The sequence below is a fragment of the Solanum verrucosum genome, unplaced genomic scaffold (assembly GCF_900185275.1).
Source record: "Solanum verrucosum unplaced genomic scaffold, falcon-dt-bn FXZP01000207.1, whole genome shotgun sequence".
Lineage (NCBI taxonomy): Eukaryota > Viridiplantae > Streptophyta > Magnoliopsida > Solanales > Solanaceae > Solanum > Solanum verrucosum.
In genome coordinates, this window is record NW_026019996.1 from 1,789,465 (window position 1) to 1,861,553 (window position 72,089).

Here is a 72,089-nt window from a genome sequence, read left to right on the forward strand (position 1 = left end):
CTGCTGAATGGATAGTTTTTACCGGTAAAAAGTGGGCTGATTTCGCCATTCTATCGACAATCACCTAAATAGAATCATACTGCCTGCAAGACCTTGGTAACCCTGTGATGAAATCCATATTTATCATCTCCCACTTCCATTCCGGAAGTTCTATATTTTGAGCCAAACCACCGCGCCTTTGGTGCTCTACTTTCACTTGTTGGCAATTTGGACACTTAGCAACAAACTCTGCAATACCCTTCTTCATGCCATTCCACCAATACACTTCTCTCAAATCGCGATACATCTTTGTGGAAACCAGATGAATGGAATATTTGAAGCTATGAGTTTCATCCATGATCCTCTCTTGGAGTCCATCCACCATAGGTACGCCCAATCTACCTTGATATCTAAATACACCATCTCCCCCTTGTTCAAAAGATAATACTCTTTGCTTATGAACATTTGCCTTTAAGTCTAGCAAAATGGGATCTTGGTCTTGCTTTTCTTTCACTTCTGACACTAGTGATTATTCAGCCCCATTCGTCACCACTATTCCTCCTTCTGTGGAATCCATCAGTCGAACTCCTAAGCGTGCAAGTCTATGCACATTTTTTGCTAACTCTCTCTTTTCTTCATCAACATGGGCAGTACTACCCATATACAACGTGTTCAAGGCATCAGCAACAACATTAGCCTTACCTGGGTGATAGAGAATACTCATGTCATAATCCTTGAGTAATTCTAACCACCTCATTTGTCTGAGATTAAGCTTTTTCTGGGTGAACACATATTGAAGACTTTTGTGATCAATGAATACATCAACATGCACACCATACAAGTAATGACGCCATATCTTCAAAGCGAATACTACAGCAGCCAACTCTAAGTCATGGGTTGAGTAGTTCTTCGCATGAACTTTCAACTGTCTGGAGGCATAAGCTATGACTTTGTCATTCTGCATTAACACACAACCCAAACCAACTCTAGATGCATCACAATACACCACAAAACCTTGAGTACCTTTCAGTAAGGTTAAAACAGGGGAAGTAGTCAACCTCTTTTTCAATTCCTGAAAGCTTTTCTCACAAGCTTTAGACCATTGAAATTTAACAGTCTTCTGAGTTAACTTCGTCAAAGGAGACGAAATAGACAAGAACCCTTCTACAAACCTTCTACAATAGACAGTTAAACCCAAGAAACTCCTAATATCAGTTGGAGATGTGGGTCTAGGCCAATTCTGCACTGCCTCAATTTTCTGAGTATCAACTTTAATCCCTTCTCCAGACACAATATGGCCTTAGAATGCCATAGATTCAAGCCAAAATTCACACATAGAGAATTTAGCATACAACTCATTATCTTTCAAAGTCTGAAGAACTATTCTGAGATGGCTAGCATGATCTTCTTCATCCCTTGAATATATTAGTATGTCATTAACAAACATATCTAAATAAGGTTTGAAGATTCTATTCATAGGATCCTCGAACGCTGCTGTGCATTGGTCAAACAAAAGGACATGACCAAAAACTCATAATGACCATATCTGGTTCTAAAAGTTGTCTTTGGAATATCACATTCCCTTACTATTAATTGATGATAGCCTGATCTAAGGTCAATTTTTTAGAAACAGGAAGCACCCTGAAGCTGATCAAAAAGATCATCAATTCTTGGAAGAGGATACTTATTCTTGATGGTAACCTTGTTCAACTGACGGTAATCTATACACATCCTAAGGGAACCATCTTTCTTTCTCACAAACAAGACCGGAGCGCCCCAAGGTGAGACACTTGGTCGAATGAAGCCCTTATCTGATAGATCATTTAACTGCTCTTTCAACTCTGCTGGTGCCATTCTGTATGGCGGAATAGAGATAGGACGAGTATCTGGAAAAAGATCTATACCGAAGTCTATCTCTCTCTCATGAGGGACTCTAGGAAGATCATCAGGAAAGACTTCTGGGAACTCTTTTACTACTGAAACTGACTGAATAGAAGGTACCTTAACACTTGAGTCATTAACTCGAACTAAGTGATAGACACACCCCTTAGAAACTAACTTCCTTGCATTAAGGTATGAAATGAAATGACCCTTAGGCACTGCTGAACTATTTTTCCACTCTAAGACTGGCTCATTTGGAAACTAAAACTTGACAACTCGAGTTCTACAATCAACTGAGGCATAACAAGCATGAAGCCAGTCCATACCAAGAATGACATCAAAGTCTACCATGTCTAATTCGATTAAATCAGCCATAGTACTCTTATGATTGACGGAAATGGGACAATCATGATAGACTATCTCTGCTAGAATAAACTCACCAACAGGCGTAGAGATGTTGAATGGTTCACTAAGTTGCTCAGGAATAACATCAAAGTTCATAGCAACATAAGAAGTTACAAAAGATAAACTCGCTCCTGGATCTAACAAGGCATAAACAGTAAAGTCAAAGACTTGAATCATACCAGTGATAACATCTGGTGAATCCTCTTGCTCTTGGCGACTGTTGATAGCATATAAGCGGTTTCTTCCTCCGCCAGTACTGGAAGTAGCACCTCTAGGTGCAACTCTGTCTGGTGGAGCAACTGAAGAAGATTAGGCTCTATGGCCCCCATTACCATTTCCTGTTTGTTCTTTGGGCACTCTCACATGAAATGCCCACTCTAACCACACTTGAAACAACCAGTGGAGCCCTCACGACAAACACCTGAATGGTTTCTACCACACTTGGCGCATGCAAGAGGCTTACTACCCCCTTGTGCCACGCTACCCTGAGAATAAGCAAGTTTAGCTCTGAAGTTCTGATTATTGTACTCGCCTTTGTTCTTAGGTGCAGGTGCACTAGCAGATGATGGAGCAGGGACCTTCTATTTCTGTTGGAAGGATGACCGGTTGGCATTACTTTTCTGTTGCCCGGACTCATTCCCTGTCTTAGCCCCCTTGTTCTTGAACTCCTCTCTATCCCTAAGCTTCTCTTCCTCTACCTGCTGCACATAGACCAACAACCTCGAGATATCCATGTCCCCAATAAGCATTGTTGCCCGGCCCTCCTTGCTTGACAAGCGACCCAAACCAGTAACAAACAAACTCATCCTACTCCTCATGTCCGCAACCATTTCAGGAGCATTGCGAGACAGTTGGGTGAATTTCAACCCATATTCATGAACGCTTAGAGAATCCTACTTAATTGTGAGGAACTCACGTACCTTAGCCTCTTTCAGTTCCCGGGGAAAGAAACGTCCCAAGAAAGCCTCTTTAAAACATGCCCAACTCACAGGTGGTGCATCCTCAGTCCTACCCCATTTCCACTTATCAAACCAAGTTTTAGCAACATTTTTCATCTGATATGCAGCTAGCTCAACTCTCGCAGTATCAGTAACATGCATCACATCGAACACCTTTTTCAATTCCTCAATGTAGTTCTTTGGATCCTCTACAGTTCTCAAACCAGTGAAACTTGGGGGATTCATCCTCAAGAACTTACGAATTCTTGAAGTGTCAGCCTTTTCTTGTTGAGCTCCTCTCTACTACCCAGCTTGGTTAGTCACAACTTGACTAAGCATGCTAATAGCCTCTCTTAACTCAGCATTAGTAACTTCTCATTGCGGTTGCACTTCAGGTGCATTGGGTAACCCTTGCTCCTCAACATTACGCCTAGCAGGACGTCCTCTACCAGCTCTTCATGGAGACATAGTTATCTAAAAACACGCGCAAGCACGAATTAGAGGGAAACTTTTTAGAGATCAAACTCTAACGCATGAAATTAGTGTGAAAGAAGTGAGAAATTTTCCTAAATGTTTTAGCCTCCTAATTATAGATGTGGCGCGCTTCATATCGATAAATAGGACTCTACAGACACGACTTCATAGACTCCTTAGAAATTTTGAACTATGTGCTCTGGTACCAAGTTTGTCATGCCCCGAGCCTACACCCTGGGCGGGACTGGCACTCGAAGACCATTGTTGGCCCTAAGTGAACCATTGGTCTGGCTTACTTAACTCAGCGGAAGACAACATTCATATCTATAATGATCAGCGAACTTAACTGAATTGAATAAAGAAATAACTGAGAATGTTTTAAAGATTAAACATTCAACTTGGCCAAAAGTGGCAACCCAAGTCTTAACAATAAGAAAAGATAATGAAAAGACCCAAAGGACTAACATTTGACTGTCTATGAAGCCTCTAAAACAACTGAGATGGATGTTGGGACAACCCCCACAACATCCTAATGAACTAACTAGAAAGCAATAAAAAAGAGTCATCTGGAATGCAAAGAGGCTCACTGACTGACTCTGAACTGCTCACTGGATCAACAGTGCACTGGAATGCCGATCATAGTTACCTGTGTCTGCATCATAATAAGATGTAGGCCAACTAGCATCAGTACATTGAATGTACGAGTATGCGAGTTGGAATGCTAACAAACATAGGCTTGAAAGGGAATCTGAAAGAAACACTTACCTTGGCTCTTCTCAACTCATGAATACTTACTGAACTCATTTCAATATAAAGCAGTTTAAACAAGCGCAATATAAACAAAAGATGTTTAAAAACATGATGTCAACTCTGTCTATGTACAAGAATACAACATAACTCTGAAATGTATGTAAAAATACAATAAACTAATGTATATAAAAATATAATAACTTCTGTGAGAGTCTCTCTAACCGACAACCATCACATAAGAGCTATAGTGATAACTCAACTCTTCTATTTTCGATTCAAAACGAAGAAAGGATAAAATAGAAATTACTTACTTGAAATCCAATTCTAAAAGTCAAAGATTAAAATCACGAAAATAAAGTAATAGTAAAGAAAAGTCATAGTAAAATACAATGATTTTTCTAAAGTATATTTCAAATTGGAGTAATCATTTAAGTATCTTGTATAATACTCTTGCCCTAGATCCCTATTTTCTATTCTACCCCCATTCCTCTATGATTAATATTCAGTTAATTCGAACTTGAGCCCGAATGTTGAATCGACTTTTTTTATTCTTTCTTTTTCCTCCCTTATTCTAAAAAGGGAAAAAAGAGAAAAGAGGGAGAGAGGGATTCATCACCAATCGCCAAAGGTATAGAACCTGAACTAGTAAGTGGATCCACTAGTCTATTGTGAAAAGAGTTCGTCTAAAAAGTACGACCCTTTTCTACCCATGGTGGCTACATGGTTTATGGGGGATGTGAGTTGTCTGAACTCTCCCCCCATATCGGTGCTCAATACTACTCCCAAAATATATTAGCTCTTTATGTTTTAAAAACATACTTCTTATGTGATTTGAGATTAGTGCTCAAAAACTTAGCTCGAAGTCTATCTTGGAAATCTCAGTTTCCCTGCATGCTTCATTTAGAAAGCTATTACTCTTTTCTAAAAACTATCCTGAATGCTCTTTGGAAATCTTAGTTTCCGCTTTTATTTAAAATGTGAAAACATTTTTAAATCTCTTTGGGAATACATAGTCCCCGTATACTTCTTTGAAGAAAAGAACTTCAACTTTACTCTTTACTAAACTCAAAACTTAAATCTTAGAACAAAGTTAAAATGTTTGTAAAACACTTATGAAAACTTGAAATGAACTCCTCTTACTTGACTCTTGACTTTGATCTTAACTGCTCTTGACTTGACTCTTAACTGATCCTTGAATTGAATAATAGATTCAAGGATTAAGATTTGAGTATGGAAAGATCTCATGTTGTTTAGGAATGATTCTAGATAGCTAAACATGAGAAAAAAACCGAAAATCAATATTTAAAGGTGGGTCCACGACGCGGAGGCATAATTTAATTTGGGTTCCGAAAACGTCTTTTGAGGCAGAACACCTTGTGTTAGCTCCGCGACGCAAAGCTGAAATTTCAATTCTGGGAACAGGTTGCGCGACGCGCTCCCATGTTCAGATTTTGCCCGTCGAAATTTCTTCTTCGTTTTTCTTCCCCAATCCACCCAAACTCAATTCTTTTTCTTAAATCACTTTTAGATACAGATACCCAGCAATGTACCTAAAAATGTAACTCGAAACGACCCTATAATGTGACGTAACGAACTCAGAAACTTCCCAACTCAGTCAAATTCAAGAACAATATATGAACTCAAGAATAGGTATCAAGATCATCAATATTCAAATGCTTTTAGGACGAATCCAAACTGAAATAAATATGCTTGGCATGTGGGAGAACGATCCCAACGTTATGAGAGCCTCACATAACTGATAGAAGTAAATCATTGGCGAAACACCAAGTTCCTTGATCGATCTTGATGAATTTGCCTTTTTCTCCTTCTTCTTTTCTCTTCTCCTTTCTCCTTAGCCCTAGTGTGAAATCCCAAGTTCTAAAACTGACTAAGTTCTGAATTGACCCATATGAAACTCCTAAAATTGGATTAAAATAATAGGGCAGTGAAAAGACTAAAATACCCCTTATATTTCCGGATTGGACATTTCCCTAATTCAACAGCCCAACTTCCAAAGGGGATAACTTGCTCATACAAACTCGGAATTGCGCAAACTTGGTGGCGTTGGAAAGATCATTCCAAGAGCTTCCCAACCATATTTGGAACTACACCTAACTCATCTTGAGCTAGTAGTTATTGTCGTCTAAAGTTGACCAAAAATTCAACTTTAGCTTACTTACAATTTTCCAGATTTCCTTGTACTTTCCAAAAATAACTATTTCCAGATTTTAAACTTCTTTCTAGTTCTTTCTAGTTGTGAGATGTTACAAAAACTCAAGTGTTGGCTTTGAAAAACTTCTCCAGATTTATAACTCAAAATAGGGTTCATGATGAATTATAGACATGAACAAATCAACTCAAAGATCTCAATAAAAATATAGAAACTGAATATTTAGGAACAGAATTTCAAAAGACTCAAGAATTCAAGAACTCAAAATTAACTTATATCAAGAATACTCAAATCTAGGGGTAGAATCCTAGATTTCTCTTTTACTGATTTGAAAGTAGATGTAGGGTGTGAGGACGAACTAGTTCAACACTATGATAGCCTTAAATACCTCGAAGAACAAGGTTTTTGAAGAATCTTTGAAGAATTTTGAAGAATCTTGAAGAATTTTGAAGAACTTCATTAGAAGTCTTGAAACCCTAGCTTGAAGGTAAATAATCAAGAAAATCTTTCTTGAGATTCTTGAATTAGTTTCTTGAAATCTCTATGGCCAAAAATAATGATTTTCATTAGTGATTCTTGAAGAAGAATCTTGAAAAAGATTGAAAGAATCTTGAATGGAGTCTTCTACTTTGATTTTTATTTTAGGTTTTGTCTTAGGGTTTGAGAGAGAAGAGAATGATGGATTAAGAGATGAAAATCTGGTTGTTTTGGGTCTTTAATTAGTAAAGAAATTCGTTTAGGGTTATCTTGGAGGTAAAAAGACAAAAAGACAAAAAGACCCTTTTAAATGTTTTTCCGTCGGCTAATTCGTCACTGCAGTGTATCAGTTACTAAAATATTCATAACTTTTACTCTGAAATGGGATCGATGCGAAATTGGTGGCGTTGGAAATAGATTCAAATACCTTTAATTTGATAGGTTATGAGCCACGTAACTCTTTATATTCTAAGAGATATGGTCGTTTGAAGTTGACCCAAGTAGAATCCTACCTCTAAACTTAATCAATAAGGAAACTTTCAACTCTACTGTGTGCTAGGGGATTCTAGTGACCTTAATTCATATTCAAATCATTCCTACACTGAAGAATTTAACTTTCCACATATGGGTAATTTATGAATCACCCGATATGACCCTATAAGTAAATGAAGAATGGTTCGAGTCTTAACTTAAGAAATTTTTGGGGTGTTATAGTGATATATAAAAATACACTTACTCAATATCTTTGAACTCATAACTCATTTAGAAATCAAAGTTTCTCATTTATCAATGTAAAAACTGATACCTTTGGGAACACTTAGTTCCCTTTACTCTTACTCAATTCATATTTGAAAACTCTTTCTCAAAAATTAATAACTATTTAGCATACCAAAATCTGTAACAATCATATGAAACAGAAAGGAAAGAAAATCGAGGCCACCGAATGTACAGTGTCCCATTAAAAAATTATTCCCCTCTAGTATCCGAGGTTTAATGGAATATATTCTCCCAGGATAGGATGATTTTTTCACCATATATTGCTACCCAAAATAATGGTGCCAGCAAGCATGGCAGTAAAGTACACGAATATTTAATTATGCAGAAGAAGAAGTTCAGAAATTTCATAAGTGAAAAGTCTGAGGAATCACAGATATTTATAGCCAAAAAGCATTATTTCCAAAAGCTTGCAACCTTTTTGAAACCACACGACCGTTCATGAAAGTTTAAAACCTTCAAGAACAGTCATGGTTGTTCCTGAAAGTTGCAACCTTTCCAAACAGTCATTTCCAACGGTGGGGAGTTCAACTAAAACGGAAAAGACATTTTAAAACACGGGGTCGCGTGGATCCGAGTTGGGTTGGATCGTTTCGGTTAATTAATTAAATAATTAAACTTGGTTTGGCCATTATTTAATTTAATTTAATTTAATAAATAATTAAAACAAACTTTGTCCAAAAACTAATCTCTCGATCATTTTCCAAAGCCAAAATTGTAGCCAATGGAGCGATAACAACGACGACGTGAGGGGGTCCCTCTTTCCAACCCTTTTAACAAGTAGAAGTGTTTCTCCATTTAAGCACTTTAACTTTTCTTTCCACCACCAATGAGGAAGAAATGTTTTTTCTTACTAAATCATAAGAGAACCTTTCAAATTCCTCTTTTCATCTTTCCTTGATTTTCCATTAATTCTTACTATATACCCAACAAAAAACTCTATGAAGAGTTGAGCATAAATAAAGGTGAAATCGTCTAGAATACTTACGCACTTAAAGAGCAAAAAAGCAATTGGCATATTGACTTTTCTGAGGTGTTGCTGAACTCTTAAGTTACACTTTGAAGAACCAGGTACAAAGTTTATGTTCTAAGAAGTTTTTCTTTGTGCTTTGATGTATCGTTAGTTCAGTGAGTTATAAACTAAATTAGGATTATAGTCTTCAAGTTGTGGGAAACTCAAAGACTTGGGAACACACACCTTGGAGGCTTGTGCTAGTGTATGAATTATTTGATTATTCCTTAGGGTACATAGTTTTATAATCTATTTTGTGGTAAGACTCGTTGGTATTTAGTGAAATTGGGAGTAAATCCGGTTATGAAACCGGTCATGATTTTTACACCTTTTGAACCAAATATTTTCAGGTAAAATACTATGTTTTTACTTCACTATCTTTACCTCTTAATTGAAACATGTTAAGCAACTTGGTTTATTTAGATAAAAAATAAAGTTGAGTAGTATAATTCTAGGTCGTGTAATTCATCATTGCATCTACATCTAACTCCATCACATATGTTATCTATTTTTCCCCTATATAATTTGACTTCAAGCTAGAACGATTTGGCTTCACAAAATTTACTTTGGCTTCAAGAAACACTTGATCATCACAAATATTTTACATGGCCAAATTTAGATCATATCTTAATAGTGATACAACCACCATCATTACTTTTCTATCCTATTGTTTTAAAAAAACCTCACTATCTATCTACTTCTCACCATTATTCGTAGCCATTTTTGCTTAGTGTGCTAACATCAATTCTAGTAAGTATATTTATTTCATTCTTTTAGTGAAAGCTCCCTTTTCAACTTTTGCGGAAATTAAAAGTTAGGTAAAAATTGGACCCCCGTTTATTTCATGCCTACCGCCAATCAAGCTCTTGCCTTTTCTTTAGTTAATTAATATAATGACACAACGTTCATAATTGTGTGGAGCTCACTTTTGCTTGTTAAAGAGATAAACATTTCCTTTTTTCAAATCTTGCCAAACTTTTATCACATGACACGACCACTATGCCTTCAAAGCTATACGTTTCGTTTTGAGATTGTGTTTGGTTAATTAATTTGAAAAATGTTATTATTTTAAATATTAAAGCAGTAATTTGTATTTGGACAATAACTTAAGACTTAAATGTACTTTTGAAGGAGAAAAAATGTTTTTTTAAGCTTGACTAAACACATTAAATATTTAAATAAGCATTTTTGGCTTATTAAAAAATTGATCAAAGAAACTGTTACTTGTTTTTAGACAATTCTATTCTAATGTTAGTTTCATCAATTAACGGAAATAAACAAAAATTAATTCCATTATATAAAAACGTAAAATAAATTTATCAATTTAAGAGTGAGAATAATGTAAAAATAAACTCGACAAATTTTGTGGGGGGGGGGGGGGGGCTGAATGTAACTTGGTCACGTGATTTTGAATTTTAGACATATGAACCAACAAACATTATTACTTACACTGGATCATTGTTACCCATCGTATTGTATTGTATCGTGTATTGTATTGTATCGTTACTATACATACAATGTTTGTTTTGATTTGTTGTTTAAAGCTACCCTTTCTTGAAGAAAGAGAACCTGGGCCCAGGTCCTAGCTTCTTTTTTTTTTTTTTTAGAGAGGAATGATTGTTACTTAAAATGTATTATATTGTATTATTAAATTTCGTTGTTACGTAACAATGAAAACCCCTATTTTATGGAACAACCTATTTGGTGTGTTCCCATTGTTACTTAATTTCATTTTCCAATTATATCTTTACATAATATTTCAAAATACTATTTTATCCTTTACCTTATATTATTTAATTCTAGTCAAACCTCCTACCCTAGAATAATTAAGGATATTTTAGTAAATTTATAAATTACAATACAGTACGATACAACCAAACCAAACAATTAAAATGTTATTAAACAACAACAAACAATACAGAGTAGCCAAACATTGTATCTATCATACAATACAATACAATACAATACAATAGAGTACAATACAATACAATACAATACATTATAAAATAATGGGTAACAATGATCCAAACAGAGTTAGTATTTCACATTCACAGTTTTAAGAGAAAAAAATTTGGTCCTAGCGGCGTATTTTGGGTTACTCAAATTCACGCGAATTCATATTCTTCACTTTAAATTATATGTAGTATTATATGTTTTAAAAAAAAAAAATTATGTATGATTAATTAATTTGAGAATAAAAGGGATAGTTTTTAAGTAATTATAGTATCATTTCTTACTTGATTATATATATTGTTGTCTCATTAATATTATGACAATTAACATGAACCATATTATTAATTCTATATCTACTTCTTTCATTTCCCTTTCACTATTTTTATTTTTTTATTGTTGAATATTTTGAAGTCAAACTTTCTACATTATATAAATTTGTTGACTCTTTTTGTGTTTTGTGGTGTTTTCTTCAAATTTCAAGCACCGTAACAAGTCAATACTATTTCAATATCATTATATATATTTATTAAATTTAGCGCAACACTATTTTGATAGTATTATATCAATTCTTAAATTCTTGAGTCAAGTTATATATAATTTTCTAACTTTTTATTATATTTTTTCATGAGATTTGCTTACATACTACCTTCTTCATACCTCATTTGTAGGATTATACTAAATAAATTATTATTGTTCAATTTATATATGACAATTAAAAAAAATAAGATTTTTCTATGAAATTTGGCCTCGATAAGCGAAAAGGATTTGCTCCTAGCTTGTTTAACAAGAATAGCCAAAAGTTGGGGTGTCAAATGGGAGGGTTGAGTTGAAATTGGAGATATTAGAATGGGTTGAAATAAAAATTGGGTTGGGTCTTGACCCGCCCAAGTTTACTTTGGACTCAAATGAGTTGGGCTAAAAATTGGGTCATGACCCACTCAATTTGACCCGCTTAATCTCAATAATTTTACATATTGCTATTTAACTTTTAGAACCACAATTTAAATTTCAAATCAAGAAAATTTTAAAATAGAATTTACAAATGGATAGTAAATTCTAAAAGTGTAAAATAGATAGTAATTCATACCTTCAATATAGAGCATACATTCATCAAATACAAATATAAAAAGTTTTAAAATGAGTTGAAATTGGAGAATAAATTGGACTCAATTGAGAATTCTCATTAAATGGATTAAGACTTCAATGAGTTGAGATCGAACCCAATTCAAATTATCTTAAGTCCAACCCTTAAAATTTTGATTAAACTAAACAGATTATCTATAGTTGAGCTCTTTTTTGACACCCCCACCCAAAACAATACATGTGTTTGACCAATAACGAGTTTCATTAGACAACGAGCCTACATGTAGGACTATGTAAACAATTCACTTTCAAATTGATTAATTTGTAGAAAGAATATTTCTCAAACACTAGTGTATTGCATTATATTTTATGATATTATTTATCATAAATTACAGATATTTATAAACAAAATTCCGACACAATGACTGAAACCTCAACTACAGCAACAGCAAAAGCACAAGAGTCCAAGAAAGTTGATTAATTGGAGGCAATAGAAACAATAGCAGACAAAAGGAGGAGTTTCGTGTAAAAAAAAAAAATAGTTATACTTGAAAATATACAAGCGTAAGTCTCATAGAGGTAAATATAAGAATTCAAACAATACAAAAGAATCATAGATTGTGGATTGACAGTTAATAACGGCAAAGTAGGAAAATAATTTCTTTTAATTTGGCCTTACAAATCTTGCCGCTTGTTATTTCCACGAGGTAATAATAAAATTTAAATATATATTACTATCTATTCTTTCATATCCCAGTAAAATTTTATTGAATATATTATTGTTGGTTACGTACTAATGTTGGAGCTTTGATGTGAAGTAGCAATATTCAGCAAAAGGGCATGTTATCCAACAATGATTTTGGGTGAATATGTGTCTCACATTGATTGTTGTGTTATTGTGTGCGTCCAAATATACACTACTGTACTAGTACAGTAATACAGTATTCTTTTGTTGGCTTTTTTTAGTTGTACGATCAGGCAATGAATAGTTTAAGAGTAAAGTATTCCTGCTTAATTCTCGGAACATGTTCCCTAAAATTTAAATTTGTGCATCTGCACATTCTCAAATTTTCATCATTTCCCTTGTTTAGGTAAGTGACAATATTCTCAAGTTTGAGTTGTCGGCTACCCAAAACGCCTTTGGTTTTTCTTTAATTGCTGTTTTAGCATTTTTATTGTCTTCTAATCTCATAATGAAACATGATTAAACGTCTGGTTTGAGTGAAATGACCCACATTACCCACTTCAACTTTTTTTTAAATATATCTGTGGTATTTTGGTTCTATCGAAACGCAGTGATAAAATTATTCTTCAATGTATATCATGGACGTCTAGATCTAGTTTTTGTGGGAGAAGTCCAAGAAGATAAAGGGTCAGAATATGGATGGATACCTTCTGTTTATTTAGCATATCTTTAGTCTTCCTTTGCAGTTATGGATGTAGTAGGTTAGGTTTGCCTATGCAGCTGAGCTGAGGATGCATTTATTAGGAAAGACTATTCATTCCTAAATTTGTTAGCTGTTAAACCAGTTAGTTACATTTGATTAAAGTAAAGTTGGATATTCAGTAGAATTAAGGGTGAAAAGCCCAAGAATACGAAAAGAGAGTAGCTTTTTACACGTTGCTTGAAATGGGAAAAGATAGATAGATAGATAAGCGTTGGAATCGTGAACAAAATGGAATTGAGCAGAAGAGAAGGGGTCCATGTTCTCATCACGTGCTGCTGCCTCTCCTCACATAGATAATTAGCATTTTTTTTTTGTTTTTTTTCATTGTCCGGTACCATATTAGAGCTCGATTATTAAATTTGTATCGTATAGGTCTATTTAAGATAAGTTTTATTTGTTCAGAAATTAATTTCGAGATCTCTATTTAAAAAAAGAGTTATTAGTGTATAATATATATTAGTTTTGTTCTTTTCGAGCCTCTCACTTCACCATCTACCCAACACCCATTTTTGCTATTCCTCTGCTTTTGAGCCAAAAATCATTTCTGGTAAGTTTTTCACACTTGTAGTGAAAGAACGTCTACTCCTTATCTTCTTAAAGAAATACTATTACCAATTTTTTTAAAATATTAGTGTTTTCATATACTATATCACTGTAAGTAGTACTATTATCTTGGTGACCTGACCTGTATATTTTGTACATATATATAGTAAGTATTTGAGTAGAGTGGGGACTACCTACTTCTGGTCCTTACAATCGCCTTAATTTACGTGGGCTCAACTTTGGTGTGATTGATATGATAATGTAACTGCTGTTGAATCAATCTCACACTAGTACGTTTTCTTCTTCTTCTTCTTCCAACTCTGCTAATCTAACCATTTGTTGCACAAGAGTAAGTTTTTGCTTTCCTTTTCTATACTTTGTTATTAACGAAAGAAAGAAAGCTTATGAATTTCCATGGAAGTTTTACTTTTAGTGTACTGCATTGTGCACAATTGTGTTTAACCCAATAAGTGGCCAAGTGGGTTATATTAAAAAAAGGGGTTTGTTTCATGCCTTTATTCTTTTTTAATTTAGGGATTGATAGTGGTGATTTGTGTTAGTGTTGGTTCGGTGCTATATTGCCTCATCATTTTTGTGGATCTTTCATTTCTTGCAGGATTATCATATGTTTAAGAAATTGTACTTCAAGTAAGGATATCTTATCTCTTTGTTATTAGTATCCAGCAAATTAGTACAAAAAGCCTTTTGAGGAGAATGGATATCGATTATGGCAAGTGTTGGGACACTTCAAAGGTGTGTATATGTTGTTCTTCAATCTGCTGAAATTTTGAAAACAGTTGTACCATATTGTAGATTGTTTTATATTGCTGAATTACAGTCATATTTTTTCTCCTTTTTGTTTTTTTCACATCTTACTTACACCTATTTCCCCCTTTATGTTTCTTTATTATTATAGAAGTCTTGGAAGAGTACACTGATTCTGGCTTATCAGAGTCTGGGGGTTGTGTATGGTGATCTCAGTATTTCCCCTCTCTATGTCTACAAGAGCACATTTGCAGAAGACATTCATCATTCAGAGACTAATGAAGAGATTTTTGGCGTTCTCTCTTTCGTTTTTTGGACTTTAACTCTAGTTCCTCTATTCAAATATGTCTTTATTGTGCTTCGAGCTGATGACAATGGAGAAGGTATGTACTACAAGTCACAAAGATAAGCTTGGTATTTGGTTGTTAAATTGACTTATATGGATTCTGCTGCAGGTGGTACTTTTGCGCTCTATTCCTTAATATGCAGGCATGCCAAAGTTAGCCTTCTGCCTAACAGACAAGTTGCTGATGAAGCTCTTTCTACCTACAAACTTGAGCATCCTCCTGAGATGAAGAACAGCTCAAAGTTGAAGTTGCTTCTTGAGAAGCACAAGTCCTTACACACTGCTTTGCTGATTTTGGTGCTTCTTGGCACTTGTATGGTGATTGGAGATGGGCTGCTTACTCCAGCCATATCTGGTATGGTACGCTGTTTTGCATCAAATTCATCTTCTCTAGAATTATGGTAGATGCTGACATGGAATCCTCTTCCAACTGCAGTATTCTCTGCGGTCTCTGGCCTTGAGTTATCGATGTCTCGGGAGCATCATCAATGTAAGCTGCTTTGTCTACAATGAAACTATTTCCTGAAAACTGAAATGTGTTGTTCTTGTAGCCCGCCATTTTGTTATCAATTACACTTTAGAAGTTGCATCAAAGAAATTGAAGTAATTTAATTAGTATGTCTTGCTCCTATCTTGTACTACTTTTTTTTAATATCCTTGTCTTAGTACAAAATCAAAGTATGGAGTGATTGATTGTGTTACAGAATATAAAGCAAAACTGTGAGACAATCCAGTCAAACGTTGTGGTGTCGATGCTTAATTAACTTACCTGTTCAGTGTCAATCAACATTTCAGTGATCATGGATAAGGATGTCTGTCTTCCTCTCTGTTCATCTTCTCATTACCCATTTCTAACCTTCTCAGCCTTAATAACCAAATTGGCCGAGAAAACTTCCACTGTTGTCAGTGCACAGACCTTGCAATTGTAAGGCCTGGTAATAGTAGACGACTCACTATTATTCTATTACAATCTGGTGGCTGGTTACAGGCAGAGAGCATACGGTAGAGAGAGAGAAGAAAATCTTAAAAATTATTCTTTATATGGCTAAAACTTAATCACTATTTAGTATGTACTATCTACATGGAAAAGGGAAAGATATAATTGCTGTAACAGTAGGGCACTCACTTGTCTGGAGTGTTTTGCCTTTCTTTTCAAACTCACTGTCTGGAAATATTTGACCTTTCTGTTCAAACTCACTTCTGGGGTAACAATTACTCTGTCAAACTTAGGTTTTGCTTCTGACCAGGTAAAGAATCTCATAGTACCATTCAACACAAAAAGAAGGACCAAAAGAAAAAATGTATCTCATTGTAGTGATTGTGTCAGAAATGTTGTCACTTCCAAAAGGTATTATGGCCAATGTCAACATAGCTTTCGACTGAAAAGAATATTTTAGGCAAAGAACCTTGTAGTACCACAATTGTTGTCACTTGTCAAATTTACCAGTGTCATTGTTTCTTTCAACTGAAAGGAAAACGTTGTTTTTCTCTCTGAGTACCTTACATGATAAACATGTGAAGTCTGAGAGTGGAACAAGTTATGTTTGCTACAAGGACTTTCCTCCTAAATTGTACAAGCTATTGTATTATGTATCTGATAAGTCTAGTGTTCTTTTTCCAACTTTCTGGTGACAACAGCTGGGCAAAATCCATTGATTTCCATCTCTATGTTTGCTAAACTTCCTTCCTTTCTTTCTTTTTTTCATGAAGCTGACCTTAATAGACATCTCTTCTATTTTGGTAGATGGAAGATTTGGTGAATCAATTCAATTAGATATCGCTTAGGCGCTTACCTATTTATATATGGTATTTTATCAAAACTAGATATTAGAGGAAACAAGAAGTGAAGTTCATTCTCCACAACCTTAATACAGAGCGATGAGTTGAAACAAGAAATTCACCTGGAATGAAATGGTATAGATATAAAGAAAAGACAGTGGTTTTTGGGGTGTGGCTGGGGAGGGGGTACGTGTGCAGGGGCAGACTTAAATCAGCCAACTATTTTGAGTTTCCAATGTTTTCCTCTTATATTTCTTGTTGGTAAATAGTTAAAGGATGGGTGCGGGAAACAACAGAAGAGATTTGACATTAATATCTTTTCTGCTGAGTTATATTTCTTTGTTTCTTCCTTACTTTTCTAGATGTATCTGCTGCGTAAGTGTTAATCACTACAGATCTTTACAGAAGTTATTGTTAAACTTTGATTCATTATTACATCCATGTTTTTTTTTTTTTGACAAAAGCACTGTTGAATTACATCCATGTTTTGCTTATGCAGATGCAGTGATTCCAATAACTTGCTTCATATTGGTCTGCCTATTCGCATTACAACATTATGGCACACATCGAGTTGGTTTTGTTTTTGCACCAATTGTGATGACCTGGTTACTCTGCATTAGTGCTCTTGGGTTATACAACATTATCCACTGGAATCCACAGGTTTATAAAGCTCTTTCCCCCTATTACATGGTAAAGTTCCTGAAGAAAACAAGAAAAGGTGGATGGATGTCTTTGGGTGGAATTCTGCTCTGCATAACTGGTAATATGTCTTCTTACACTTCGCTTTTTTGTATTAGAGTAGTCATAAGCTCCGTTTCTTTGGTATATCTTCTGAAGTCCAATATGCAGCTTTATATAAATCAGGTGCTGCCATCTAGTACATGCTAAAAGTGATGCTATTGTATGTACCTTGCTTTCTGTAGGCTTACCTGTTCATATGTCAGACGCCTGTTCTCTAGTATCTAAAAGCATGTCAGTTGGCAAATATAAGGTCCAATTTGTGGTAGTACATGATCTATGGTTCTAGGATTTGTTGAAGGCTATTCTAGTAAAAAATTGACATGAAATACTTGATTGAAATTAATAGTATGAGAGCAGTTGGTTAGAAAATGCATATTTGTAAATCAGGACAAAACAGATGAAGCATCTGTTCAGTACAGATTCATATAATGCAATCTGCCAATTGCTTAAATGTACTCTCTCTTTCATAAAATCGTTGCGTCTTCCCTTGCCAAGAGCCAAACAAAGTTGTCTTTGAAAATTTTGATGTATTCTTTCATCACTTTAACATGGAAAAGGTTGCAACTTTTTTCTCTTTCGTAGTTTCAAAATGTCCAAGTTTTACATTGAAAAAAAAAAAAAGAACCATTCTATATTCTATATACCTCTGAAGATTGGTCAAATTGGATCATTCATTAGAGAAAAGAAACAAATAAATTGTGATGGGGAGAGAATTGTGTTCTGATGTAATGTATGGCCTGATACTTGATAATGTTTTTATATTCAACATTGTTCACCTCTGGATCATGCTTTGATATGGTATCAATAGTGTACTATATGCATCTAGATTTGGTTAGGCTATAATCATGGTATCAATAGTGTACTATATAGGACATAGTCAAGTTACCTTTCTCAAAAAAAAAATAGTGTACTATATAGGACATAGTGATGCACTGCAACAAAGATCCAATGTTTCAGTAATGAATGTTAAAATGTTTTATTTACCGTATTACAGGTTCTGAAGCAATGTTTGCTGATCTTGGGCATTTCTCATATACTGCAATTCAAGTAAACTCTATGAACCAAATTTTGTCCTTATACGTTTACAGCAATAGACTGTATTTTAATCTCAAATGATATCTCTAATTCTTTATCCTGCCACAGATTGCATTCACCTTTCTGGTTTACCCAGCTCTAATCTTGGCCTATATGGGTCAAGCAGCTTTCTTATCAAAGCATCACCACACCATTCACAAGATTGGTTTCTATGTATCAGTTCCAGGTATCATTACAATGTTAAACAAGTTTAGATGGTATTGAGGCATACATAGTTAAAAAAAAAAAGGCATACATAGTTATGTACTTATGTTTGATATGGAGTTTGAGCTTTCAGTTGATAAATTTGTGTATATTCAAGACACTAAAGTAGGTAAGCTACACATTTTATATTTTGGTAGTAACTTCTTTTTTTCTTTTTAATTATCTAGTTCAATATTTTGGTAATAACTAGACATTGACTTGAAGGTAATAATTTGACAAGTATAATATGTTTTTCCACAAAAAAAAAAAGGACATGTATAATATGGTAGTGATAGTAGAAGAAAATATTAATTTTTGGTTGAGAAGTGATACAGAAAACATCTTTAACATTTGATAGTTAAATGAATTTGTATTGTTGGATATTCTGAAAGTTGTATAGAATAATATTACCTGTCATATGGTCGAACGTTTTGTGACATCTTAAAATGGGAAGGTTGTTGGGACTGGGGGAGTAGAAGTTCTACATTTAAAGTAAATTGATCTCAGTTTCGAGGGATGTATACTATAATTCATACAATTGAACTGAAACTCTTGATGCTTGAACTATCATTAGTACAGCAATGAGCAACGTTGAACTTGAAGTCAACAATTGCTCTAGATGTAAGGATTTCTCTGTCAGCAGATATGCAACCATGCTAGTTGATATCCTTTGCAATGTATTATTTACGTATTCAAGTTCTTCATGATGTAACGGTTTATGTATGAAATTGAAACCTGAATGACCTGGATGTCTAAACATGATAATTATTGAGACACTGTTATGACGAGAGGGAGTTGTTCGGATGGTAAACACCCCTCACTTCCAACCCGAAGGTTGCGAGTTCGAGTCACCAAGGGAGCAAAAGGGGTGGTAGCTCCTGGGAGGGTAAAAATAAAAATAAAAAATTTAGACACTGTTATCCAGTTGTTGCATCAAGATATCTGAAATGAACTAGTGCTGAATTGTGAAGGGCATGGACTATGGAAATGATTATTTTTTTCAAGTATGAGCCAAGTCTGGCCTATCCTCAATCAAATTGTGGGTGTTTTCATAGTGTTTACTTCATTAAGGCATTGTATGGGACTGGGCCTATATAAGTACTTGTAGACATCAGAGAAAGACCACCATCTCTATCCGTTGTTAACAATTGTTTTCATGAACATAAGCTGGTTTTGTAGAACAAACTTCTTGATCATGTTTATCAATTTTCATTTGAATTCCATGCATATTTTTCAGTGACTTATTCCTTCTCTGTTTTTTCTTTAAAAAAAAAATTAATTGCAATGTAGATGTTGTGAGATGGCCAGTGCTAGTAATAGCAATTCTGGCTTCTGTTGTGGGAAGTCAGGCAATCATCAGTGGAACATTCTCAATAATCAACCAGAGTCAATCCCTTGGTTGCTTCCCAAGAGTCAAGGTTGTTCACACCAATGCCAAGATACATGGCCAGATATACATACCCGAGATCAATTGGATACTCATGATTCTTTGTGTTGCTGTGACTATTGGTTTCAGAGACACAAAGCACATGGGAAATGCGTCAGGTACTTGTGACCAATCATTCTTTCTCCAAGCCACGTTATAAAGGCATCAATTACTGTCTACTGTCAGTCATTTTCAAAGCCTTTTAACAGTTCTGATTAACTTCTTCAATGTGGCTTAATGTGTGATCTTCAAAAATCTTTTATTACTTCTTACAGTAGATGTTTCCTTTACTATATGCTATAGAAAAAATGTTTCATATACCTGGCATTCTTATAAGACAATTCATTGCTGGCTGCCTGCTTTTATAGTGACTCAATCAGAGTCTTTTCCTTCTTGTCAGCCTAAGGCCCTAAACAGCTCTTTCCTTTTGTTTTCTTTTCCTACTAGTCTCTTTTCCCTCTTCTCTATATGAATGAAGCTGTATAGAGTTCAGCAAGCACTTAACTTGAAACTTCAGTGTATATCTTAAGGTGTCATAATTTCATCCTTTATCAATTGCAGGACTAGCAGTGATGGCGGTGATGTTAGTGACCACTTGCCTTACTTCATTAGTCATCATCCTCTGCTGGAACAAGCCTCCAATACTTGCCCTTGGATTTCTCCTTGTGTTTGGGTCTATTGAGTTACTCTACTTCTCAGCCTCCGTCATTAAGTTTCTTGAAGGCGCTTGGCTACCAATCCTGCTTGCACTCTTTTTGGTTACTGTCATGTTTGTTTGGCACTACGCCACAGTTAAAAAGTATGAATATGATCTCCACAATAAGGTTTCATTAGAATGGCTGCTGGCACTAGGTCCAAGCTTGGGTATTACTCGAGTCCCTGGCATCGGCCTCGTATTCACAGATTTGACTTCTGGGATTCCAGCCAACTTCTCACGTTTTGTTACCAACCTCCCTGCCTACCACCGGATACTTGTTTTCGTGTGTGTGAAATCCGTGCCAGTCCCTTTTGTTCCCCCAGCTGAGAGATACCTCGTAGGCCGCGTTGGTCCTGCAGCTCATCGTTCCTATAGATGCATTGTCCGTTATGGTTACCGTGACGTTCACCAGGATGTCGACTCCTTTGAATCCGAACTAGTCAGTAAGCTGGCTGATTTCATCCGGTATGATTGGTACAAGGCACATGGAATCATCGACGCATGCAACGAGGATGACTGCTCACGTTCTGGTGCATCGTCAGGAGAATGTAGACTGACCGTTATAGGAACTCTAGATTTGTCAGGCACACCAGCTTTCGAACTCGAAGAAACCATGCAGCCTGCAAGCGTGTCTGTCGGGTTCCCTACAGTTGAAAGTGTGATAGAGATGCAACCTGTGGAAAGAAGAGTGAGATTTGCCATAGATAACGAGTCGGAAGTGGATTCACGGGACGAAATGAGTTCTCAGCTGCAGGAAGAGCTAGAAGATTTATATACAGCACAACAAGCAGGTACAGCATTCGTACTAGGACATTCACACGTGAAAGCAAAACAAGGATCATCTGTGTTGAAGAGGTTGGCTATAAATTATGGTTATAATTTCCTTAGGAGGAATTGCAGAGGTGCAGATGTATCCCTTAAAGTTCCTCCAGCATCCCTTCTTGAAGTTGGCATGGTCTACATTGTTTAATTAAATCATTTCACTTTACTCATATAGCTATGTATCTTATTAGGACCTTATTTAGAGAGGTAAATGAAATTATTGTGCAGATTACTGAAGTTTTTTATTTGATCTCTTATCTATTCAAATTTTTGATGTGTCATTCTCGAGATAAAATAACAGGGCAAATATAAGACTAACTGGAAATAATTAAAAGTCTGTTGCTTCATTCTCCAGAAGAAAACGTTATTATATCATTAAGTAAGAAATAAAATTATTTTTTAAATTTTACAACTATGGTATGCAAAGAAAACTTGCGCACACTTCAAATAGCTTGCTATATAGACAACATATACTTGAACAAGAATTAATCAAACGCTAGTTAAGCTAAGATTGTTACTTGATTCTTATAGGAAGAAGGTTGGACAATTAATAAGAGAAACAAAATTCATTATAACTACATGAAAGGTGAAAAAAGACAAATCTATAGACAAGAGGAGTAATATTATTGGGAAATATTTTATTTAAGGAATTTAAGTTGTCAGCCAAAAGCCACGTCATATGTTATGCACCACCAGTTATGGGACTGGCCCTGCATTTTCTATTCTAAAATAAAAAAATAAGTATGCCACAAACAAAATTCTCATATAAAGGTACAGCTTCAAGGTAGTAATTAATTAAGCCTCAAATTCATACAATATAATGGGGCTGAGGGCTATTCCCTTTTCACCTTCTCAAAATTACTATTTGAGTGGTTCAGAATATTTCCCCAAATGCAGTATTCTTCGTAGCAGCAGAATTTGCTCATCAAAACTAGTAGCAATTTCAGCAAAGGCTAAAAAAGAGGATACACAAGAAGAAGAACCAAAAAATAAGAGGAAACAATCTTTGTTTTCAAGTGTAACTGAAGCTCTTGATTTTTCCCAAGTTAGATCTTCAAAGGACGCTGAGCTTCTTGATGAAGCAAGAGAAAAAACACAATCCGGAGAGAGAATGTCTAGAGAACAGGTAAATTCTCATTTCTATTATGCATCGTTTGATAACTAGTTTGGAGATAAGTTATATAGCTAACTAATAAATGAATACCTACATAAAAAAATACATAAATTCCCTCGTACATCACTAAGTTACTAATACTTGCATAACTTTTACCAGCTACCAAACGACACTAACACTATATGTTAATCAAGTTGTGTATTAGTACTTGTTTACTTATGAAGACGACTTTTTTTGTAGTATGGAGCTCTGAGAAGGAAGATTGGTGGGACATACAAAGATTTCTTCAAGTCCTACGTTGAGGGTAATTATATATATATACTCCTAATTAATTATATTATGTAATTATCTATGGCATTAATTAACCACTCTTTTTATTGTTTTTGTTTTTGGGAACAAATTAACAGTGGATGGACAATATGTGGAGGAGGGATGGGTAGACAAAACGTGCAAGGTTTGCAAGAAAGATACGAGTGGAGAAGCAAGGCAAGTTGACAAATTGGGAAGATATGCGCACGTAGCTTGCCTAGAAAAATCCAACTCTGGAAATTTCTTCACCAAGCTCTTCTCAAGATGAATTTTGTAGTATATATCTTTAGGGCTAATTAGTAGTACTATTTCCTCCTCTTATATATGAACTCATAAGAATATAACAGCCTTGGCCATTTTGTGTTTCTCTTTTTTTCTTGACTCAATCATGAATGTTATTAATTGGTCTTTGCCTCTTGAATAGAGTTATTCAAGTATATCATGTATTTAGAGGCGGAGCTATGATTTTTTAACTTTATGAATTCTCAATTTAGAATCACGATAACTTTTAAGTGATAATAATTGAGTTCTAAATTCTTATAGTTGTACATATTGAATAAATTTCTTGACACAAACACTTTTTATAAGTGAAAATTATTGAATTCGATCGAACTCGTATCCCAGCTACTAACTTCATCATTGCACCATATTAATGAGTGAGAGCTCAAAATGATCTGGATACCACCATTGGAAAAAATAATCTTTCTCTTTGCAGATTATAAGGAGAGTACGACTTTAAAATGAACATTTTTTGGGCACTTCATAATAAAAGAGATTCAATACAAACCTAAATGGACACTTCGTCCAATTATGAGTGAATTGTGATAATTGAAGTTAACTTTCGTCAGTTCAACCTAAAACACATCACCAAGTTTAAAGGTAGTTCGCCCATAAATAGATGAACTACAATTTCTTTTATTAACTTTTTACCTGAAGTTTTATCTCTTTTTTCAATAATAAATATAGAGTTAGTCACTTCACATTTTCTCACTCATCTTTTATTTTCTTCTATTTTATATTTTGTTTTTTGAAATTTTATAGTCATGTCTCAATAATCCGGAAGGTGTAACTAGATGTTTGTAGTATTATAAAATGAAAACATTGAGGAGTCCAAGTATCGATTGCAAGTTTTGCAATTATAAGCGTTCAAAGGTAAAAAATTTAAGTTCACTTCAAAATATCTAAACATTCGCTTGTTTCCTTGTTTTGTTATTTTAATAAATGATGGATGAGATTATTTAGATTATTTTTTTCAGTAAAAAACATGCCCTTAAATGAAACTAACATCATTCTTTCACATGTGAGGAGACCCTCATTCGACTTTTCACTAGGGATGGCAAAATCAAACCCAACCCGCTCAATCCATTTAGATTTGGATTGATTATTGACCCGCTCATTTGTTAGCTCAACCTATTTCAGCCCATTTAAAATGGATTGATATGTGACCCAATGGCTACTATTAGGGGTGTACATGGTCGGGTTGGTTCGGGTTTTTCAAATATCAAATCAAACCATTTGTGTTAGATTTTTAAATTTATAAACCAAACCAAACCAATAAATTTCGGGTTTTTCAACCTTGGGTTTTTTTCGGATTTTTTCAGATTTTTCGAATTTTCGAATTTTTTCGGTAAAGTATTCATACAAACATATAATTTACTTGTACTTCAAATATTTCTTTAATCCTACCAAAATACAACTATCTAAGGTGTTTCTTAAGAAAATAACACAAAAGATGATATGATTAATGACACAAAAATATCCAACAAAATAATAATAATGAAATTGTGTATAAAACAAATATTGCAAATTAGCAAGCCATACTGAAAATGATCATAATTTAAAAGTACTAAATAATGCTAAAATAAGTTTAATAAGTATTCGTTACACTAAATATTAAAGGAAATTAAAAATAGATTATGTATATTAATTGTTTAAACCAATGTAAAACTAAAGAACAAATATTCAATATTATTGTCATTCTTAGTGTTGAATTGATTTTTTTTTTGTATTAGTATTAATTGATTTTGATTTAAGTTTTATTATAATTACCAACATCTGTGGACTATAATTTTTATTGGACCATTCAAAATTCTAAGTTTCAAACTTTAAATAATATATTAAAAGATAAAAACTATGAAAAAGTATAAGAAATATTTAAAACTTATATCAAAGTAAATATTTTTATGTATAAAATAAAATTTTAAATTTTTATATATTATGTCGGGTTGGTTTGGTCTCGGGTTGGTTTTTTTTAGTTAAAACGAAACCAACCCAAATATAGTCGGGTTGTTTTTTCAATACCAAACCAAGTCAAACTAAACCACTAGTCGGTTTTTTTTTTTGGTTTGTGGTTTGGTTCGGTTTTCGATTCGATTTTGTACACCCCTAGCTACTATCAATTTAATCTAAGAATGAGACTACTTTGTTTAAAAAGGAATGACATAGTTTAACTTGATACGAAATTTAAGAAAATAAAGAAAAAAATTCAATTTTGTGGTTCTAAATTAAAATTATGTTAAATGTACAAAAATATCCTTAAATCGTCCTTGAATCTTATGGACGGGAACATGTCATATGAAAAGTTAAATTAAAATTTTACAAAAAAAAGAAAAAATATATTTTTTCTTAAACAAACTAAAAAGAAAAATAGGTCATTATGAAGTAGTTTTTACGTGTCAATTCCTCATAAATTAAATGATTATCATCAGAAATATATGTTAGGTTCGCCCGGAGTGCAGAATGGTCCTATAGAGCCCAATCCAAAATTGGGGCCCGAAATTTATAACTGGACTTAAACCCAACCGGCCAAATTGGCGGGAAATGGCACCTACTTTAGATCAGTTATAGCTTAACCAGCAACTGCCATTTCTCCTTCAACCCTAACTCACTCTCTACTTTCCTTTTCTCCGGCGAACACAATCAACCATGGTGGGAGTCGCTTACGATTGCCTACTAAATCCACAGGGAGCTGTCCGATCGACATTTGAAAATGCGCTAAGTAAAGTCTCTGATACAGCCGCGTTCGACGGCAAGGACTGGGGTGCCATTGATCTATTCAGGAAGTTTCTCTATGACGATGGCGGCCTTTCTCAGGTTTTGTCTTGAAATTCCACTCGGTTCTATTATTTTTTTAGAAGGGTAGCTGATTAGTAGTAGTATCTTGTTTTTATAGGTTCCAGTTCTGAATCCTTCATCTATTGCACGGCTGAAATCCAATACTCTTGTTCGATTTCGGGGAATGATACAAGATATGCTGGGAAATGAATTATATGTTGGCATGTACAAGGTATAATATCATTTTTGTGCCTGCTTTCTCACTTACAGAGTACCTATGTCTTCGTTACTAATTATTTTTTTAATGCTCTAATTAGGATGGAGAAACTTGGAGAACGAATAAGTTTGGTGACTTCTTTCAATTCCCTATGGCTACGGGATCTTCACCTGACATGCGAGTGTGGGAGCGGCGATTACTTTACTGTGTTCCTGTGAGTCTTGAAAGCCTTGTTACTTTCTTGTTTATCCACTAGACATACTCCTTTTCTTTTGTGAAGAACATGTCTTCAAAATCTACATTTATGGTGGAATGGTTGTTGGCTAGATGATGAAAATCCTATTTTATCTTTTGGATTATGGAAGAAGATTTAATACTGTAATTCTTTTGCTAGACAGTATGTTTCTTAGTATCCTGTTGTACCTTATCAAAAAAGAAATCCTGTTTACTTCTGTTTTGATTCTTGAGAAACACAATTAAATAATTGATTTTCTGGTGTTGCTTTAGGTTCCAGGGCAGAATTCATGGATTGAATATTCCTCTGAATCCCTGCTCAATCCAATTTCAATTTCCTCATCTCCACAAAGGGAGAAACGCCATAGGGAGGATGATACAGCAATGGATGACATTGATATGCAAGTATGTTCCATTTGTTTGTCTGGATGTACCGAAGTTAAAACTTTTGCTAGTATAATCAACTAGTTGACTAATGGGCATATGCACATAAGGCGTTTTAATGATTTGTTTATTGATAGGTGACAAATGAGGAGGTTCAAGCTTCCACCTCCAATAAAAAGATGGTATGTCACACTGAGTTCATTGTTACTTCTCTCTTACTTTATTCAACTACCAATCACTAGCTGTACTTGACTTGAAAATTGTGGATGTAAACTTCTGGTCTCGTTGGTTGCTCTCAGTGGTTGCATTTTTTGTCTATTCGTCACATTGTTATCCATCAACATCTGATTAAGCTTCTTGATTTTTTGTTAACACAACAGCGTGAGGATGGGATCACTTCCAATTCATCCAATCTAGGGGACACTCCAACTGCTGACATTGGTTCAGCTACGAGTGTGCTTCCATATTTTGACAGAAATTCTTTGCCATGTCTTGTGAAGGTAAATCTTGAGTTGCTAGTTTATGCTGAAGTTTGCGTGTGCACCTTATCTGCTAAAATTTTACCGTTACATTTGTAATCTTACAGATATACGACTCTCCTGAATCTGATTTGAAGCTAAATGATGTTTTTGAGTTCATTGGTGTCTTAACATTTGATCCGGAGTTTTCGGTAGACAAAAATGTTGACAATGATATTTTGGGCTATTTGGGTGATGATGATACACAGACTCAGATGCCTCCAACCAAGGTATTTTTCTTGTAATGTATTTTATTAGTTGAGACCTTCTTTAATTATATGGACTGAGATTTAGGGTGTCAGAATTGTAGACCAATTATCATTATCTGTCACCACTGGCTTTGATACTTGATTATGGAATATTAGTATGTCATTCTGTTTTCCGGATCAAATTAAAAGGGAACATCACAGTTAAGAATTCACTACATTCTATATAGCACATACAAGGGCATAGATCAGGGTACTGTATTTTTCTGTGCAATGGAAGCCATTGCAATTGCTCCTGATATTATCTATTAAATCATTTGATGGCTACAGTGCTTAAGTTAAAACCAAGAATAAATTGACATCTGGTAGGGAGCTAAATCAACTGTGCAGAAGCTTAAGCTATAAAACCAAGAATAAATTGACATCTGGTAGGGAGCTAAATCAACTGTGCAGAAGCTTAAGCTAAAACCAAGAAGAAATTGACATCTAGTAGGAGCTAAATCAACTGTGCAGAATGTGGAGGATTTGTGACTTAGGTCGCAAGTTCAAGCCCCACACCATACAAAGCGAAGCCCGGTATTTAAGTGGAGAAGGGTAGAGGGGCGGGCCCATTATCCACCAAGTTTAGAAGGCTGTGATTGGTCCAAAGGGCAGGTCACAGACGGATTTCTCGGTTATAAAAAAAAAATAAAAAATCAACTGTGCAGAATGATTATGTGGAGAGGCCAGTGGTATAAAAACAATCAAGTCTCCGAGTACACCATATTTGGTTTAACTTTATTAGTGTTTTGTTCCCAGACTGGTCTTCCTGTTGTTATTTCCTTTTATTCTTTCTTTGGTTTGAATACTTTAATGCGAATGTATTCCTGCTGCCAGTTTCCATCACTGTGGTTATAAATGCACTTTAAGAGGCTTCTCTGATTCAGGTACCTCGACTCCATTGCCTTATTCACAAGAAGCTTTCCAATCAAGACTTTATTTCAGGTTCTCCCACACTTGAGGTAAGTAGTGGGATTGCAAGCTCTTGTTATTTTTACCTAGTATGGAGGTTGCTTATTAGGGTAGAAGGTTAGTAGGTATCGAGTGTTGTCTTGTTTTTTGGAGGGGTTTAGCCATTTTCTTTTAGTGTCTTGCTTTTGATTCCACCATCACTTGTTGTTGATTGTGTTTAGGCTATTGCATTATTTTGTATTGTTACTGTTTCTTTATTAGTTGTTTGTTTCTCCTCCGTCGCTTTCCTTTTTTCATTATTTGGATATGTTATACTCGGGCCGAGGGTCTTCTGGTAAGTCTCCTTACTTCCATGAGTTAGGGGTATGGTCTGCGTACACACTGCCCTTCCTCGATTCCACTTGTGGGATTTCACTGGATATGTTCTTGTTGAGTCTTTTTTGGGGGGTTGGAGGGTGTAGGGTAGGAGGGTTTTTGTTGGCAGTATGCAGGAAATAATGCAGGTGTGGGGTTTGTCAGCATAAATTATTCTTGCACTGTAGACTAATTACTTCTCTTTTTCTTGTGATTAATGGTCCTCGTTCTTGTTATGATTGTTGCAGCTTAAATCCCACCTGGTGAAAGAAATAAGGGAAACTCTATTAAGGCATCTCACGACTATCCTAGGAAATGATGGTGTAGCAGCTAATCTCATGTTATTGCATCTGTTGTCTAAGGCATGAAAATGACTCATTTTTCTTACCTGTAGCTGGATAGATTAAAGACTTTAAATATGTACGATATTAATATCAAGTATATTCTCCATTTCTTTCAGGTGCATGCTAGAGTGGATTCAACTGCCGTTGGAAAGCTTTCCTTGAACCTAACATGTTTTAACAAGGAGACCCTGTCTGTTTATGGTCTTCGTCTTAATCTTGCACTCAAGAACCTTCTACCGTTCACACATTGTGTGCCTTTAACAGTGGATTACCTTAACAAAATTCCTCTTGCCCCCAAAAAAAATTATCAAACTAATAGGTACAGCAGTTCTATATGATTAACCAGATTTACTGATTTGTATGTTCAGTTGACATGTCATTGGTCATTCGTGTAACTTTGTGGTGAATGCTTCAGGCTGGCATCAGGGATACTGCAACTTGCTGAAGGTTCTCATTTAACTATTGACGAGACTCAATTACAAGAAGGGAGACTTAATCCTATTGGGCTTGAGAATGCAAGAGTCCTGCAAAGCTTGTTGGAACATCAAAAGGTAATAATGGATTGATAAACTTGCAAATATCCTTTCTCTTGTGTCTGGTATTGGAAGACAGTAGTATATGCTAAAGTGAGATAATAATATAGTATGATCATATTATCAGGTTAAGATTATACATGCAGGTGGAGTTTATACATAGTTTTCATAACTATGAGTCCATCTTATAGCCAGTTTTTCTTCTCTTCTTTTTTTTGTTAGGTTGAATATGACTTCACTTATTATAAAATGGACATGCCTGCGGACATTCAGTTGCTAGTTCTTTCTGAGGGGAAATCCAACATACTCCCAGCAGATTTGGTTTTACCATTTCGACCATTGTCAGTAGATGCTGCTCAAGATGTTGAGATAGAAGTTCTGCAATCTTGGAGATGGTACCTGGCTACTATGAGATCGTTGTCTCACTCTATTACGCAAGAGATGCAGAAGGTAAGAGTTTATGATTGACATCTCAGAAGAAGAGTTTAAACATTATCTGGAAACTCTCAATGTGGGGTTACGATAAAATGGCCATCTTAGATTTGTATGAACACTTTTCCATTTAAACACTTAGTGTTACCCTGCTTATGATAAATGATTATCAACAACCACTCTCCTTGGTAAAAAGTCCCCTTGAAACTCTTATGCTTATTGTTTGTGATCCAAAGTGGTGATTGTAAATCTTCCAAAGTTGTTTTGACTAATTATTGGTTGCCATATCACAGGTGGTAGAAGATGACTTAGTAGCGGCAAGGCAGGCAGATAGAAGCTTAGGTAGCCTAGATTTCAGCAGGTTAGTTGCAGTATTAGTTGGACTTCATTTGGTATTCATGTCATGACAGTGGTTGTATTGAAGCCAGTGTTTTTGTTTTGCAGGTTTCTGACAATGGGTCGTCTTGTATCTCTAAGTTTTGGTGAAACCACTTTAACCTTAGAACATTGGCAAATGGCCAAAGAATTAGAGCGCCTCCGAAAGGAGAGATTATAGGGCAGTTTGTAAAGCAGTTTCTTCACTTTGTATAAAAGATGATGTGCCTAATCCTTCCAGTTTTGCTGGTAGAGTGGACTGTTCTGCTTAGCATTTCTCCAATATTATGTACACGTATCAATATAAATTCTGTTTTTTTTTTTTGTGACAACCTATCGAATCTATAGAACCTTGTTTGAGCTGGAGTTGGCACAAGTTCTTTACTTGAGTAGTTAACCAACCAATAATTGGAGTGGCTTTTAATAGGGTACCTCAGTTTCCTCCAGCATTTAATCAATTAATCACAACCTGTGTTTCAGATGTATTTTGAGTAACCAAATTGTATATAGTATTGTGTTTATATTTGGAAGAAGGCAGAGTTCAAGTGTCTAAATGGGGGTTTAAGGGACTGTATATAAGTTTAGCCTTCATAATATTTATGTTAATTAAACACTATAAAACCATACATACAATACGGATACCATACAATCATCAATATTCAATTGCCTGTCTCCATGCCTCACTAGCCAACTATAATAACATATTTATGTTAATTAGCCAACTATGATTGGCTAAAGAGCTTTTCAGACACTCAAGTGCTCCATCTACCCAGAACCCACTCCGACCATTGCCCATTACTCCTATCTCTCCTTAAAGATATAGTTACTGATAAAAAAAGTATCTTTAGATTCGAAACAATATGGTCCTCCCATCCAAAACTCCCTAAATATTATTGATAATACTTGGAAAAATGCTCACAACCTCCTTGATGCTATCTCACAATTTGAGCGAGACGTTACCACTTGGAATAAGAATACTTTTGGTAACATTTTCTATAAGAAAAATAATATTATAAAAAGATTGCAAGGTATCCACAATTCTAAAAACTATCCGAATAGTTATTTCTTTTTGGACCTTGAACAAGATCTCATCAAAGAATATAATGATATTCTAAAAAGAGAAGAGGAGTTCTGGAAACTTAAATCTAGAATAAATTGGCTTAATGAAGGGGATGCTAATACCAATTTTTCCATACTACCACTCTAAATCATTGTAGAAGGAACACAATTCTCTCCCTTAAATTGGAGGATAACACTTGGATCTATGAGCAACATATTACCTCATATTATAATAATTTATTTAGGACATGTAACTCCCAAACCTATGACTACCCCATTATACATGGATCTATCACCTTAAGATAGCGCCCCTTTAGGCTCCGAGCCTTCGGATGGGGAAATCAAGAATGTTATTTATGTACTCGTATCAATATAAATTATGTTTTTTTTTGTGACAACCTATCGAATCTATAGAACCTTGTTTGAGCTGGAGTTGGCACAAGTTCTTTACTTGAGTAGTTGACCAACCAATAATTGGAGTGGCTTTAATAAGGTACCTCAGTTTCCTTCAGCATTTAATCAATTAATCACAACCTGTGTTTCAGATGTATTTTGAGTAACCAAATTGTATATAGTATTGTGTTTATATTTGAAAGAAGGCTGAGTTCAAGTGTCTAAATGGGGGTTTAAGGGACTGTATATAAGTTTAGCCTTCATAATATTTATGTTAATTAAACACTATAAAACCATACATACAATACGGATACCATACAATCATCAATATTCAATCGCCTTCCTCCATGCCTCACTAGCCAACTATGATTGGCTAATGAGCTTTCCAGACACTCAAGTGCTCCATCTACCCAAAACCCACTCCGACCATTGCCCATTACTCCTAACTCTCCTTAAAGATATAGTTACTAATAAAAAACGTATATTTAGATTCGAAACAATATGGTCCTCCCATCCAGAACTCCCTAATATTAGTGATAATACTTGGAAAAATTCTCACAACCTCCTTGATGCTATCTAACAATTTGAGCGAGACGTTACCACTTGGAATAAGAATACTTTTGGTAACATTTTCTATAAGAAAAATATTATAAAAAGACTGCAAGGTATCCACAATTCTAAAAACTATCAGAATAGTTATTTCCTTCTAGACTTGAACAAGATCTCATCAAAGAATATAATGATAATGAAGGGGATGCTAATACCAAATTTTTCCATACTACCACTCTAAATCGTCGTAGAAGGAACAAAATCCTCTCCCTTAAATTGGAGGATAACACTTGGATCTATGAGCAACATTTGATGCTGCAACATATTACCTCATATTATAATAATTTATTCAGGACATGTAACTCCCAAACCTATAACTACCCCATTATCCATGGATCTATCACCTTATCTACAGAAGATAGCGCCCTTTTAGGCTTTGAGCCTGCTGATGGGGAAATCAAGAATGTTATCAACTCCTTCCATCCCTTTAAAGCTCCAGGTCCAGATGGATTGCACCCTTTTTTCTTTCGAAAGTATTGGCACATAGTTGGAGAATTTGTAATCTCATTTTGTAAGAATGTTTTTAAAAAAGAATGCATTCTCGAGGATATCAACATGACTCATGTTTGTTTGATTCCTAAGTGTAAAAATACAACCTCGCTAAAAAACTTTCGTCCCATTAGTCTGTGCAACACGACTTATAAGATTATCACTAAGATTATATCTAGAAGACTCAGACCAATGATGGATAAGTTGATTGGGCCTTGTCAATCAAGTTTTCTTAAAAATTGACAGGCTATTGACAATGCCATTATTGTCCAAGAGATCATTAGCCACTTTAGAAAAATGAAGGGAAAAACTAGGAACTTCATTGCTAAAATAGACCTTGAAAATGCTTTTGACAAAATAGAATGGTCTTTTGTAAGACAAACACTTCACTACTTCAACTTCCCTAGGAATATAATCAATCTTATCATGTCATGTATTTGTACCAATAGAACTGCTATTTTGATTAATGGTACACGTACGAATTTTTTCTTTCCTTCTAGGGGCTTAAGACAAGGTGACCCTATGTCCCCCTATATGTTTATTCTATGTATGGAAGTACTCTCTCACCAAATCAATCAAGCGGTTAATTTGAAAATATGGATCCCCATTAAAATCTCCACCTACTGCCCAAACCTTTCACATCTTTTCTTCGCAGACGATCTAAGTACTTATGTCCCAGGCAACCAAAAAAAGTAGCAATAGCATTATTAAAATCCTTGATAATTTTTGCTCTTGGTCAGGTCAGAGGATCAATAACCAAAAATATAAAATCCTCTTCTCTAATAATTGTTCCAAAGAGTTTAAAGATGAGATCTCCTCCTCCATGAAGATCAAAGCAAGCATATCTTTGGGAAATATTTAGGCTTCCCCATGTTCAATAAAAGACCGCAAAAACGAGACTTTCAATTTATAATCGACAACCTCCAATCCAAATTGGCAAGTTGGAAAACAAAGTTTCTAAATATAGCGGGGCGAACGACCCTTGTTAAATCTTCTCTTAGTCATATGACTACCCATGTTATGCAGTATATCAAATTACCTAGTACCATTACAAAGCAAGTCGATAGAGTACAACATAATTTTATTTGGGGTACTCCTGATGTGACGTTAAAAGGAAACTTCACATGCTAAGTTGGGATGTAGTAACTAAGGTCAAGAAATCCGGGGGTTTGGGAGTACAAAATTGTAGTGCTAGAAATGATGTAATGCTCACAAAACTAGCATGGAGACTTTACAAAAAACCTAAATCCATTTGGGCCACTCTCCTCACCAATAAATACACTAGAAATACAAACCTCCAAACTAGTAATAAGCATCTAAAGACTACCAGCTCTACATGGAAAAACATCATCCATGGTTGGAAGACATGCATAGACTGGAGTCGATGGGAACTGGGCCGAGGCAATAAGATCAATTTCTGGCAAGATAAGTGGATCCCAAACTCTATCCCTCTCAACTCCCAAATTATGGGTCCTTTAAATAGAAACGAGTCCAACCTAAAGATTTGTGATTTCATCCAATCAGGAACCTGGTCCTTCCATAGGTTGTCTTTCGATCTCTCACATGATATTGTTACTAAAATCAGATCAATATATGTGCCCCACCACGTGAATTCGGAAGACAAACTTGTTTGGTCACTTACCAATAATGGTTTATTCACTACTAGTTCAGCCTACAAGTTCATAAAAGATAAATCCTCTGAAGCTCCTACTCATAGTAAGGACTTCAATTGGATCTGGAAACTTAGTTGCCCCAATAAAATTAAGTTTTTTCTCTGGCTTTGCAACCAAAATAGACTGCCAACATGTCATTATAAACATGAATCCTTCCTGTTCAATCTGCAACAATCCTAAAACTGTGAGACATATTTTTATTGAGTGCCCCATCGTCCAAAAATATTGGGATAATAATAGAGTAAAGAACATTATTACAGACATAGAAGAATCTAATAATCCAAATTGGCTAGATAGTCTTCGAAAAATAAATACTAAGATTAAGTCTATCAATTGGAAACAAGTCTTTCCATTTCTTATGTGGAATATTTGGCTTAGTAGAAATCATAATTATCATAACAAAGTTAATCTTGACATTCCGATATCATTAGCAATCACCAGGACCCTTGAATTTATCCATCTAGCGATTAAAGAACCTAGTGCACGACAAGCTCACACTAGCCCTGAAGCTATTCGTCGGACTCCTCCCAAAATTGCCTTTAAAATTAACATAGATGGCTCTTTCAATAGTACTAAGGGTGGGGGTACAGGATGTGTTGTTCGTGATACTAATGGAAATTGGATAAGAGGAAGCAACTCCAAAATAAATATTTTCTTTGCTACGGGTGCATAAATTCTATCCTTGCTACATGGTCTCCAGTTAGCAAGAAGATTGAACATTCAGGAAATAGAGATCTTCACTGATTCAACAGAGGTAATAAGTATGCTGAATTTGGCAATGACACTTTTTCTAATATCCTTCTTGAATGCATGGAGTTGCTCCATCAACTGGGGGAGCCAAAAATCAAACATGACTTCAGAGAACAAAATAGGGTGGCTGATTTACTAGCGCGTAGTGGCCAGATGTTGATAGATGATAAGCTCTTTGAGGAATGGACAGTTCCCCCTACGTTTGTTCTGGAAGCACTACAGGTAGACAAGGAAGGAACTTCAGTTGTTAGGTGTATTAAGTCTTTTTGTAATTTACGAAGTGCTATTCCTACTGGACCAGAATCCTTACTTAGTGTTAGCAGTAATGTAGCGGACTTTGATGTACTGACTCATTTTATATAAATAAATAAGTCGTCTTACTACCAAAAAAAAGAAAGAAAACCAAGATAATATTTTATTCCAACATATACTTAAAACAAATCTTTTTTTCATATTAAGTTACAAATAATCAATTACTATATTTATCATTCTTGTGTTCACTTGTCCAAAGGTGAAAACTATTGATTAATTCGACATTGAATTTCATATTTTAAGAGTCAAATAGATATAATTAATACTTTAAGCACAAACTCATTTTTCCCCCAAATTTTGAAATAAATCAAAAGGTAATAAATATGTATGTATGTTTGATAAGAAGGCAAATATTTTTTAAAGTTGTTTTTCAATCTTTTATTTATTTATATTTGATCACAATTCAATTTAAATAAATTTTGATGGCACTTGACTGTTTTCAAGCAAGACAAACTACAACACAATACTATTATATGATATAAATCTAATAAGAATTAAGAAACTTTAACAAGACAATAACTTCAATAAAAATATCACAAATATAATAGAAATCTACACAACAATTCAAAATCAGTATCACAAGTGATGAGAGACTAAAGATAAAGAATAATTGTCTAAGAAAATACATAACTATTTGAAATACACAATATTATTATAAAATGATGAACAATGAAGGGATAGAACCTAAATACATAGCTCAGAACAACCTCTAAGCATCATCCCGAACCGCATTGTACTCAAATTAGGTCGTACATAGCTCAGAAAATAAAAGGACAATGAATGCTCAATAAATATCATTGACCGTCCCTAATAAAGTAATGATGAACTTTAAACAAAACCAACTAATTTCATTAATTTGTGCAATATAATCAAAAGGAAAAATGTGCGCATAGTAGTTTAGAAACCTCAACAAATTTAGGCCTCATTTGTTTGCAATTAATAGTGGTCTGAATCTGAATGGTTTAGACATTAGACCATTAAGTGCAATTATTTTCATAATGATTTAAGCACTTAATTGGGTATTAATATTAAGATGTAGAACACAATCTTAATATTATTTCGAGGTATTCCCTTGTGGATAATATTCACCATCGCTCTATCCACAATCACTAACAACTATCACTAACCACCCTTGCTATCACAGCCACCACCACTATTACCATCATCAACCACCAATATCGTCGTCTACCACCAACCACCTCTGCCATCATAACCGCCACTATTGGCAGTTGCTACCACACTTACTTACCTCCTCCATCATTGTAATTATACTACTACCACAATCACCATCATCTCTATAACCATCACTACTTCCACTATTACTATCAACCACTACCACCACTGCAGTCCTTTTCTGCTACCAACAAACTCAGGCATCACAACTAGCACCATCGTCAACTACTACTGTACATTCTTTGATCACCTTAATCATTGTCGTCACCTCCACCACTACTATCAGCCATTACCACCATTGTGGTTAATCTATGCTACCAAGCCACTTCCATCATCATAACTAGCACCACCGCCAACTACCATAAACACATCATCAACCACCACACATTCTTCGGCAACCTTCATCAACACCACCAACTACCACAAATACATCATCAACCACCACACATTCTTCAGTCAACTACTGATATCAATGAACTTCACCATTACGATCACCAACATCATTATCAATCGCCACCACAACACCAACTACCTCCACTGTCATAACTATCACCACCGTCATCACTAACCACTAATAACAACTATTACTATCACCACCACCAGGATAAATTATCTCCACTATCACTAGAAAACATAATTATTATTTTATATCAAATAATAATTTTATTTTATTAATACATTTTAAAATATTTGATTAATTTTTATTTGAACTATATATTTATTATATACATATAAGTAAATTATGTATATTTAGATGTTGAATAACAAATCTCTTAGTTTTTTAGTGTTTAGATCTAGAGATAAATTAAGATATGTATTTAGATTCAAACAATAAAAACAAATGAGACCTTACTTTTACTTACAAACCTCAAGGAATATGCATCAGCAACTCACATAATAATCACAATGCTTATGTTAGTTATGATCTAAAATGAAGATACAAACTTTATTGAGTACAATACTCCACCAAGAGCCTCATATTACAATATCAATCTCATATTCTGATACCCACAACGATAATCTCAATCAATATTAGCATACATATAGTAGGGATATATCAAATTATTGACTCATAAACGATAAATTTAATTCTACACACGTATCAACATGATCCCACAAATTCAATAGTCTCTAAATCAATTTCATAATCAAGACTCTCAATAATTTCCATATATGTGTTCAAACTGAACTCCCAGTAATTCTCATTCTTATGTAATCTGAATTCTTAATAGTTCCTATAACTGTAGCAAACAAAACGATCACGATCCTTAATATATATACAGACCACAACTATATATACTAAAACATATCACAAAGTCGATACATTGCATCATTTTTCATTGTTACATAATGTCATATATTTATAATTTAAATGATAAACTTACAAGAGATTATAGTGTATGAGAATTGATCTACTATGTACGGTAAATGATAAAATAAAATAATTAAATTAATAAGTAAAAACAAAATAAGAAGAAAATATTAAGGTAACGACTTAATTACACCGACTATATAAATATAATTTAAGTAACAATACAATACAATAACAATACAATACAGTACAATCCACCACAAACCTAGATTTCCTTTTAATTTGTTTATTTCCAAAATTAGTCTTTCCTTTCATGAAAAGTTGTGACTTATATGTAAAGTTGTGACTTTCATGAAAAATTGTGATTTTTATGAACAATTGAGACTTTTATGAAAAGTTGTGATTTTTATGAAAAATTGTGACTTTTATGAAAGGTTGTGACCCTTCCGAAGGGTTACAACTTTTTCAAATAGTTGTGACCTTTCCGATAAGGCATAATAAACATTTGTTCACATAACCCTTTGTTGTCTATAAATGAAGGGATTTCCTCTCATTTTAAAACAACGAAAATTCTGAACTACAATCATCTTCTACACTATTAAATATTCGTGTACTTTGCTCATGTTGAGTGACTCACTGACACTATTGTTTTTGTATCAATACATTGGTGAATAGAGTCGTTCTATCATGATAGAATCTATTCCTTTAAACATCAGGTACTAGAGGGGAATAATTTTCATAAGGGGACATTGCGTGTTCAGTGGGCTCGATTTTTTCCTTTCTGTTTCATTCTATTGTTATAGATTCTGATATGTTTTTTATAGTCATTAATTTATGCTTATGTTATTAAGGATAAATGATAAGATGTTATAATTTTCATTTTTCTTTACATTATTAATGTTCATTACTACGTAATCTTGTACGTAAGATAATATAGTGTTTTAGTTTTAATGATTGATAGGTTTTAAGTATTGTTTTATAAATTTCGTGATATTAAATTTCCGCACATAATTTTACTAGTATAATATACTCCCTCCGTCCCATTTTATATGTCATTCCTTTCTATAAATAGCTGGACCACAATACTTGTCATTTTATAAAATTTATGCATAAATTACCATATTTTGCCTATTTATACCCTTGATAGAAGAGTTAATTAATCTTGTCATTTATTAATAAAGTTGACTTAAGAAAACATTAAATAAGGATAGAAGTATAAAGTTACATTATTTTTTAATACAAGTGCAAAGTAAAAAAGTGACATATAAAATGAAACGGAGGGAGTAATACAGAATGATAACAACCATCCAAACAAGGTGTTATAGTTGACTTGCACTCGAAAGTTGACGAATTCGGGCTATTTGGGTGAGGGGAAGAACAGAAGATTAAGCTTAGCTCATATGAATTTGACAAACCCAATTAGCCATTCAAAGATTCGCAATAAGCAGATCTTGACAGTGAGAGCTTTGTGAGATTTGTGTGTATTTGTATTCGTTGATCGAGCATGAGATGAGATGATTTTGGTGGGCAGAGATCGAATTGAGGCATTTGTTTCCATTTTCGTTACTTTTCTTCCTCACGAGCTCTCCGCATTGCTTTACTCTTCCTCCACTTTTTTCTTTGTAAGTATCGATTCAATTGCCCCATCATAAACATCTTCTTGGCGTTTTTCTTGTTCTTAATGAATTTAATGATATATGCAGATTTTGAGCGCATACTTTGTGGTTCTTCCTTTACGTGATGAAGGGGCTATATCTTTGGGATTGGGGAATCTCCCCAGCTTGTTTGTGGGATCCTTGATACTCACACTCTTTGCTGCCCCTCTTTCCACCTTAATCTTTTCATTGCCTAATCTTTCCAAGTCAAAGGTAACTCGCTAATTCCTTCTTTCATTGCTCTATTATATTTATTGTCTCTTTACACAAGTAGAGGAGGAGAATCATAGATAAAAAGAAGTTCATATGAAATAATATGTTAAAAATTGATGAAACCAAGTTTAACACTTCTTTTGAGACTATATTTGATACTTCCAGTGGAATTAATTTCCATTAAGTGCTAGTTTTAGACCCTGTTGGAGTTCTACTAGTTCTGCACAAGTTTAGGTTTTTAACAAAGCCTGTATCTATTCCCCATTTGCATTTGGAATAACTCATCCATGCCTCCGTATCAGTATTAAGCATGAAGTAGTTGTCTTTTGATGGTTTCTGTTTGACCGCAATAGAGTGTTGTATTAAACCTGTGAAATTGTTGTTTTACTGATGTATTTGATAAATGATGATTTTTGGCCTAGTTGGTGTCATTTGAGAGTAACATTGAATTTCTCTACGACTCCAAATTATCTGGCTATGTTAATAATGATTGATGAGCAGAAAGAAATTGCAAATCTTGATACTCTACAACATAAGGATATCAAATTATAGATACTCTTTTTGTTGTCTAATGCTATTAATTAGGTTCAGCTACTTATAGACACTCTTTTTGTTGTTGAATGCTATGAATTAGGTTCAGCTACTTACTGCTTTCTTGTGTGGTGAGACCAATTTGGAGTGTTAGAAGCTGATTTAGGTTTGTTTTGGGTCTTTTTAAATGTCATCTGTAATGGTCCCTTCTTTAAATTCCAGGCTTTGGTCTTGATACACAGGTTTTTTGGGGTCACACTTGTTGCGTTCTACATCCTGTGGCTTTTTTCTACTCCTGGGAGTTCACCATTTAATATCAAGGTACAACTTCATGATTTTGGCAGCAACCCTTTTGACGATGCAACTGTTATGATTTAAAAATGGCAATAATGCAGGGACTGCTCTCTGTGTCCTCAACTTTAAAACAGGAGTTAAAAATGGAGGTGAGTCACATGAGTACTCCAAACTCGTCCAGTTGGAGCAACCATGGGTGGTTCTACGTGTCAGTGAGAATTGGCCTGTTTCTTTGGGTAAATGCTTTTGCTTTAATTCTCAACTATTACAATAGTAAGTTTTTTGTCATTCTTTGGTGTTTGTTTCCTGAATAAGATTCTTGCTTCATTGTTTCTCAGGTTGCTTTGCTTAATCTTATTACTATATCTTCAACTTGGGCTAGAGTTATTGATGTGATGGATAGTGAGGTAACTGTGCCTCTAATTGATTCGTTAATTTGAACGGACCTACAGAAGGGAAGTTCAAGGGTTTTAATATATACCTTCCATGACCATAATAGATCATGATATTGCTTTTACACTTCACGGTAGCAATTTGAGATACAGTTTAACTTTTTTTCCTGTATACAGTCAGGTTCAAGATTGTTTGGGTTTATTGGTGCTGGTGCTACACTAGGCCAGCTGTGTGGTTCGTTATTTGCCACAGGAATGGCTTGGTTAGGACCGTGTGTGTATCTCTTTATGTTATCTTGCTTCCTTATTCTTATTATTCTCTTGAGGCTTTGTTGTTTTCTATTTTCTTAGTAGTTCCCTTTTGTTTTTTTTGCAGATTTACTTCTTGTTTCAGCGGTTCTCATGGAACTTGCTGCACAGTCATCAAAAGGAATCAAGAAAGACGTCTTACAACTTCCTGAAGAACTATCTCCCATCAGGTTTTCTTCTTGTTGTTCTTGTTCTACCCCGATCAGGGATTATCACTAGATTTTTTAGCAATAGAATTTTCCAGTAGATGAGATTAGGAAAAGAGATATCTAATTGTACAATCAGCTCGCTAAGCTCCCTCGATAGCTCTTTCCATGCAAGCAATTACTGTTCTTTCTCTCCCTATTAGCCTTAGGATGGTTGTCTCAGGTTTCTTACCCTGTTATTCCTGGTTTTCTGTTGCATTGCTGTCTCATCTTTCTCTGGATGGTGATCTTCTTTATTAGTGAAAGTTCTCTCTACGATAGCATAATTTTTCTAGTCTAGTTGAGTCATGGTGTAAGTTTGATATAGATCTCTCTATTTCAGCTCCCTTCATTTTCTTTTTTTGGGATACAGAGGTGTTTGATTTAGCAGGAAATGCTTTTTTATATGAACAAACTGAAAAAAGAGATATGCATTGTACTCACAGGTTACCATGAACCTGATATCTTTATCTGTACAGTTTGATAGTCCAGGAGTATAAAGAGGATGACATTATTTAACTCCTTAAGAACAAACCATAAGAATGATTGTAAATCAGTCTGGACATGTTCTTCCTCTACACTTTATATATTGAAGGCATCTCTGGACAGTGATATGCCCAAATTACACCTCTAAAATGAGATATAAAGCGGTAGCTGTCAAATATAGAACCCAATCAAGGTTGGGGTCGAATCCCACAGAGAATATGGTGAGAAATTTGGCAGGTACGGTTATCCGGCTGGTAGTCTTTATTTCAAGGGGGGTTTTGCAATATGAAAAGTTAAACTGCTTGTATCTTGTGTTATCAATAACCACTTTGGTGAAAGTTTCTTGTCTTCAAATAATGAAAGTGAGCTATGACTATGTTCCCGATGATTTCATAACTTAACAAGTTGATGCGATTAGTGATCTATCTCGGCGATATGCATGCAAAACTAACGATAAGAGTTTAACAAAAGTCTTTTGACCCAATTAGATGAATATCACTTTATATCCTTTCGGCCTACAAATGTTTATGTATCAAGTTTCTTAATGGTTTCAGATTGATTATCCTTGTGAGAGCTTAAATCATTAGATGAAGGTTAGTAGCCTCAAGTCTACGTTGTTAATCTCTTTCCTAACCTTGACTTCTTTTTCAAGCAAGTTAAGATTTATGGCGAATTCTATGCTTAATACTGTCCAAAGTAATTATGCAAAGAGAATTACAATACATGCAGTTTCACCATTCAAGAATCACTAGTTTTTCTAACCTACATTCGTTAATCCATCATGGTTCCCACAACCCTAGTTATGGAGTTTAGCTACTCATACTTGCAAAATTCAAATCATAAGACCTAGAAGAATTCATGATAAATAACATGTAACAGATGAGTAGAAGAAACAAACTTGTATTAACCATAAAACAATGCCAAAATAGTAGCAAAAAATCACGGAGAATCAAGAAAAATGATTAATGGATCTTTCTCAACTCTAATGTACACAACATATCCAACAAACTAAGTAACATCCAAAAGAGAACCTAGTATTTATAAACGGCACTCCTATCCTAAACAAAATAGGAAAACTTTGGCCGCGACACCAATTCACGGACCGTCAAACAAATTGACGATCCGTCAAAGCAGGAGTCAACCATGATTCTGTCTTCTAGGTCTGGTCTTCGCAGAGGATCACGAGTCATTCCACAGTTCATGGAATCAATTGACTGTTCGTCGATTGGACCGTAGTCTTGAGAGCCACTTGCTAAGTTGCAGATCTTTGGTTGACTAGAGACAGGACAGTATGTGATCCTAATCCAACCGTCTGATGATAGTAGTGTAGAAATTATGGGCAAGCACATATCTGGGGACTATTTTGGGAGCAGTAGTGGGATCTGTCTCTGATGGTGGCTCGATTGTCTCCCCTATGGCCGAAAGCTCTACCTGCTCACTCTTTTCGGGAAAGTCCTCCAACAATAGATCCCTTGAAGTGGACGGTGCTGTCTTTCCCTTAGGAATAGGGTTCGACTCGTCGCAAATTTTTAATAGTGTCTTGGACATGAATCACCTGCACCGACTGGTCCACACCCACCAATATAGGCACCTGAGTCTCTCTGTACAGTGTACAACTATGCGATCAATCAAGGGAATGGGAGTTAGGTCCCAAATCGCAGTGCAAGCTCTTGGATCTCCTCCACTATAATTTTGGGCTAAATTTTCAGTAAACCTCGACATGAGGCTAGCAAGCGACACGGCCTGATCTAGAGTGAGTGTATTGTCGGCCGTAGTTGGAATCAAGTGTAGGCGTACAATCGCCCACCAGAACTTCACCGCAAAGAGGGATCCCTTGGTGATCAAGATCTTATCATTTAGTCAACTAGGCCAACGTTCTATTTGTCAGCACCGATGCTAGCCAGCCAATCTAAATCATTTGACCCTCTAACTTGTACCTGAACTCCACTGTGTTAAGCGGCACCTCATCTGGCACAAATATAGACTGCTGGACGGTGCATTTTGAAATATTAACCGACACTTAGCGCTCCCGCACACTGTCCAGTGGTTGCTGGCCCTTGGTAGACTCCTTGTTCTTCCGCGTACTAATAAGGGTGGTTGTATATACAGAGTAGAATTCGCAGATCAAGATGGGGTTGTACTCACCTGGAGGTTGGCGCACCGCGCATCAACCCCAATACATAATGATAAAAAAAGCCTGAAACTTGGGCATCTCTACCAAATCAGAGGATCTGATATGTACCTCATCCAACACACTCCTTTTGATGTTACTCCTCTTCTCTGTATTGGGAATTCTCGCCTCTGATCTCAAGTTGCCTCTTTTTTTCTGAAGAGGAGGTTGTGGCCATAGACTCGTCCCTGTCGCTCGGTGACCCTATACGTCCGGAACTAGCATCCCCCGGACTCACCAAGCTGCTCGAAGTACAGGTTTACCCTCCCTTTTCAGCTGGGGAGAGGTGCTTGTTGCTGCCGTGCTTGCAACCTCGTGGTGCAAGGCTTCAACTGTGGTTGTTCTTCTACTTCCAAGTCCGGAGTATTTCGCAAGCGGGAAGCAATCTCTCAGGCCTTCCCCCCTCGTCGTGGTTGAGATTTTGGAGTTATGGTACCTGCGGGGTATAGTTGTTAGTACATTTATCTAACACTTTTTGATGGTGTCCAACATGTCCTTAATGCTAAGGAATACACATTTACCAGTTTAAAAAAAAACTATAGAAAACACAAACAAATTACAAAATCAATTTTTTTGAAATAGTTCACGGGCCATGAAATGGAATGCCGGTCCGTGAACCCACTCGTGAACCAGACTAGTAGACATAGTGGCCTCCTCAGTTTCTACGAGTGAGTCGACGGACCGTGAAATGACATGTGACCACCGGAAGTGGAAGAGCTATTTGATGAGACTTCATCAGATGATTGTACAAGAAGGAACTAGATAGATTAGAGAGAATTATTAATTCATTGTTAAAACAATTTGAATATAAGAATTTTTGTCAATAATTCTTGTCGTATAGGTTTACGATGTGTAATTAAATTAAAAAAAGGGCGAAATGATTTCCCTTTCAGTTGATTTTATTGAACGATTGACCAAATATTAATAATAAATAAATAATAAAAATGAATAATTTTTTTGTTTAGTTTTATTAATAAATTGCATGAACTTAGATCAACCATCAAATAATGATATTTCTATACCTATGGAATTAGTCGTCCTAATCAATTAGTCCATTTAGATTTCTCTAGGTGGAATAATAAGAAAGGTAAGATTCAAAAGAATTTTTAAAAAGGTTTTTTGTTTTAGTATTTTAGAAAGGGGCGGGAGGTATCTATACTTGAATAACTATAAGCGAACCCTTCTAGATGTTTTGACGCTTGATTCTCAAATAGGATTGAATCTAAGATGTGGAAGATACATTGGTCGAAGCTTTTCAAGAAATTTTCATTTCTCCAAGAACTTCACAGACACTATCAATATCTGAGTGAGGAGTCGTAATTGATTGGAAAGTGGCTTTCTTTACTTTAGGAGCCACCACAAGACACAGTCAACCCTACTATAGGTGTTTAAATGGTACAAGTCTTAGTTGAGGTGTCTAAATGAAAAATGGTGCCAACTTTAGGTGTCTGTCAATGAGTTTAGCCTTACTTGTCACTCCCTCTATCCCATTTTATGTCGCACACTTTCCTTTTTAGTTTGTTCCAAAAGAATGACATCTTTTTATATTATAAAAAATAAGGGAAAAGGGTCGAAAATGCCATTATACTATATGAAATGATAAAAAATGCCCTTCGTTTATACTTTGGTCCATTTATGCCCTTACTGTTAGTGAAATGGGCCAAAAATTCCCTCAGTATAACGGAGGCAACGGAAAATACTTAAACCATTTAATTAGTCTTAATTTGTTTACCCTCTTCTCCTTATCCGATGAACCCAACTCCATTTTATTCACAAAATTATTTCTTCCTCTTTCAAAACCCTAGTCCCCTCTTCTAGATTTCTTAAATTAAGACTAATTAATTTGAACAACAGTATTACTAGTAGAAAATAATCAAACCAAACAAATATTTCACATTTACACTTGAAGATCACCTAAAAGTTGAACACACAAAGTACATATAGTCAGTAGTAGCAGTTTTCTCAACGTAATCTGTTGCATCAGAAAAATTCTATGACGGAGATTATCGACAGCAATAGTCCCTTGTGAATTGTTGGTAGCAGTCAATTTGGAGGCGTTCTGGTAAAACAGAGAAGATGATCTATTATTGAAGCTTCTCGGCTGAGGCAGATCCAGGAAATCAACTGTGACCAGAGGCTGAAACTCTGATTGAGTTTTACAGTGAGAAGAGCCCTCGATGGAATCAGCTCGAATGAGCATGTGATAGCTCCGGTTAGAGGTGCCGGAGAGGCAATGGAAACTGTTGTGGTGAGGTTTCTGTTTCTTCATGGCGTGGAAGAGAAATGGGATTAAACCTTTTGTGATAAGTTCCTTGTGGTGATGGATGATCTTTTTGAGTTTTGGATGTTTAGCTATTCAAGTTTTGATGTTAGAAATGGAGATGGCTGACCATTATTTATAACGGAAAATTTCAGGACTAAATTACAGAGTAGGGGAGGAAGAAACAAATTTTGTTAAGACTAATTAAATTGTTTAAGTACAATTTAATTATTTTCCGTTACCTCTGTTACACCTGAGGGAATTTTTGGCCCATTTCACCAATAGTAAAGGCATAAATGGACCAAAGTATAAACAAAGGGCATTTTTGATCATTTTTTTTTTTGATAACCGAGAAATCCATCTGTGACCCGCCCTTTGGACCAATCACAACGTTCTAAACTCGGTGGATAATGGGCCCGCCCCTCTACCCTTCTCCACTTAAATACCAGGCTTTGCTTTGCATGATGTGGGCTTGAACCTGCGACCTAAGCCACAAATCCTCCACGTTTTGCCACTTGAGCTAGGCCTTGGGGGCAGGCATTTTTGATCATTTCATATAGTATAACTCATATAAGGGTATTTTTGCCCCTTTTCCCTAAAAATAATTTAAATTTAAGCTTCCCATTTTACCGTTAATGAGATGATTTATAACCACACAAATGTCTATGACTTGTTTCAGAAAACAAGATTTAAAAGTTAAGTCTTGCTTTCTTAAACTCCATATCCTGTCAGATACCCCACTAAAATTGTGAGGAATGAAGTATTACGTATCTATAAAAGGAAATAGAAGGAGGATGAAAGGTGGAGACAAGGGGCGACTTCTAGCTTGGCGATAGTATATTTAATATATAGCTGAAAAGTGAAAAAGTAGGATGATTTGTTACTAAAAAGAAGATTTCACATAGAGACGGGTCCATTATACACCGAGTTTCAAATCGTGCTCCTTTGTCCTTCTGGGATTTCTCAGTTATCAATATAAATGTATAAACAAAAAGAAGACACACGCTGCGAAGTATAAAACTATTGGATACTATTAACTTTCTAGATATACATCTTTTGATATAGAGGAAGAATGAAGTCGAGTACACATACTAGCAATGAAAAAGAGGCACTTTATATGAATGTCCTTGCATGACTTACTTTCTCTATCCCCTTCCTCACCCCACCCCACCCAAAAAGAATATTATAGTCGAGTTGTCTCTAACCTTTGTGGCATTATACCGGGTATGTTGTTGTTGTTGTAGTCTCTAACTTTAGCGTTTTGTTTTTAGGGAAGCTGATACCGATCAAGCTGAAGAGGCCGAGAATATACCAGGGCTCACACAGAGAACAACTTCCCCAAAATCTCCAGCTTCTGTAGCAAAGCCTCAGTTCTGGGCTATATTGGATGGGCTAAAGCTCATTCTTTCTTCGACTTACTTATTGCACGTATCATTATTCCTTTGGCTGAGTGCAGTTGTGTCCTCCTTTTTTTACTTTCAGGTATGAGAAGAATTTCCTTTTATTAAGTGACAGAATGGATCACATGATCTGTAATGTGGTGTATTTATGTGATTTACTAATCTCACATAGATGACCGCCTTTATGAAAAACCCGCTTATAGTTACTGCAGCCTCACTCCCAACCTTTTGACTCTTTTGCAGAAAGTAACTGTTATTGCTGCTGCAGTAACAGATCCCACTGGTAGAAGAAGATTATTTGCACAGATCAATAGTTTTATTGCTATTTTTATCCTTGCTGGACAGCTCACTTTGACGGTATGGTGTAGATCTATATAACATGCAAAAGTTCAATCATGAAGCTAATCCTATTTCTCCCTTTTGTGTGTCTGAGGGAAAGGGGTTTTTGAGGGGATATTCAATTTCTCCAATTTGTGGAAGTGTATACAATCTCTACATGCTACTTGAACAACTCTAATTTAAAACTTCTCTTATCTACTCTCAATGTGATGGAGGTTCTGACTGGAGCCTGTGGTGAAGGCTTCTTCCTCTCCAAATATTCTTGTCATTCGCATCACTTTCCTTATCTGAGTTCCACCATAGAACATAAACTATTTCTATCACTTGGGGGTGTGTAAGAGTGTTAATATCTTGTTGGTTAATGTCAGCTCCTAGTGAGTTAGAAGTTTATTTTGATGGATCTACAAAGAATTCCCATGTATGCAAAGTCAGAGTAAGTAGAATTTTGAAGTGATAAGATATCTAGGACAGTTTTTTAAGTTGATCAGTTTCCTATTTTCTTGAACTGCAGTTCCCTTTCTTTCTTTTATATTTCTCTACATTCACAACATGTTACAACATGATTCATTTTAATTGGTATCTCTAGTGTCACACGTTTTAAAAGTCCTTATTCACCACTTGGTTGCAGGGGGGCATCCTTACTTTTGCTGGTGTTACTCTAGCCATTTGCTCTGCACCTTTTGTTGCCTTCGTGAATCTAATTGCTTTAGCAGTATGGCCCACATGGATTGCAGTGGCCATCTCAGAAACCCTGAGGAAGGTATATTTTCCTTACATCCTTTTCCCAACCTCTAAAGAAAAGTAATAAAAATAATCACAAGAAGTTGTAAAAGAGGAACGCCATTCTGGCATTCGTACAATTTTTAGTTGGCAGAATACATTATTACCCCATAAACTTGGCACAATTTATTTAGTGCCTGTGTGGATCGAGTTTTGGCTTATGACTTGTAGCCAAAAGTCACAAGTTAGAATTTTTGTTATTGTCTTATAAATAAGTTCTTATAAGCACTTATTTAGTTTACCCAAACACTACAAAACTGCTTAAAAGCTATTTTGGCTTTAAAACACCTAAAATAAGCCAATTCAAATGGGCACTTAGTCCACACCTAAACTTTCCGTAGTCGTCATTACCTCCTCCTTTCCCTATAGACCAATCTCATCTAATGGAGGTGAGACCCACGCGCTGCCATGTGGATTCTTTGTCGATGTGTCATTTTTTAAAAATAAAATTCTTTTTATACTCATTGAATTTTTGGATCATCTTTTGCGGGCCAAATTCGTAAAAGAGTTAGCAACTCCATTATTGAGGTGATATTTTTTTCGTTTGACAGAATATAATGGATTGGACTGTGCATCCGATTTTTTGGTTTTGTTTTGCATCATTAGGTTTCTGTTTTTCATTTTATGGTTTTGATAAAATGTCATCCAATCTGAATCAAAATAAATTTGGTTTGATTCGGTTTGCTCTTTTCGGTTCATTTTTACTTTTTTTTCAGTTTGTGTTTTTGGTTATTCAGTTGTGTCATATAAGAAAACACAGATCTAATATAATTGAATAGTTATATTTAAATGACAAAAAAAGAATAACTATTATAAAGAATGAGAAGTGGTAATGACATTCTCTTAAATTAACTACTTTTCCTAAATTCAATTCACATGATTGAAATAGTGGACAACACTGCTAGGGTAACAATATATATATATATATATGTTTGATGAGATAGCCAAACACTGCTAGTCTCCTACAAAAGCATAATGGAACAAGTCAACAAATTGCACTCCTAATATTAATATCAAACCAAAATGTAGGTATTGTTTAATGCTAGTCTATTTCTTTATTGACCATGTACCAAGAATGAAATGCGTTATATACATATATATATATATATATAAACATAATATATACTCTATTGGTTCAATTTTTCGGTATTTGTTTTCTAAAATCTGAAACCAAACCAAGAAACCAAAATTTCTAATCCAAAACCATACCAAAAAACCAAACTAAATAACAAAAAAAAATCGGTTTGGTTTGATTTTTGAGTTAATCCAAATTATGCACATCCCTAATAATAAACTCTTTATGGAATTGATAAGAAATATAAGTTGGAAACAAAAGTTCATTGCATCAAAAGAAAAGAAGAAATAAAAATAGCAAGATGGAAATCACAACATATCTCTAGGGGTGGTTGGTTGACCTTGATTAATTTTGTTCTTGATTCACTACCAATCTATATGATGTTAGTATTCCTAATTCCCAAGAGGGTAATCAATAGGTTGGATAAATGAGAAGAAAATTCCTCTGGCAAGGAAACAGTAAGAATTAAGGCTACAACTTGGTTAAATGGGATGCTGTGATAGTGGGAAAGAAGCATTGGGGTCCGGGAATAAAGAACTTGATGAATTAGAGCAAAACCCTTAGGATAAAATGGCTGTGGAAGTTCAATAATGAAGAGCCGACCTACTGGAAGGAAGTCATTAACGCAAAATATGTAGATGAAGACAAATGGATGACCAAAGAGGTGATTACACCATATGGGGTCAGTGTATGGAGATTCATTAGATCTCTGTGACATGAATTTAATGCTAACACAAAGATCAAAGTGGGGAATGGAGAGAAAACAAAATTTTGGAAGGATGTTTGGCATGAAGCAGGTAGGCTATAGAGTTCCTTTCCTTCCATATTGCCCACCATATACTAGCTGTGATAATTCTCCATTTGTCTCTGTTCTTGGACTGCTTTCCTGCTTCCTCCCAACTCTGGATTGCTTCTGTGATCTTGGCAGGCATGGTCCATGGCATACCCTTAAGATTCAGGATTCAGGAATAACCTCCATTGTTGGCCAGTGATCTTGCAATGTAGAAAGAGATGCTTGCCTGTCAGCAATTTCCCCACAAAAAAAAATATCTAGAACGTAATGGTATCCACCTCCTCTTTAAGTTGTCTTGAGACAGTACAACTTCTTTGGCTAACAACCAGACAAAACAGGCCACTTTGAGTGGGATTTCTGACTTCCAGATTCCTCTCCAATGACTGTGAGGCTGATTGGGGTGGTTTTTGTATGCATAGCCCACCTTAAAACTACCCTTCTGACTGCCTTTCCACCACAAAATGTCTTGACCCCCTTCCAGTCCATTAGATTGCTCAGTGGTGTTGAAAAAATCTGCTACCCTCTGAATCTCACAGTCATTTAATTGTCTTCTAAAGATGAAGTTCCACCCTTGAGGAGTCCAATGATCTACTATGGTCTTCTGCTGGTGGGATACTAGAGGATATATATCAGGATACAAGACCTAGAACTTTTGATAGTATAGAGAACAGTATGCAAAAAGTCAAGCTATATTGTTTTATGCTTCTATTTTTTTTTTGGTGTAATCAGTTATACTCAAATGATACAATCTCCGTAATTGATGTACCATACTCAATTTAGGAAAAGATAGTAGGATTTGAAGTACTTGTGTAAATATTGACCAGTACAGTTTTAGTACTCTCTTTTGAGGAATATACAAAGTTACCGGTTTAAAAAAAAAGAAATAAAAAGAATTACACTGTTGGTACTCTATTATATATTTATATTGTCTAAAGCTTTTATTATTTGGCAGGAGATGATGAAGTTCTAGCCAAGTTTTTTTTTTTACAGATTTACCCTAAAAAAGAAAAATTACATAGTTAAAATGAATAGACATCACATCTAAAGAAGCAACAAAAGGAAATACACAATTGAAACTAAATTATTTTGGCTAAAACTTTTTTTATTTGGCTTAAAATAATGAAATTTCAACTATGTTCTTCACAGATTTGTCTTAAATAATAATACAGAATAGGAATAAATAGCTATTTTAGCCAAAGAAACAGAAAGAAATATACAATTAGAACCCATTATTGTAGCTAAAACTTTTTATTTGGTTAAAAATAATGGTGTTCAGCCAATTCTTTTGCATTTTTGGTATGAAAAGAAGAAATACACAGTTAGTGTCAAAAAGAAGAAATACACAGTTGAAACAGATAAACTTTTCCTTTGAAAGGAGAAATAAAAAGTTCAAAGATGGGGTAAAATATGCCTTGTATATTATGAAGAAGCAAGGAGAAAGAGACAATTGGAACAAATAGACTATCTATATGGCAATCAATGGTTGGAAAGTACCTCACTCGGAAGTTAATTTTTCAATTTTCTTTACTTCCATGCCCTTAGAAGAGAGTGTATCCACACTCTTTCCTGCATCACCATCCAAGGGGTTGAGGCTATCAAAAACCCAAGTATGCGGTGGATAATTAGAACAAAGAAAAGTTAAGGTGTACTGAATATACCGTGCCAACAGGTTTTGTGACGAATAAAAGATAAGTAGGCGTAGGCATACACTTCTGCAATTGAGCCTCATATTTTTTGTCTTTTACGATAGGTGGTCACATACGTCGTTACCAGGCCTGCAAGGGAGCTTCTTTTCACTGTTGTCTCACAGGACGAGAAGTATAAAGCAAAGGTATGTTACAAAAATAGTGACCTGAAAGATTATCATTGTTCCATCTTACATATTAGCAGCAGCTTGAATTGTGAATATCCTGTCTGTAGCAAATCTTGATTTCCAATTTAAAAAATCTTTTTGATAGGATATAGCAAAGCTAGAAGGTTAAGCATTATTTTATTATGTCTGCACAAGTGTTTCATGACACTTGAAAGGATTGTTGTGGTTATAAGTGTCACTTGAATATCCCTAGCAGTAGAATGATTCTTATTGTTTCTTTTTGTGGTATGCCAACGTGTCTATGCAGGTATGCATAGATGTGATTGTTCAAAGACTTGGGGATGCTACAGCAGCTACAATGTACAAGCTACTCTTCAGCACTCTCAGTGGCAAGGCATCAGCTGTTTCTCTATATGCCCTGCCTGTAAGTAAAACCCTCCTTGACAACACTACTCTTAATGTCTTGAAATTATAGTTTTAGATTTATACAATTCCAGATGATTGGATAGTGGATACACACTACTGCACACTTCTATTTAGTGATTGAAAAGCCTCAGAGAAATAAAGGTTGAATGTTCAACGTAACTTTGGTTCTTCTTTCAGGTCTGCTTGATGTGGATACTGACAGCATTTTATCTAGGACACCAATACAGGCAACTATCAGCGGATCATCCCTCTCAACCCGTTGAAACATGTAGAAGATACGGAACATAATGCCAAACACGAAAAGTTTTTGTATCTTTCAGAACCTTAATGGTAAAAATACCTGCTTTTCCTCCTTTTCTTCTTTGGATCAGGAATGAAGCATGATCTCCCCTTTGAATGTGGTGTTTCCTTGTTGCTCGGGCCTTAACCTGTTCTATTCAACAATGCCCTCATATCAAAATACTCAAAGTGGTCGCATAACTTGAAGAAGAGCCTTTAAAAAAAACCTCATCTACACCCAGAGACACTGAGCTGAGGTCAAGTTATTCTCGACTTCTGGAAGTGTGGCTACCAGTAATCAATGGCATAATTCAACTTTGGTTCCTTCTTTATGAATGATTTCATTACGCTAAGCTTTTTCCAATTTTCTAACTCAGTAGATTGAACCTATGACCCTGTTCTGTGCTATAGGTCAAGTGTGAACCCTCCTACACATGAAAATAATGATCGCTCTCTTTGAGATTTTATTAAAAAATAGTCCCTATCCAAGTCACTGACGTAAAAGTTTGTTCTTTAGCTTCAGTAGATGCGGCTCAAGGATGATGTCTCAAGTTCTGGCAGTTAAAGTTACTTGTTCTAGAGCAGGGATACAACTCTAGTGGTTGAGGATCGACCATTTGGTTCTCAGTAAGACAGTAGCAGTCCGTACTTGCAGGTTTAAAAAATGGAGTAAAAACAAAGACAGAGGGATAGAACCATCACACTAAGTTGAGTGAAAGTGCCTCAATAGCTGTAAATGGAGCTCAACAAGTGTTGATCTTCAGACATTGTTAGGAACAGTGACTGTTTTTGCATATTCTGTTTTTGAGACAAATAGGAGCTTGAGTTATATGGACGTGTATCCTATGAAGGTGGCAAATCTAGATACATTGTGAGAACCTGTACTGGTTTTCGTTGGATATTCATAGGAGTAAAAAGTTTTCGTCATATAATCCAGGTGTGGATACTTTTACTGCTTTCATCTCGATTTGCATATAAATATGTTCTCACTAACGGGCTTGGCAAATGGGCAGGTTAAAAATGTGATAAATATCCGACCTACTTATATTTAGTAAGGATAAAAAAGAGTTGGGTGAGGGATGATGTGATTACCATTTACCCATATCATCTATGCTTTACTGGATACTAAAGTCAAACTGCAAGTTCCTAAAATCATGTCATCTTGAAATAGAGGAGCTTAAACCTTTTGAAACTCAACCATTCATTTGAAAAAAACATGTGAGAAGTAATCTCTCAACACACATAATAATCATTTAAAGAACAATGAAAATGAATCCATATTGCCATTTTTTCATCTGTGAACTACACTTTACATGCAACCGAATATTTCTTACACGTGTGTTTTATACAAGGAATCAAACTTATGATTCTATTTTCTTTGTGATTTTGTGGTTAGTCTTTAACTCTAGAATGAGTACAAAAATAGGCTAAGAATTCACAAGAAATTGGGAATATTGTTCCCTAGTATCTCAATTGGTCATATGCAAAATCAAGCGTCTCCTGATGAAAGAACCACTTCAAGTAACGGATATTATTCAGATTTCGCGATGAAAGAATTCATTTGCTATCAAAGAATCCAATGTTTCGCCCCCCTCTCGTAACACAACATACAGTGGTTTTCCTCATCTTTCAGATCCTCCTCAATTCATCAGCAAAAGCAGCCTTTGCCTGTGTCAAATTAATTAACGAAATCACGCAAAGGAAGGGTTAATATACCATATCACAAGAAGTAAAAGGAGTTCCAAAACGTGCATTTACACCGAAATTATTTTCATTCACCAATCAAACACCTACTCACCAACAAAACATGAGAAAATAAATTAGAAATTCACTTGTTTTCCAAAAAAATATTTTCCATGAAAAACATTTTCCTTCACACCAAACACAGTGCCGGCTCTTGCCAATAAATTTTAAGGCCAATGCCTTGGGCCCTCCTCAAATTTCTATAAATAAAAACTTATGTTTAATTTTTTCATGAAAAAAATTAATTATTTATAATGAAATATATATATATATATATATATATTATTTTAATCTTCTTAACCCCATTAAAATAGAAGAAATCAAGAAAACATTATTTTGGATTCTTATGTTTTCTTCGCTAACACTCATATTGTTTATCCTTTTAACTCCTTCTACACTCTATTTCTTCAAATCTTTGATAGTTAGAGTAATACTCTGTCAAAAATATGAACTAATAGTCGAAAAGTGTTGAACAAAGTAAATTACAATTTTCTTTTTAATTTCTTCGTAACTTTTCATATTAAAGTAGGGTATACCATGTTATCAACTTTTTGAATCATATTCTATGATTCTAACTCTTATCTTTATTTAAAATTTATCAACTTATTACTTATAGAATTATGTTATCAATTCATATAATAATTGTCTCAATAGAATGATGTTTTTCAATGTTGAATTGATAAAATCTTACCTAAAAATAATAATTAAAAAAGAGGAACTTTCGCAAATAGCCACTATAATGAACTTAATTATGCTCCATGGCTATAGTTTGCATATTTACGGGTTGTAGCTACAGTTTAAGTTGTCTCATTTGTATAATTCGCGGGTACATTTGTATAATTCAGTTATTTTTGTATAAACTCGAAATAACGAATTTATACAATTACCAACATCAGAAGTTAAATAGTTATACAAATTATATTATACAAATTTTGAATTATACAAAAGTTAGACAAATTATATTATACAAAAGTTACACAAATTATATTACACAAATTCCGAATTATACAAACGTGCGAATTAACAAAATTAAAATGTTGAGCCGCGTAATTATAGCTAAAAGTAGGTCGCGAATTGTAATTAAAGCAAACTATTATGTTAAGTAATTAACTAGTATATGTTTGCTTATACGGGTAATTTTCTCTTAAAAGAAGTATTTGAAAAAATTATTTATAAAAAAGATATTAAGTAATAATTTACATCTAAAAATTTAGAAAAATAAATAAATACAGATAAAATTTATTTAAATTTTAGGCCTCGAATTATGTTGAGCCGCCCTTGAGTCCAAACACACCCTAAATCAATATAATCTCAAGACGATAATTGTCTATCTTGGTATGGCAAATATTATGTTTAGCCAATTGAAAAAAGAAAATAATAAGAGCAATACTATCTTAGTCTCAAACAAGTTAGCATCAACTATAAAAATATGAGTAATTGTTTATTTAATTAATTCTCCAAAAATTATACACATGTAACCCCACATCGATGAGTGACAATATTCCACTGATCTCAAAGAAGGGCTAAGAATTGGTTGTTTTTGGCATACAATATTAATTATCATTCCGTACAAGCAAATCAACTCTCTCAAATAATTGTCAGGATATATTTATCATATTTTCGTATCACCATCATATATAAACTATCATGTTTTTGGCATACAATATTAATTATCATTCCGTACAAGCAAATCAACTCTCTCAAATAATTGTCAGGATATATTTATCATATTTTCGTATCACCATCATATATAAACTATCATTTGAATAGATATTTTTTTCTCAACAAATATAGTCACAAAATATGTTTAACTAAACATCATACAGATTTAACATGTCTGAATATTCTAATCCATAGATCAAACATGCTAGCTGATCACGAATACTTTAGTTTTCCATTCATAGAAATATTTTCAATACAAACAAGTAAATTTAGTTACAGAGAAATATACAAATGTTAGTTTTATTTTCAATACCGACTAACAAGGAAAGTGATTAACACAATTCTAAACCTTTATCTAAAAAAAATAGACAATTTCTCATCACCTACTCAATCAATCACAAAAGATTTTCTTTAAAAAAAGTAAAATATTTTCACTATACAATCAAGAACCAATTTTAGTGCAAAATCAAGAACCTCACAAGTTTAAAAGAGAGAACTATAAAAAATTAAGACAAACACAAACTTAAAGAGAAAATATGAAAGAATCAACAACATATAAATCTACCAAAAGAAACACTATCAATAGAGCTTAAAACACTATTACACAAGCATATACTTCTTCTTCTTTTTTTAAGAGGGAGAAACATTAAAATAAAATTTGTTCTACACAATTTTAATCCTTCTCCCGGTTAAAAAGAAGAAGAAGGTGTTTGTGTAATAGTGTTTCAAGCTTTATTGATAGTATTTTTTCTTGGTTGATTTGTACATATTCTTGATTCTTTCATGTTTTCACTTAAAGCTTGTGTCTTTACATTAATTTTGTTGAGTTTTAAAAGGTGCGAATGGAAAATGAAGAGTTACGACTTTTATGAAGAGTTGTGACTTTTATGAAAAGTTGCTACTTTTATGAAGAGTTGTGACTTTTATGAAGAGTTCTGACTTTTATCAAAAGTTGCGACTTTTATGAAAGGTTGTGACCTTTCCAAAGGGTTGTGGCCTTTCCGGTAAGGCACAATAAGCACTGTTTCACACCACCCTTTGTTGTCAATAAATAGAGGGATTTCCTCTCATTTTAAGAGAATCAATTTTCTAGACTTCTTCTACTACTACTATGTCACGCCCTGAGCTTACACCCTGGACGTGACCGGCACTAGTGTACCATTGCTGGCCCCAAGCGAATCCTTTGCCTGACTCAACTCTCAACGGAAGACTTACTCAACATAAGATAACTCAAATATAAAGTTTTAACTCAAATGCCTCAAATGCTTAAACTTAGAACATTTAGAAATATTCAAACTGGCCACAAGGTCAACTCAAGTCTAGAACACTAACAATAGAAAATAAAACATAATTCTTAACTACTACTGTCTATCGATCTATGAAGCCTCTAATACTATGAGAGATGTCGGGACAAGATCGCCGAACATCCTAACAAAACTGAAATAGATGGAAATAAATAAGGGATCCTCCGAAAGTAAGGAGGCTCACCAAACAACTCTGGAATTGCAAATGGTATCAACGAATCACCTGTTGATGACCCTGATCTCCTGTATTTGCATCATGAAACGATGTAGGCCAAACGACATTAGTACATTGAATGTACGAGCATGCAAGGGAATATTGAACATAACATAAAAGCTTGAACTTGGAAAGAAGGAAACATACTCACCTCAACTCTACTCGACTCAACCTCAACTCATGGATACTCAACTCAATACAGTATAAAAACAACAATAAAGATGCAGTTTATATAAAGCATTTTAAACGGTAGATAACATCTCAATGTACTAAAAATACAATAATAACTCAGTTTGTATGTAAAATACAAAATAACTCAATTTGGGAGATTTTCTAACCGACAGCCATCACTATGAGCTATGTGATGATACATCGTCTCGCCCACACTGTCAGAACTATCTTATACCTTGCCGGAGTATAAGACATTCTCAACTAAGTGGATCCACTAAGCTATGCTTAAAAACAATAAGGAATCATCTAAAAAGTATGACCCTTTCTACCCACGTTGGCTACATGATTTATGAGGACTTTGAGTTGTATGAAATCGTCCCCATATCGGTGCTCAATACTACTCCCAAAAATATACTCAGCTCATATGTTTAAAAACATTTACTCATCCTCAAGCTTTGAGATTATTACTCAAAAGGTTCTCTTAAAAGAGATTGTACTCAAAAACTCCTCATGAACTCATTTGGAAATTGATGTTTCCTCTCATTTTAAATGTAAAAACATTTATTCTTGGGAATACTTAATCCCCATATATTCATTTTTGAAATTCTCATCCTCAAACTCAAGCATTCAAGTCTTTAAACATGTTTTAAAAAGATTGTAAAAGACTTCTTAAAATGACTCGAACAAACTCTCAAGACTTTACTCTTAACTCTACCTTGAATTTGAATTATGAATTCTAGGGTTATGATTCATTTTATGAAGAATCTCTCAATGTTTAGATGTAGTTTAGAGTAGTTAGAATCAGAAAAGAGTAAATTAAGGTACACCTTAAAAGAACTCAGACGGATCAAACGACGGAAACAGGACGGGGGCAAACGACCCTGGCGCACTGAGTGGTGCAGGGCGCCAACCCTTATATTACAGAAGATGGTTTGGGGAGCAGTGAGTGGCGCATCGCCCCACCCCCCTGTCCAGATTTCTGATGAGTTTTCTTGCGTCAATTTCATATCTAACTCCTCTAGAATCAAACAATTTCCCTCAAACTCCTTTGGATTCTTAGACCCAATATAATTACAACAAAATCTGCCCTAAATCGCTCAAGAAGAATACTCAAACACAAGATCCTCATTGCAAGAACTCAACGAAACTTCATACTTAAAGATTAAATCACAAACTTCGTGAAACTCATCAAGAACTCAAATATACTCGATCTTGTGGATGAAATTTGTAAAAGGAACTCATGATTGGCGTGTGGGTGAATGAATCCATCACTATGAAAACTTACATACCTCTTAGGATCAAATCCTTGGCGAAAACCCCTCGAAAATTGCAAGAATCTTGTTCGTTCTTCCTTCTCTTCTTTTCCTTTTCTTGAACTCCTCTCAAAACCCGAAGCGTATTTAGGATTGTCAAAACTGACCCAAATCAGTTTTGACCCCTAAAATAATACTAAAAACGTTTTAAGCTGATGGGGTAAGGAAAAGACCAATATACCCCTCGTTAATCCGGGTAACTTTCCTTAACTGGACAGGCTGACTTCAAACGAGCATATATCCCTCATCTAAACTCGAAATTTAGAAAAATCAATGGCGTTGGAAAGAGGATTCCAATACCTTTCATTTGATATCTTATGGGCCACCTAACTCATCCTGTACTGAAAGTTATTCCGTTTGAAGTTGACCCAAATCTCACAACTCAAGCATAACTTGGAAAATTCTAAAATTGGCTCTTTCCAAATTAGTTCTTTCTAAATTTAGCTATTTTTAAGGCGGTATGTTACATACTATTAAATCTAGTATTCTAAGTGTATTTTACTACCGTTGAGTGGTTCGCTGACACCGTGATTTTAGGTACCGATACACTGGTGAGTAAGATTGTTCTATCCTGGGAGGATATATTCCATTAACCTCGAGTACTTGAGGGGAATAATTTCCTTAAAAGGACACTGTGCATATGAAATTCAATGATACTTTTGTATTATGTTAGACCCATAAAATTCTTGGAGTATATTTGATATTGTGGTCGTTGAGTTTCTCTTTTACTAGTATATGATATGACTAGTATGAAACTACCAAATTATATATATATATATATATATATATATATATATATATATATATACACACACACTTGTTCAAAATAATTGTGTTCTTTTATGAAAGAGTGTCACTTAAATTGTTATGATTTTTTATGAAAAGATATGTCAATTAAATATAACTATTTGTATAGACATGAATATTGGTGAACAATCATTTGACATGTTTTGTAAAAGAAGCATTTAGATTATATTGCCTTTATTGGACCTGATGAAACTATGTTCAGGGGTAGTTCTATAACAATCAAATTGAAAGTTATGGAAATGTCCTAAAAAAGACATTTGACAAGGTGCTGACTCTAAACAATGTTTGTATCACACAAAATTGTAAGAAGTAGGAACAAAGTATTTGTGAGAAAAACCTATCTCACAAAGAGCTTCTCAAACTCAATATTTTATTTGTTCTTGCTTGCTTGAGTCAAATTGTTTGTGACATGAACACTTGCGACATGCCAATTACAAAACCTTGCAAGGAAAATTGATCAACTTAAAAGTATTGTCTAACTTTGAGTGCAGTAAATAAAAAAAGTCAAGTTTGTGTTGAATCTAAGTATACTAAGCATTCTTATAAATCTGTTGAAAGGAATTCTAATCCCTTAGAGTTGATTTACACTGACATTTTTTATATGAAGTCAACACCATCTCGTGATGGAAAAAAATATCTCATAACTTTTATCAACAATTGCATTAGGTATGGTTATGTCTATTTGGTGAATGGTAAGGATGAAGCAATAGAAAGGTTAAGGCAATATAATATTGAAGCTGGAAATCAGTTGGGAAAAAGATAAAAAAGTGATAGGGATGGAGAGTATAAGTCTCCTTTTGCATAAATATGTTTGGAAATTCCCTATTCACCTCAATCTAATGGAATTGCATAATGAAAAAAATGAACTTTGAAGGAAATGATGGCTACATTACTTATATGTTCAGGTTTACCACAAAATATGTGTGGAGAAACTATCCTTACAGCAAAAGGGAACAACAAAAAAGGTTTGTCTTTTCAAAAAGAAAGGAATAAAAAGTTTTATTTGTTCAGGACGCAATCTATTCCATATGAGAAATTAAAAGGAAGGAAATTCAACTTGAAATATTTCAAAGTGTGGGGGTGTCTAGTCAAAGTCCAACCTATTCCTAAAAGGATTTAAATAGGACCTAAGACTGTGGACTGTAAAATTAGACTTGAGTAGTCTAGAGAAGGGCCTAAAAGACCTTGGAAAGAACAAAATGAGAATGTACTTAATAAAGGTTCATAGGCATAGTAAATGTCAAAGGACACCTACTTCCTTCGGATATGATTTTGTAACATTTCCTATGTCTTCTGTGGACTCATCCTCTTGGAAAGATGGTATCAATAGTGAGATTGATTCAATCTTGAACAATCATAATGAAAGTTGATTGATCTTCCTCCAGGAAAAAAGCCTTTGAGTTCAAAGTGAATCTTCAGAAGAAAAATGAAACACTACTAGAAAACTGCCAAAAAGCGACGGATTGCGTCGTTTTTTTGGCCAAAAGCGATGGAAAAGCGACGCAGTCAATCTCGTCGCTTTTTGGCTCGACGCTTTTGTTTTTATTTTAAATTATTTTTTTTGAAGAATGCGACGCTGTCCGTTGCTTTTTCTGAAATTTTGAAAAATTCAGAAAAGCGACGAACTAAAGGACCCTTTCCATAGCTTTTCTGTTTTAAAAAAAAAAATTAAAAAAAGCGACGGACTAAAGGACCCTGTCCGTCGCTTTTTCTGCAATTTTTTTGACAGCACGAGTTTCTGCTGCCCACCTTCAAAAATAATTCAATTCAGCCCCAATCAAACACAAAATATTATAAAGAAGCTACGCAAAATATAAAACAACAAACTTAAATTACCATTCAAAAATATCTAAATCACAATTTAAAGACTTATAGTCTTTCAAAATTCGTTTCAAAATTACAAAAAATTCGATTCAAAATTACAAATAGTTCATAAAGACTATTTTATCAAGATTTCTAAAGTTCAACCTAATAATTAGTTCATAAATTTTATAAATCAAGATTTCTAAAGTTCACAACCTAAAGTTTAAAATCCTACAATAATTCAAGATTTCTAAAGTTCACAACTTAAAGTTCTAAAATCCCATAATAATTCAAGATTTCTAAAGTTCACAACCTAAAGTTCTAAAATCCTAAAATAATTCAAGATTTCTAAAGTTCTAAAATCCTACAAAATTCAAGTTCTCTAAAGTTCACAACTTAAAGTTCTAAAATCCTATAAAAATTCAAGTTTTCTAAAATTCATAACTGAAAGTTCTAAAATTCTACAATAATTCAAGATTTCTAATGTTTCACAACCTAAAGTTCTAAAATCCTACAAAAATTCAAATTCTCTAAAGTTCACAACTTAAAGTTCTAAAATCCTACAATAATTCAAGATTTCTAACGTTCACAATCTTATAAAGTTCTAAAATCCTACAAAAATTCAAGTTCTCTAAAGTTCACAACTTTAAGTTCTAAAATTCTACAATAATTCAAGATTTCTAAAGTTCGCAACCTAAAGTTCTAAACTCCTACAATAATTCAAGATTTTTAACGTTTACAATCTTATCATGTTCTAAAATTCTACAATAATTCAAGATTTCTAAAGTTCACAACTTAAAGTTCTAAAATCCTACAATAATTCAAGATTCCTAACGTTCACAACCTTATGAAGTTCTAAAATCCTACAAAAATTCAAGTTCTCTAAAGTTCACACCTTTAAGTTCTAAAATACTACAATAATTCAAGATTTTTAAAATTCACAATCTGAAGTTCTAAAATCCTACAATAATTCAAGATTTCTAAAGTTCACAACCTAAAGTTTCAAATCCTACAATAATTCAAGATTTCTAAAGTTCACAACTTAAAGTTCTAAAATCCCACAATAATTCAAGATTTCTAAAGTTCACAACCTAAAGTTCTAAAATCCTACAATAATTCAAGATTTCTAAAGTTTACAACCTAATTAAAGTTCTAAAATCCTACAAAAATTCAAGTTCTTATCTAATTTCTAGAATTTCTAAGTTCAAGAATTTCCAAGTTCAAGAATTTTTAATTTCAAGAATATAATTCAAGTAACCCAATTTTCAACAACAATATAATACATATAAGCACAAATACAATGGCAAACTGAAAAATTCAACTAATCTCAAACTTCTAGCTTCTAATTATTTGGTAGTTCTAACTTCTAATACTTAATTTACAATCATATTTAAAAATCCCCAATTTTTCTAATTTCAACTTTCAAATTTACTAAATTCAAGAACTTCTAAGTTGGAAAATTAAACTAATCTAATTTCAACTTTCATATACTATCCAATATTTTTCTAACTTCAAAGTAATCTAACTTTCATATACAATTTAATGTTTTTCTAACTTCAACCGTCGAACATACTACATTCAAGAATTTCAAAGTTGGAAAATGCAACTAATCTAACTTCTAACTTCTAATTATTTGTTAGTTCTAACTTCTAGTACTCAATTCACAATCATATTAAAAAAAAAAACCCAATTTAGAAGAAAATTCTAAAATAAAAAATCCTCAATTCTCTTCCTAACTAACAATAATAAAATATACAAATTAACAATTGAATAACACAATTTATCAAACTAAAACAATATACTAATTTATAACAAATCAAATATTACTAGTATTGAAAAAAACTAAAATTAAACCCTAACCTTAACAAGCTAAGGAAAAGAGGTAGTGGGGACGATGGGTGGCGGCGCCGACGAGGCAAGGCGGCGATGGGACTAATGCTCAAGGACAGAAAGGCGAAGGCGGTGTGGGGTGACGTGGTGTGGCGGCGACAGCGGCGCAACAGTTTGGTTTTAGAGAGAAGGGAGAGAAAGAGATGGGAAAATGAGGGGAAAACCCGCTTTTTGGTTCAACATAATTTACAAAAAGCGACGGACAGCGTCTCTTTGTCCGTCGCTTTTTAAAAAATATTTGACCAAAATTTTGACTAAAAAGCGACGGACTAAGAGACGCTGCCCGCCACTTTTTAAAAATGTTTGACTAGATATTTTGACCAAAAAGTGACGGACTAAGAGATGCCGCCCGTCACTTTTTAAAAAAACTAATTAATAAAATAAAATAAATTAAAAACGACGGACATTATGGTTATTGTTTAATTTATAAATAATTATTTTTATTAAAAAGCAACGGACGACGTCTCTATATATATTAAATAAATAATTATTAATTATGTATATATTTAGCGCAAAAATCCGCAAAAAAAAACGACGGACTAAGAGATGCCGTCAGTCGCTTTTTGTAACATAATTTTAAAAATAATTATTTTTATTAAAAAGCGATGGACAGTGTGGCAAATGTCGTCGCTTTTTGGAGTGACGCCGTCCGTCGCTTTTCTGTCCGTCGTTTTTTAGCACTTTTTTAGTAGTGAAAGTCAATGGAACTGTTGACAAATACAAAGCAAGACTTTTTGTCAAAGCTTTAGACAAAAAGAAGGTCTTGATTTTTTCGAGACATACTCGCCAGTAACTAGAATTACATTCATTTGGATGTTAATTGCATTAAATGCGGTATATGACCTCCAATTTCATCAAATGAATGTGAAAACAACTTTCTTAAATGGAGAATTGGAGGAAGATATTTACATGGAACAATCCGAGGGTTTTGTGGTTCCCGGTAAAGAAAAGAAAGTGTGCGAACTTGTTAAGTCACTTTATGGACTAAAACAAGCACCCAAATAATGACATAAGAAATTTGACCAAACTATGTTTGCAAATGGATTTAAGAATGATGAAAATGATAAATGTGTTTACATTAAAATCACAAGGTCATTGTTTGTTTGTATATTGTGACATGTTGATCATCAGTAGAGACACTAATGACATAAATGCTACTAAACATATGCTAGAAAGAAAATTTGATATGAGAAATCTTGGAGTTACTGATACGATCTTAGGTATAAGAATTCTTTAGAACTCCATAATTTTTAGCATTGCCACAGTCTCATTACATTGAAAAGGTACTTGACTAGTTAAAATATTTAGATTTTAATATTGTCAAGACTCTAATAAATGTGAGCTTTGTACTTCAAAAGAATGAAGGCAGAAGTGACTCACAATTGAATTATGCCAGAGTATTGGGAAGTACGATGTATATCAAGAAGAGTACGCGATCAGATATAGTATGTGCTATGAGTAAACTGAGTCGGTGCACGAGTAATCTCAATCGAACTCATTAGATGACAATGAAAAGAGTTTTGGGGTATTTAAAACATACTCAAAACTATGTCTTGCATTATTACAAATATCCAGCAGTATTGAAACAATATAGTGATTCAAATTGGATCACCGAATCAAATAAAGTAAAATCCACGAGTGGATATGCATTTACTCTTGGTGGAGGAGAAGTCTTGAAAATCTTCCAAATAGACATGTATCGCTAGCTCTACAATGATTTATGAGCTTGTCGCTCTAGATAAGGCCGATGAATAAGTTGAAAGACTCCGAAATTTCTTGATAGATATTCTCTTTTGGCCTAGATCTTTAACATCAGTATGCATACACTTTGACAGTCAAGATGCAATAGGTAGGGCATAAAGCATGATGTATAACAGAAAGTCTTTTCATATAAGATGTAGACATAATACCGTTAGAAAACTATTCTCTAGTGAAATTATCACAATTGACTATGTAAAGTCAAAGGATAATATGTCGGATCCACTTACAAAAGGTCTAACTAGAGAGAGAGTTGAAATATCATCTAAGGGAATGGGTTCACAGCTTAGGACAAGTCATCATGGCGGTAACTCTACCTAGCAGATTGGAGATCCCAAGAGCTAGGTTCAAGGAGAAAACAAAGTTGTGACTGACGGTTCGACATTGTCAACCAACTCAATCCATTCTCATGATGGTGACAATGCTCAGAAAAAAGGATAAAATAATAAGGCTTGTTAACGAGTTAATAAAGCTTAAAGTTTTTAATGATTTGACCAAATAGTGGATCTACGCGATAACACGTGTTAGAAATCACCTATATGAGTGTGAAATGGAAGCCGCTTCAAAGAGAATCATTATAAAAAAGCCTATTCTCTATACACTCATGAAACTAGGAGGTGTTCATGGCTGAAACGAACACAACCGTAAGAACCATAAACGGTAAATGGTTGATTGTGTGACATATGGTTATCTAGGTATACACCAAAGCTTGACGGTTCAAAGATATCAAATTTACCGATTGACCAAGTATATCCGACATATGTTCACTACGGAAAGTTCAAGGGGAAAGCTACTTATCCATATGCAATTAATTCTTGCTTGTAAAGTGTACACACTTGTACGTTTCTTTGTCTTGGAGTCATTCCCCATTCATGTGGGGGATTGTTGGGTTTTAAAAGGTGTGAATGGAAAATGAAGAGTTAAGACTTTTATGAAGAGTTGTGATTTTTATGAAAAATTGTGACTTTTATGAAGAGTTGTGACTTTTATAAAAAGTTGTGACCTTTCCAAAAGATTGTGACTTTTCCAAAGGGTTGTGACATTTCCGGTAAGGCACAATAAACACTATTTCACATTACCCTTTATTGTCTATAAATAAAGGAATTTCCTCTCATTTTAAGAGAACCAATTTTCTGGACTTCTTCTACTACTATTAAATTTAGTATTCTAAGTGTACTTACTACCGTTGAGTGGTTCCCTGATACCGTGGTTTTAGGTACCGATACACCAGTAAGATCGTTCTATCCTGGGAAGATATATTCCATTAACCTAGGGGTACTTGAGGGGAATAATTTCCTTAAGGGGACATTGTACATTCAGTGGGCTCGATTTTCTTCTTTAAGAAAAATATTTTGTATATTGTTTCTAATCTGTTTCTGATTCAATTTTCTCTATTGGTTTTAACTTTCTACTTTTGAAATACTCTTTAAACTTTGTCGTTTCTTCTCAAATTCTTCAAATTTTTTGTTCTAAGTATCATAGGAATACAGGATGAACAATAATGTTTTATCTTTTTCTCTTTTAAACTTGTGGGGTTCTTGATTTTGCACTAAAATTGGTTCTTGATTGTGTAGTGAAGATGCTTTGACTTTTTTTAAAAATAAATATTTTGTGATTGATTGAGTAGGTGATAAAAATTGTGTCATTTTTTCGACAAAGGTTTAGGATTGTGCTTTAATCACTTTCCTTGTTAGTTGGTATTGAAAACAAAGCTAACACTTGTATATTTCTCCATAAATAAATTAACTTGTAAGTATTGAAGTTTTTTCTATGAATGGAAAACTAAATTAGTAATCGTGACTAGCTAGTCTGTTTGGTCGATAGATTAGAATATTCAGACCTTGCTAAATCTATATGATGTTTAGTCCGTGAAGAACATATTTTATGACTATATTTCTTACAAGAAAAAATATTTACTCAAATGACAGTGTTTATATAAGATGGTGAAAAGAACACATGGTGAATATATCTTGACAAATAATTAATACTTGGTGTAACTTCACTCTCAAATTAGCACCATCAAACTCAACCACACTGATATCTTTGCAGAAGCAAAACCTATTGTATGTCCACCTAGTCAATTGCCTCAAACAGAAAGAAGGGCCTAACGGTTCAAAAATCAAAGGTCTCCACAAAATTTCAGTAAACACTGGGAGAAACTATTTAAAACTATGAATTATGTCTCAATTCCCAAAGTAGTTAGGATAAAAAGATATGTGTTAGAGTCCAATATTGGTTGGGGACGAACTAGCTAGTGGTCTGCTCATATGAACTTAACAATCATTCCTTTTTGAAGTAGCTTTTAGGATTGAGTTAAGCCTAGATATCATGTCTTTACATGCTATCACATGCAGATTCATCCTAGTTTGGACTCCTTATATGTGCTTTAGTTGAGCTTGAGCGTAAAGGGGTGTTAGAGTCCATGTTGATTGGAGAATGAAATGAACTAACTTTTGAGATTGAGTTAAGTTCAAATGTCATATCTTTAATTACCATATGAAAACTCAATAAAACCCTACCTACATTAAATCCAAGCATGTGGTTACTTTTTGGTATCTACCGAAGTTTTAGTGACCAAGAAAACAGAAAACTAGGGTTTCGAAAGAGGATGAAAGAGGGTAAACTCAACTCTAAACTTAACGAAAAATAACGCCAAAAGGAGCATTGGGAACAATTGAGACACTAATTATCGATGGTGAAGTAAATAAATTTTATGTAATAGACACATGCTATGCAATGCTTTATAAAAGCAAGATAGATAACCGTTTTTTTCCAATTAATCTCTATTCATGATCACTTGAACTAGGGGTGTACATGATCGGGTTGGTTCGAGTTTTTCAAATATCAAATCAAACTATTTGTGTCAGATTTTTAAATTTATAAACCAAACCAAACCAATAAAACTCGGATTTTTCAACCTCGGGTTTTTTCGGGTTTTTTGGATTTTTTCGGATTTTTCCGGTAAAGTATTTATACAAGCATATAATTTACTTGTACTTCAAATATTTTCTTTACTCCTACCAAAATACTACTATCTAAGGTGTTTCTTAAAATAATAACACAAAATATGATATGATTAATGACACTAAAATATCCAACAAAAATAATAATAATGAAATTACGTAAAACAAATATTGCAAATTAACAAGTCATAATGAAAATGATCATAATTTAAAAGTACTAAATCATGCTAAAATAAGTTTAATAAGTATTAGTTACATGACTAAATATTAAAGGAAATTAAAATTAGATTATGTATTTTAATTGTCTAAACCAATGTAAAACTAAAGAACAATTATTCAATATTATTGTCTTAGTGTTTTATTGGTTTTCTTTTTGCATTATTATTAATTTGATTTGATTGAACCTTTATTATAATTACCAACATATGTGGACTATAATATTTATTGGGCCATTTAGAATTCTAAGTTTCAAACTTAAAATAATATATGAAAAGATAAAAACTAGGAAAAAGCATAAGAAATATTTAAAAATTATATCAAAGTAAATATTTTTATGTATAAAATAAAATTTTAAAATTATATCTATAATGTCGGGTTGTTTGGTCTCGGGTTGATTTTTTTTAGTTAAAACCAAACCAACCCAAATATAGTCGGGTTTTTTTTTCCAATACTAAACCACTAGTTGGATTTTTTTTTAGTTTGACTCGATTTGCGGTTTAATTTAGTTTTCGGTTTGATTTTGTACACCCCTAACTTGAACAATTAGATTGAGAAATTAAACCCTAGATTTAATACTCAGGGAGGAAGTGCAATATAGAAAATATATAATTGAATCAATGAGTTCATTTATAGAAGGGATCACACGATTTAGGACCACCTCAACTTTTGAAAATTATTTTTTAGACCCGCTGGAAATTCGAGGGAGTTTGGAATAATAGACCTATTTGGATTTAACCTTTTAACTTATTTTTGTTATTTTAATCTAAAGATGAATGTGTAAAAATAGTTTTATATATACTACATCCGTCCACTTTTAATTGCCATGGTTTCTTTTTTTAGAGTCAAATTATAAGAAATTTGACTAACATTTTACGATATATTTTTTCATCATATTGATATGTAAAAAATTACAATTTATAGTACTTTTCGTATAGTTTCTGAATATCTAAATTTTTTGTTTAAAATATCGAATTAATGTAATCTAATTTAACTTTAAAAATTAGTCAAATCAACTTTCAAAAAATTCAACATGACAATTAAAAGTGGACGAAGAATGTACTTAATAATGAAAAGAAAATAAATTGTATTGACTAGATGTTTTTAATTTAGATTTTAAAAAAACTAATCTATTGATTCTAGGAGAAGACAAGAAAAGTTATAAAATAAAATTTAGTAAAAAATCCAATTCAAGTGACCAGATTAATTGTATTTTCTATAAAATAAGAATAAATTAAGTAGAATATATATATTTACTTAATAAAGGAAGGAATATAAATTGCATTGACCATGTTTTTTTAATTTAGATTATTTTCTTTTAAAAGAATCTATAATTATACGAGAAGAGAAAAAAAATATATTATAAAATAAGATTAATTTAGCATTGACTAGATCTTTTAAGATAAATAATAAAGACACCTAATAATGGAAAGAAAACAAATAACATAGACTAGATCTTTTAGTTGATATGATACTTTACTATAAATAGGACTGTAGTCATTTAAAATTTATTAAATATAAATTTATAAAATGATTTGGATTATATTAAATTTATGATATATTAGTTCAAATAAATATTATGGATTAATATAATAGAGTTAATTATTTAAATCTAATATATATAGATTTAATTAAAGTCTTCTCCATAAAGCCCATATGCCATGTCACTTAAATCTGATTGGCCGAAGAGAGTCCTCTTCCAATCACAACTCCTCTATTTTAAAACTATAAATAGGGGTCCTCATAATTCAGAAAAGAGAACAAAGAATTCTAAACAAGAAGCTAGGGAGAGCTCGTGAATCAAAAGCCACAAATTTCTCTACAAGTTTAAGAATTCAAGAATTCAAGGATTCAAGAATTTAATTGTGTTCAAGTTTAAGAGTTGAAGAATTCAAGCATTCAAGATCAAGATAAAGTTAAAGTTCAAGAACGATCAAGATCAAGACTGCCAGATTCAAGATTAAGCTCGAAGCCCTTGGATTCAACTAGAAGTCAAGATCAAGATATAGTTCAAGTTCAAGAACGATCAAGATCAAGACCGCCGGATTCAAGATCAAGCTCGAAGCCCTTGGATTCAACTAGAAGTCAAGATCAAGATAAAGTTCAAGTTCAAGAACGATCAAGATCAAGCTTGAAGCCCTTGGATTCAACTAGAAGTCAAGATCAAGATAAAGTTCAAGTTCAAGAACGATCAAGATCAAGACCGCTGGATTCAAGATCAAGCTCGAAGCCCTTGGATTCAACTAGAAGTCAAGATCAAGATAAAGTTCAAGTTCAAGAACGATCAAGATCAAAATCACCAGATTCAA

The 72,089-nt window shown here is 34.1% G+C and overlaps 4 protein-coding genes and 1 long non-coding RNA gene across 10 annotated transcripts in view; all 5 read left to right on the forward strand.

The window, feature by feature from the left end:
- The first annotated feature begins 14,560 nt into the window (after positions 1-14,560).
- Positions 14,561-21,895, forward strand: LOC125819333 (potassium transporter 2). 2 transcript variants are annotated; one of them, XM_049498785.1, is made up of 9 exons: positions 14,561-14,640; positions 14,804-15,035; positions 15,108-15,353; positions 15,435-15,488; positions 17,277-17,537; positions 18,513-18,565; positions 18,662-18,779; positions 20,087-20,341; positions 20,784-21,895. In XM_049498785.1, exons 1-9 carry the CDS (start codon positions 14,602-14,604, stop codon positions 21,887-21,889), a joined length of 2,364 nt encoding a protein of 787 aa, XP_049354742.1. In that variant the 5' UTR covers positions 14,561-14,601; the 3' UTR covers positions 21,890-21,895. The 2 variants fall into 2 exon arrangements, with proteins under 2 accessions (XP_049354742.1, XP_049354743.1); XM_049498786.1 differs by having other exon boundaries at positions 14,564-14,640; positions 14,807-15,035.
- A 619-nt stretch (positions 21,896-22,514) lies between these two features.
- On the forward strand, positions 22,515-23,568 carry LOC125819284 (uncharacterized). The gene is made up of 3 exons (XM_049498752.1): positions 22,515-22,867; positions 23,096-23,159; positions 23,263-23,568. The coding sequence occupies exons 1-3, from the start codon at positions 22,562-22,564 to the stop codon at positions 23,430-23,432; spliced, it is 540 nt and encodes a 179-aa protein (XP_049354709.1). The 5' UTR covers positions 22,515-22,561; the 3' UTR covers positions 23,433-23,568.
- A 2,521-nt stretch (positions 23,569-26,089) lies between these two features.
- LOC125819310 (mini-chromosome maintenance complex-binding protein) lies at positions 26,090-31,064 on the forward strand. Its single transcript, XM_049498770.1, has 14 exons — positions 26,090-26,257; positions 26,337-26,450; positions 26,536-26,649; positions 26,943-27,074; positions 27,191-27,235; positions 27,434-27,553; positions 27,640-27,801; positions 28,704-28,778; positions 29,331-29,444; positions 29,543-29,745; positions 29,842-29,977; positions 30,182-30,409; positions 30,685-30,752; positions 30,836-31,064. The coding sequence occupies exons 1-14, from the start codon at positions 26,090-26,092 to the stop codon at positions 30,945-30,947; spliced, it is 1,791 nt and encodes a 596-aa protein (XP_049354727.1). The 3' UTR covers positions 30,948-31,064.
- An 8,867-nt stretch (positions 31,065-39,931) lies between these two features.
- LOC125819288 (uncharacterized) lies at positions 39,932-54,049 on the forward strand. Of its 4 annotated transcripts, none has more exons than XM_049498754.1 (13): positions 39,932-40,158; positions 40,240-40,404; positions 41,158-41,256; positions 41,331-41,465; positions 41,568-41,636; positions 41,799-41,895; positions 41,998-42,100; positions 48,303-48,513; positions 48,675-48,788; positions 49,399-49,530; positions 53,169-53,249; positions 53,539-53,655; positions 53,835-54,049. In XM_049498754.1, exons 1-13 carry the CDS (start codon positions 40,051-40,053, stop codon positions 53,943-53,945), a joined length of 1,542 nt encoding a protein of 513 aa, XP_049354711.1. In that variant the 5' UTR covers positions 39,932-40,050; the 3' UTR covers positions 53,946-54,049. The 4 variants fall into 4 exon arrangements, with proteins under 4 accessions (XP_049354711.1, XP_049354712.1, XP_049354714.1 ...); XM_049498755.1 differs by having other exon boundaries at positions 39,997-40,158; positions 41,364-41,465; XM_049498757.1 differs by lacking the exon at positions 39,932-40,158 and having other exon boundaries at positions 41,178-41,256.
- A 17,723-nt stretch (positions 54,050-71,772) lies between these two features.
- LOC125819330 (uncharacterized) overlaps positions 71,773-72,089 on the forward strand; it is a 3,454-nt gene continuing 3,137 nt past the window's right edge. For both annotated transcript variants that reach the window (XR_007442453.1, XR_007442452.1), the window contains exon 1: positions 71,773-71,881. This is a non-coding gene — a long non-coding RNA (uncharacterized LOC125819330). The remainder of the gene's footprint in view (positions 71,882-72,089) is intronic.

What these genes read in the sequence shown, in the direction of transcription:
- LOC125819284 (XM_049498752.1), top strand. Translation starts at nt 22,562, where the DNA reads ATGGGGCTGAGGGCTATTCCCTTTTCACCTTCTCAAAATTACTATTTG. An exon ending in AGAGAATGTCTAGAGAACAG is followed by an intron (nt 22,868 to 23,095) that starts GTAAATTCTCAT and finishes CTTTTTTTGTAG; the next exon opens with TATGGAGCTCTGAGAAGGAA. An exon ending in CTTCAAGTCCTACGTTGAGG is followed by an intron (nt 23,160 to 23,262) that starts GTAATTATATAT and finishes ACAAATTAACAG; the next exon opens with TGGATGGACAATATGTGGAG.
- LOC125819310 (XM_049498770.1), top strand. Translation starts at nt 26,090, where the DNA reads ATGGTGGGAGTCGCTTACGATTGCCTACTAAATCCACAGGGAGCTGTC. An exon ending in CTCAGATGCCTCCAACCAAG is followed by an intron (nt 27,802 to 28,703) that starts GTATTTTTCTTG and finishes TCTCTGATTCAG; the next exon opens with GTACCTCGACTCCATTGCCT. An exon ending in TATTGCATCTGTTGTCTAAG is followed by an intron (nt 29,445 to 29,542) that starts GCATGAAAATGA and finishes CATTTCTTTCAG; the next exon opens with GTGCATGCTAGAGTGGATTC.
- LOC125819288 (XM_049498754.1), top strand. Translation starts at nt 40,051, where the DNA reads ATGATTTTGGTGGGCAGAGATCGAATTGAGGCATTTGTTTCCATTTTC. An exon ending in CTTCCTCCACTTTTTTCTTT is followed by an intron (nt 40,159 to 40,239) that starts GTAAGTATCGAT and finishes TGATATATGCAG; the next exon opens with ATTTTGAGCGCATACTTTGT. An exon ending in GAAGAACTATCTCCCATCAG is followed by an intron (nt 42,101 to 48,302) that starts GTTTTCTTCTTG and finishes TTTTGTTTTTAG; the next exon opens with GGAAGCTGATACCGATCAAG.
- LOC125819333 (XM_049498785.1), top strand. Translation starts at nt 14,602, where the DNA reads ATGGATATCGATTATGGCAAGTGTTGGGACACTTCAAAG. An exon ending in GTCTCGGGAGCATCATCAAT is followed by an intron (nt 15,489 to 17,276) that starts GTAAGCTGCTTT and finishes TTGCTTATGCAG; the next exon opens with ATGCAGTGATTCCAATAACT. An exon ending in AATTCTGCTCTGCATAACTG is followed by an intron (nt 17,538 to 18,512) that starts GTAATATGTCTT and finishes ACCGTATTACAG; the next exon opens with GTTCTGAAGCAATGTTTGCT.